This window comes from Adiantum capillus-veneris, chromosome 22, assembly GCF_014529385.1.
Source record: "Adiantum capillus-veneris isolate H3 chromosome 22, ASM1452938v2, whole genome shotgun sequence".
NCBI classification, from domain to species: Eukaryota; Viridiplantae; Streptophyta; class Polypodiopsida; order Polypodiales; family Pteridaceae; genus Adiantum; species Adiantum capillus-veneris.
The window spans coordinates 68,896,873-68,953,411 of record NC_140952.1 but is presented as its reverse complement, the minus strand read 5'-3'; the positions used below and the strand labels follow the sequence as shown (position 1 = coordinate 68,953,411).

Genomic DNA, 56,539 nt, shown 5'->3' with positions numbered 1-56,539 from the left:
ATCCTCAGCATATGCAGGACCCCTCCACAATGGAGAATCTAGAAAAAATGTTACACGTATAAACATACAAATAAAGGCCAATAAGTTCTCAGTCATGGTAAGAGTAAGTAACAAAGATAAGATTTTACATTTACATACCTCTAATATAAGTAGGTACATCATTGAGGGTGTACGAAACCATGATGTATCGTGCCATTCTTTATCTGCTCTAACAGCACAGATTTGGAAGTTTAAGAGGAACAAATATGAAATAGAATAAAAAGGACTTTGACGATCATGCCGTAGAGAATCATGTCCTTCTTTCTTTTGTTTTAGTGAAGGATTTAAGAGAGAGAGAGAGAGAGAGAGAGAGAGGGGGGGGGGGGGGGGGGGGGGGGGGGATTGAAAGCAATTCAAAAGACTTTGAAATTTTACAACTTCACAAAGAAACAATACAAAATAGTTATTCAAAGTGTAGCCTTCGAGAGACCACGTTAGGGATTCTATAAGTCCAAGGACCTATGTTGTATACATTTTGCAAGATACACCTATGTTGTATACATTTTGCAAGATACAGGGTGGTGTTTCAACTTGAGTAAATATCCTCAATCGATATGGTGTAGTGTGGTCTCCAGCAACCCCCACCTGTTGTGCATTGACGGGCCTCTCGTCATTCACAAAACAAATATTAACTTGAATTTGACGATGCTCGTGGTTCGAAGAAAAGGCAACATGGTAGTATCCAAGAACTTCCATGGACATATCTCTACCTAAGTATAGCATTTCATAAACACTTACGATGATAAAACCTCGATGGGAGTGATCTCTGCAAAGGAATCCATGAATTATGTAGAGCAATAAAAGCTTAAAACTACAAATATATCATATATAAAAACTCTTACAATATAATATGAGTTTGATCAAATAAAATCACCAAAAACATAGCAGGAACTCCTCCCCTCCATTGCGGTGGATCTTCAACAGAGTAAGTCAATGTATAAGCCAATCTTCTCAAGAAAATAATAGGTCAAGTTAATAATAAACCAATTTAAAAAAGAAGATAAATACCTCGAATGAATTCAGTGATGTGACCCACTACATAGGAGGCACTGCGTCGAGGAGCCATCTGTGGGAAATACTTTGATCTAAGAGATATGAATAAGATTTAACATCAAGTGTGTCTGACTTTAAGTGAGATCCACAATGTCAATTTGAACTTATTATTATGAGCTCGCTAGTTGTAATACTTCCTTGAATACAATGTTTGGAGTGTAGTAACACTCCGCTTGAGTGTTTTCAGTATTGACAATAATCCTCATAGAAGCTGCACTTCGTACACGTGACATTGCAACATACAACTGTCCATGAGAGAAGATCAATGACTCAAGATATAGACCAAGAATTCCAAGTGTTTGCCCTTGTGCTTTGTTAATAGTCATCCCAAAAGCAAGCCTGATTGGAGATTGACGACGCTTCATTTGAAATGGAAGCCCCTGATGGCTTCCAATAATAAAGTCAATCCTTGGAAGAAAAACTCTCTCTCCAATATTTGATCATGTAACTATCTCTGCCTCAATTACCTTATGATGAAATTGTTTGCATATCAATCTAGTTCCGTTGCATAATCCACGTCTTGGATCCAAATCCCGCAGCAACATGATAGAAGCATTTTCTTTCAAGACTAAAGCATGAGGTGGAAAACCACCACCAAGAGTAAGGCTATTCAGATATTCAATTGTGTACAAATGTGTGTTTTCCTCTGTCATACAAATTGAATCTGCACTGAAATACTCTTTGCAATCTCCATGCATTCTTTGCAATGCATAGTCATTAATTAAATCCACCTCTTTATTCCGTGGAGCAAGTATTGCTCGATCTCTGAAAAAAGTTGCATGATCTTGCAAATGACACAAATCTCTATATATAAAGCTTAGAAGATCTGCCAAACTATTTCGTGGAAGCATCATGTGTGAAGGTATTTTGACTCTATCTAAGTCTCGTCCATCATCCATAACCCCATTGCCAATATCAAGCACCCAACGGAAAAAACTTTGTTGAAGCGAATTTGAACCGCAATCAACTATACGCATATTTTTGGAAAGCCTCAGTATCTTCGTGTATTTCCATATGTGAGAATGACACAACGAAGCATTTACAATGTCTGTACGACTACCTTTTGGTACAGCAGGTAGTATTTGTCGAAAGTTACCTCCAAGCAAAATGACTTTTCCACCAAACAAAGTATCTCGCTGCATAATATCTCTTAAAGTTCTGTCGGCCCCTCCTCGTCCTCACCCTTGGCTGCAGTTGGGCTTGTTAGCTCAGTCTGTTGGGGTTAAGGCCAATGTGCCTTGACCGGTCGCCCAGGTCATGGGCGCCCGGGCGCCCACTGTTACCCTATACTTATAGTGAGTATACTGTATAGGGGGAGCTGCCACTTCAGAGTCTCCCCACCCACATCGTGTGTGTCTCTCCTTCTCTCTCTCTCTCACTCTCCGCCTGTGGTGCTCCCCGATCCCCTTCAATTGGTATCAGATCGTAGGTGCAGAGGGAGCGCGTGTGTGCACAGTCACGACGACAGCGGAGAGCCAGTTTCATTCTCGAAATCGCGTCCGCGCGCGCGCACTTTCAAGAGTGCAAACAGGGTTTCGACTTCGGCATCGGCAAATTCAGCTTTTCGAGAGCGTTTCCATCAGGCGTCCTAGAGATTTACCCCCCTTTCGAAGCCATTCGAGCCATCAAAAACCTCATTCGAGCTACGGTTGAGGAGCTGCATTTTTCAGCCCTCTTTTGGCAGTTTATGCTGCGTTTTTGGGTCGAAACGGAGGTTTTTGGCATAGCTTTCACACCCGGGCTCGGATACATGTGATCCAGGAGTCTACCTTGGGGTTTTGGCACGCTCCGGACGCGCTCGTCATATCAGAATTTTTAAATTCTGAACGCTGAATTTTCTGTAGCAGCAGTTGTTTATTGTGTGTTGAGGATGCCACACATGGTTTGCTCTGAGATGTGAGAGTGATATTTGCTGCAAGTTTCCTCACAGGTGGGAGGATACGATGTATGCCTTATGTGGTTTGATGCTCAGGGAGACTAATGGGATTGCATTTTGAGCTCGGCAATGTATGCCTCGAGCATGTTTTTTGGCAGTCACAGGTAGAGAAGATATTTGTGTACTAGATTTGCAGGTGTTTGCAATGATGTATGCAAAGTGTGGAGATTGGTGCATGCATTTGGAGTGCGGTTTGATGCGCTTTGGTTGCTCATGGTTTTGAGTGTACAGTCAGTTTGGTTACTGGTTTTGTGGCCGTTTTACTGACGAAACTCTGGCGAAATTTTCCCAGGAGTTTTATGCGTATCATTTATGCGATCTAGGTAGAGATTGCGGGTTGCACTCAACATTTGCATGCGGTATTCTCTACAGGTGGGAGATTTTTGCATATGTATGCATCGATACCGCACAGTGTGGGCTTGGTGATTAGCTCACAGATTGCAGTGTGATACTAGAGTAGGCGAGGCTTGTATTGACATTGCGGGCGCTCTACTTTGGAGTGTGTCTCACAGGTTTTACATTGTGTTTCTGGCCATATTGGTAGACAGTTTTCAGGTGTTGTTGGTGAGGTGGTTTTGCTATCTAGCTTGCTACTTGTGCTCATGGCAGAGACAGGTGATCGATCAGATTGTGATCTCTCACAGATGCGCGTGTTTGATGGGTCAGACTTTGCGGCATGGAGAGAGTGTATGCTTGATGCATTGACACAGCAAGGGTTGCATCGACCATTGAGTGGTGATGTAGGTAGACCTTCAAACATGTCTGACGATCAGTGGCAGGAGCTAGAGGAGATGGCACTATCTACACTCTCTTTGCACCTTGTGGAATCTGTATATGCTCTTGTTATCTACTTCGAGAGCACTTTGGCGCAGATAACATGATATGTATGATAGATCTGAGTCATCACGGACTCGTGTGAGACATGTACATTCACGAGCACGCCGACAGGTGACATGGTGGTATTGTGGTCATTGTGGACACGTTAGACGGCGCTATGTTCATCGTATGCGACATCGTAGCAGACACGGCAATCTCAGAGATGTATGTAGTGATGCCATGGACTCAGTTGCTTTGACAGTTGAGGCAGATGCAGTGTCGGAGTATACTAGTGACGGGGATGTCACTTCTACCTCGAGCTATGCACGAGATGCTATACATGTGGATAGTGCACTCCCTTCGCAGTGGTTGCTAGACGCAGATGCTATGTTTCATGTCACGCCGCATCATGAATGGTTTTGTAGCTATTCTAGCGGGATGCTTGGCAGTGTACGTTTGACCGATGGATCGGTGCATGCGATAGCAGGTGCAGGAGATGTGAGACAGTCATTACCGAGTGGTGCATCTTACTTGTTACGACATGTGCCCTATGTACCAGATTTGACAGTGAGTTTGATCTCAATTGGTCAGCTTAGAGATTGTGGATGTCAAATTTCGCTACGAAAGCAAGATTTTGTGATGCATTTGGGTTCGCTAGTGATTGCGAGAGGTGCCAGGAGTGGTACAGGTTACCCATTGCATGTGGATCACGCGAGAGACGGTGTTGTCTCTGTGATCACACAGCCAGGTAGAGAGCGAGAGAGCAGGCGAGTCTCTTTTGCTTGTGGGTTGCAGGATGCTTTGCATGGAGTGCAGAGCAGTGACCTTGTTGTGCAGGTTGCGTCTACGGATGCACAGGTAGAGCGGGACAGCTCTAGTGAGTCACAGCAGGATGAGTCATCAGAGGTGATGACAGAGATGACTCACATGGATGCTGAGATGTCGGCTATTGTGGAGTCATTTCTTGATATGCTTATGCCAGAGCTTGATGCAGATTCAGGACAGATGGATACTCTTGGTACACATGTGATATGTGGTGGGCACGAGGAGTCACTCCGGAGCTCGGAGTCAGAGTGCCATGGTCTCTATGATAGGGGACAGGATTGCCATGAGTTGAGTTTTGAGTTGGAGGTGGCAGAGGTTGCCAGGGTTGCATCAACATTCGGTGTCCTCATGTACGAGATGCTGATCTCGAGGCCCGACATAGCAGCTGCAGTGGGAGCATTTGCAGCAGGGTTGATTAGTTGTTCAATGACTGATCTCGGCATAGAGCATAGGGGAGGTTTGCAGGTATTGGACTGATACTTGCAGGAGTGCATGAGCTCTTGTAGACTCTTTGCAGAGCTTGGAGCTAGCTCTGTGTGGCTTCCGCAGCGGGATGTTTGTCTATCAGTAGAGCCGGATGCACTAGCTCATCGAGAGTCAGTGGGCATAGGTTGAGAGAATCTCTCACCTTCTATTAGTTGTACACTAGTAGATCTTGCTTAAAGCCACATTGGCCTTTAAGTGGGAGGTTGTTGGGGTTAAGGCCTATGTGCCTTGACCGGTCGCCCAGGTCATGGGCGCCCGCCCACTGTTACCCTATACTTATAGTGAGTATACTGTATAGGGGGAGCTGCCACTTCAGAGTGTCCCCACCCACATCGTGTGTGTCTCCCCTTCTCTCTCTCTCACTCTCCGTCTGTGGTGCTCCCCGATCCCCTTCACAGTCCATGCATATGCGTCCTCGAATCTGTTACGGCCCCTCCTCGTCCTCACCCTTGGCTACCGACTGCTTGTTAGTACCCTCAGTCCTGCATCCTCGAATCTGTTACGGCCCCTCCTCGTCCTCACCCTTGGCTACCGACTGCTTGTTAGAACCCTCAGTCCATGCATAGCCGCTGCGGGGGGGGGGGGGGGGGGGGGGGGAGAGAGAGGGAGAGAGAGAGAGAGAGAGAGAGAGAGAGAGAGAGAGAGAGAGAGAGAGAGAGAGAGAGAGAGAGAGAGAGAGAGAGAGAGAGAGAGAGAGAGAGAGAGAGAGCGCTGGACATGAAAAGCAAGCATGAACATGAAAAGCAAGTTAAAGCATGACAAAGAGCAACGTACCAAGCTGGCTTCGAGCCTCATGCGTGTTCTTCTTCTTCTTCTTCTTCTTCTTCTTCTTCTTCTTCTCTCTCTCTCTCTCTCTCTCTCTCTCTCTCTCTCTCTCTCTCTCTCTCTCTCTCTCTCTCTCTCTCTCTCTCTCTCTCTCTCTCTCTCTCTCTCTCTCTCTCTCTCTCTCATTCGTACTTCACGGAGAGCAGGGAACGACTATGTTCATGAGGTGCTAATGAGGTAGTGTGTACTTCACTGAGCACAGAATATGGGTACTGAGGTTCCCTGCAATCCGCCAGCGATTGTACTTCAATGCGTACTTGAAAGCTACCCAGAGCCACCACCAGCGCTATGATGAAAAGCGGGTTAATATTGCAGTAGGTATATTTTTTGCTATATTCGCAGCCTTCATTCGCCCCTTCATTTTTTTTTGTCGTACGCCTTCACGTCGCAGAAGTCGACACGTGGCATAGGAAGGCTTCCGCCATAGTATGTTAGCAAATAGTATACTAGTACGGCCGACCGCCTTCGGCGGCCTCTCTCTCTTCCCCTCTCTCCCTCTTTATCGCGTGCAACAGCTTTTTTTCATTTTGGATTTTAGCCTTCAGGTCGCAGATTGCAACACGTGTAAAGGGAAGCCCTTCCGCTTATGTTAATAGATATTAATGTCATACTTTCAAATTTTCTATATAGGATAGTGCTCCAAGGCATTGTGAATGAGTTTTTCATATTTGTTGTCTTTGTACCTCTTTATAGATTTAACTCACAGTTCTGAGTTTAGACAAACAGGGTGGCATTAGGAAATTTCAGAGGTCATTTGGAGGGCCATATGAAGAGAGAGAGAAATAGAGCGCGTCCAATGAGCACGAAGGCTACGTTACGTAGGAAAGTACGTGGAAAGACTCAAAAAATAGGAAAATAGCATAAAACTTTCACGACTCTAGGATTGTAGCATCGTAATTTCCTTCCTTTTACCGAGCTTTTAGGTGCTTGCATGTGGTCCCACTTCTGATATTCTCTTATGGTCATTAACGTACTGGAGGGTGACCATTAAGCCCGCACAAGATATTGGAATTCTAAAACACTTTCCCTCCATTAGAATGCTTTCAAAGTGAATCTCCCTCCACTAAAGCTTTTCTCTGAGAGCTATGGCTTCCACGTCTTCTCGCCCAAGAAGCTCCAGGTGTTTATTGTCTCTCACACCAACAACCAACAACTGCACTTTGCATAGAAGGCCAAGTAGTAGCATATTCTCAATTACAATATCAACTTAAATAAGTGCAGAGAACCAATGGGTTGGACAAAGGATAAACAAAGGTTCATGGGTCCTCATGCAACCAAGAAGACCCAAGAGGTCTAGTGGTATCAACGTTTACCGCTCAGCATGGAAGGCCAGAGTGTTGGATTTCAAAGTTGAAATCAGCAAAAGATCTGTAAAGGAAGTTCTTGTTCAGCATGTGTTTACCCATCCAGAGGTGATAGCAAACGGTGGAAATGTATCAGATATACATCAACCACGTTGCAATTGTAAGTACTCTTGACATGTGAACTTATTGATACTCTCATTATAACTTTTCTTAAATATTTTGCAATGTTTCTCCCGCTTCTTATGAGCAATGTCTCCATTCTTCACAGCTCAATTACATTAGATTTGTCATTTTTACTTATTGATACTCTTAGTTTAACTCTTCTTATATATATTGCAGATGTTTATCCCTCTTCTTATGAGCAATGGGAGCCTGTGGAGTGCATAATAAGACTCTTCCATGTTGTTCATGCCCACATTGGTTCTCTACAGTATTCAGGGAGGAGCAGCAAAAGCCTGGCTGATGAGGGAATATTTTTTTATGACCACTTCTACCAACTCACCTCGGGGAATAAGAATGGCATGTTGGTGAAAGTGCCTCTACCAACCGATTGGAACACTGTGGACTGGCCAGTTCTCGAGGAAACAATGGTGGAGGCAATGCAAAGTAAGCTCTACAAGGATATACAGAGGTCTCTACATAGCTCTATTCCCACCAAACTGGTTAGAATTGCAAACTTTTGTCCTGTTGCACTCTTCATAGAGTTTTTTCATAGCTACAACATCCGTGTTACGAAAACTATGTTCATGTGCAAGTCATTTAAGCAGTCATCCTGTGACAAACTTCTTGACAGAGGATGGTATGTAAAGGAAGAGATTGGTTTACGGTGCAAGGTTGCGCTTGATACTCTAGTTGTCAAGTACATGATTGCAAGCCAATCACTGTTACTCTCGTTTTGGTATATGCGATCACAAATGCTCAATGGTAAGTACATTCCTATGGACCAGGTTTCTGCAGGTTTGGAAGATAATCCTGTTGTGGATGTGGAAGTGATTGATAAAGAGCATGGCCTACTGTTGGTGGTTACAATAAGGGAGCTATGCAGTCTTCAGCATTTGCGGCATGACATAATTGAAGAGTCAATGGACAGGGACCTATCAGATTTTTCCTTTTTCCTAGCTGGCCGTAAGGTGATGCGGCGAAGGAAAAAAGATATTTTGTGCAAAGAGTTGGATAGTCGGGTTGAAGTAGTGTCAATGTAACAGATATTCTTGTGAACCCAAGTGTATACAAATGACTTTCAATACATGAAGTTTATTGAGCTCATTTTTCAATTGTGCCCTGTGAAAAAGTGTGCTTGAAATACATTTCTTTACCATGTCAAATCTCTCTCTCTCTCTCTCTCTCTCTCTCTCTCTCTCTCTCTCTCTCAATGTTAGACAAGACAAAGACATGATAGAAGAGTCATCTTAATTCATTAGAAAGTACAAACTCGTCCGTGAACAATGGACTGAGATACAATTTCTGTAAGTATGGAGTCAAAATTTCTTCAAGGTAAAAATCGAAGGAATGCCCCTCGAAAGAAGGTGGTGAGATAGTTGTTCCCGGCGGATTTAATTCTCCATTTTCAGGAGTATCATCAATCAGTAGTGTATTAGTTGCATCAAAGGGTACACCGATTTGGCTAAACCGTTTGTACAAAAGAGGTAAGTGTGGTTTTCTAGGGTGGTAGTGGCCCTCAACGGTAACTCATTTTCTTTGATCATACAAAAAGGCAAAATCTGACATGTGAGTGCCGCATACACTGCAAACTATTGTAACTAGTGGCGACAAGTTTTGCCTTTGCATTGAAGACCATATGGCAACTCTGAAGCGCGGAAGAAGAAACCGAATAAATTCCTTGGTTCCTGGACAAACCACGACTCGACAAGTTCCCATCCGAAACGTTTGCAAATCCTCAAAGGGTTCTCTGTCACTGAGAGGCACGCGCATCAGCAGCAATCCATTGACGTCCAAGATAATCAACCTCTGTAAAAGTTGACAAGTACATATAAGTAGTTAGAAGCTGAACATATTTTGCCATACTTGAATAGACATTAGCAGAACAACCATATCTATAGGTAGCAAGGGTCCATACTGGGTCTCTGTAGTGTTGATGTCGTTGTTGCTCTCCTCTGCTTTAGCTTCATCATTCACATCTTCATAGTCATCATTCACATCTTCATCAGGGGTCTCTCCCATGGCTCTTTCTGCCTCATTCAAGGTTTCCTCCAAGGTCTTTTCCTCTCCCTCGGTTGACCGGCTTGCCTCATACATCCTTGCCTGATCCATATCAGTTTGCTCATCTCTAGACCTGCTTTCCTCATCCATATCCTTTTGCTCATCTATAGGCCTGCTTTCCTCATCTTGGGTTTCATCCATAGGCTCTTTTGGCTCCTCCACTGGCTGACTTGGCTCTTTCATTGTCTCCTCTGGTTGTACACTAGCACCTTCCATATGCTCATTTGACCTTTCCTCATCCTCGGCTCTTTCATCTTCTGCTGATATGACCCCCTCGGCCCGTTGTGATTCCACTGTATCGGATGCAGGGATTTGCGTGGTGGCACGTCATGTATTGTTAGATCAATAGTGCGGTCATCCAAGCCGCTATCTTCAAGCTCTCTGGGGCTAGACATAGTAAGCAGGTGTTGTATTAAACTTACCCGGTATCTTTGCAAATAATCATATGTGTAGTTTTTTAAAGCACTCTGCAAAATTGAAATACCACATGGTGAGAATTCTTTTATAAACTAAACCAAAACTGACTGAATGCATTGCCAAATGGTTACCTTAGTCATGAAAGGTTTTAATGCAAAGTAGCTTTGCAGGACATATTCTGCATGGAGAAGACATCTCCAGCCGCAAGAATTTCCATCGGTTTGATTTGGGACAGTTACATCTTTGATTGGGGCCTTGTATAGTTCATACCTTCCACATAGCTTGCCATAGGCAAGCAACAACCTCTTTATACAACTGCACAAAGCAGCGTCAAGATGTTAGCATGAGGCTTCAAATTTACATGGATATCTATAAGAAAAACTTTCTGATACAAAACACTTATACAGCCTAATTTCAGGGTGGGTTCCTTTTATTGAATTGAACACCCACACTGCTGGTTGGTCAACATCAAGGCATATGAGACTCCATTGATGGTTGTTCTCATATGGAAAGATGATGACAGTAACTTCCAGCATAGCACATTGGAGAAACCAACTCTCAAAGGTCCCAGATGGACTGTTCTTTTGTCTAATAATCACTGACATTTGTGGATCAAGAAGAAACACCTCTGTGTGGGTGTGCAGTGGGAGTTGACTTTTGATCAGGCTGCAGAGAGTTTACCTGAGTTAGCAAACCTATTATCTGAGTTTTCAAAGCTAGCAAGATAGTAACACTTACTTAAGACAAGCATAGATAATTGTGTCTGAAATCTGAGCATCTGGATTCTGCAATAAATTAATGTCCACTTTTTCCAGAGCTAGCTTTCTGGCTCCATCTACAAATGGTATCTCTGCAAGCAAACCATCCTTCATTGAAAGTAGAGTTTCTTGATTGCTTGCCTCTATGGACAGGGTCACATTGCATTCTGTTTGCCTCTGGGACTCCACTGCTACTTTTTCTTTCTCCTTAAGCTCTACTTCCCTCATGTCCTGTGTTTGGCGAGCAATAGTCTCTGCCCTTGCCCTTGTATTCACATCATGTGTGACATCTACAACTATGAGTTGTGGCACTAGCTCAGGGGGGTATAACAAAATTTCCCTCATTTTCTTATCCCTGCAGACATTGGGGACCAGTAGTTTGTCATACCTCCACCTTATTCTTTTCAGTGTCTCACTATCTTTGTCCATTATAGTAACCCTGTGGGCATGGGCTGCAACAATGGTGATGTCACTGAAGTACTCCAGTAGGAAGTCCTCTGCTGCTTCTTGTAGAGCCATTAATGCCACCACCTTCCACCTTTTGGTGCCCCAGGTAGCTTCTTCACATATGGACCTCACCATCCTCTGAAAGGGCAGCTTTGGTATGCATAAATCTACACATTTCTGTGCCTTTCTGATTTCTCTGAAAAGTCCCATGCAGGTTTGTAACTTCTTCACCCTTGGACCTTTCAGAATTTTATTGGGTTTTCCAGGTCTTTTCTTTGGGGTTGCAGATCTGCTACTTGCCTTAGCTACTAATCCTGGTCCCTTGCCTGCCTTCCTTGCAGTGGCTTTTGTTCTAGCCATTTCACTGTATACAAAAAGAGGAGTCTCTCTCTCTCTCTCTCTCTCTCTCTCTCTCTCTCTCTCTCTTTCTCCCTCTCCCTCTCCTTTCTATAGCTTAGCATATTTAAATAGAGAGAGTGTGAGAGACTCCCATTACTAAAGGTGCACGTGGAGCATGTTTTGACCTCAAAAAACACCTCCACGCGCCATTAGTATAAGGTAAAAGAAGGACTCACTCTCTCTCTCTCTCTTTCCCCCGCCTTACATCCTCTCTCTCTATAACACTCACACATACATTGGTCGATGCACAGTACTAACGGCGCGCATAGAGACATGCACACCGGTTATGCCTCTCTACGCGCGCCTTTAGTATAGAGAGAGAGAGAGAGAGAGAGAGAGAGAGAGAGAGAGAGAGAGAGAGAGAGAGAGACTGTGTGTGTGTGTGTATTTGTGTGTGTGTGTGTAAGTTATATTTGTGTGTGTGTGTGTTTGTGAGTGTGTGTGTGTGTGTCTTTGTATGTGTGTGTGTGTGTGTGTGTCTGTGTGTGTCTCTGTGTGTGTGTTATATTTGTGTCTCTGTGTGTTTGTGTGTATGTTATATTTGTTTGTATCTGTGTGTGTTTGTGTTTGTGTGTGTATGTTAGATTTGTGTGTCTCTGGGTTTGTGAGTGTGTGTGTCTTTGGTGTGTATGTTATATTTGTGTCTCTGTGTGTTTGTGTGTGTTATTATATTTGTCTGTTTATGTGTGTGTGTGTGTGTGTGTGTGTGTGTGTGTGTGTGTCTGTGTGTGTGTGTGTGTGTGTGTGTATGTTTTATTTGTGTGTCTGTGTGTTTGTGAGTGTGTGTGTGTGTGTGTCTGTGTGTGTGTGTGTGTGTGTGTGTGTGTGTGTTGTGTTTGTGACTGTATGTGTGTGTTGTTTGTTAAGACAGAGCTAGATATGCAATATACTGTGACAGAAACACACACACACAGAGAGAGAGAGAGGCAAAGGCAGAGGGAAATTTCAGAAGCAGAGGGAGAGAGAGAGAGGGCCAAACCTCCTGAGGACGCAGACCTTCGTTATTTCTAAGATGGGTCGGCTTGCTGTCGGAGACGCAGACGACGGCTCTCTCTCTCTCTCTCTCTCTCTCTCTCTCTCTCTCTCTCTCTCTCTCTCTCTCTCTCTCTCTCTTTCAGTCACTCTCTTTCACGAGGTGTGGTTTTTCTCTCTCATGACCTCTACATATGACGTACAAAAGTATACGGTCTCAATAATGACCGCACGTGCGACAACATGTAATTATACTCTATTTTATAGTAACACGTGAGGCGCCGCCGTGTGTATCCGTTATAAGTGTGATTTTGAGAGAGAGAAAGAGAGAGAACAATAGAAAGAGAGAGAGAGAGAGAGAGAGAGAGAGAGAGAGCGAGAGAGAGAGAGAGAGAGAGAGAGAGACTCATTACTGCCAGAGAGTGATAGAGAGAGAGTGATAGAGAGACAGATAGAGAGAGAGAGAGAGAACCATAGAAAGAGAGAAGGAGAGAGAGAGAGACAGATTGAGAGAGAGATAGAGAGAGGGACTCCTTACTCTCAGAGAGAGAGAGCGAGAGAGACAGAGTCAGTTTGACAGACAAAAAGCACACACACACACACCCATACTGTTGTTCAACACACACACACCTCAACACATACTTCCATAGACAGACACACACACACACACATACACACAGACACACACACAGAGACATACACACTCTCTCTCTCCCTCCCCTCTCTCTCCCCATTACTAACGGCGCGTAGAGCCAACCAAACACTGACTGCATCTCTCTCCGCGCGCCTATAGTATAGTTATGTCTCTCTCTCTCTCTCTCTCTCTCTCTCTCTCTCTCTCTCTCTCTCTCTCTCTCTCTCTCTCTCTCTCTCTCTCTTACACACACAGCCGTTTTTTGACCTAGTAGACAGCAGTTCACTCTTTTGACCATAACTTGCTCATCCGAACTCCGATTTAGGTGATCTATAGCCTCAATCGAAGAGCACGAAGCCCTCTACGCATTGATGTAAAGACAGAATTTTTCTGTGTAATGGAAGGCTTTGCTGTAACAGCATCTCAGAACTGAAAAAACTATCAAAACTTTGCGTTTTTGTTGCCGACTTGAAGGCAATGTCAGACAAAACTCGCAAGGGTGGAAAAGCCACACTCGCCATGGAGAATGATGCAAAATCTCCAAGGAATTTGGATGCTAATCCAACCACATCGTCTACAACAACGGAAGCAATGATCATGGCTTACTTGATCTCGTTACAAGAAACCGTCAACAAGCAAGGTGAAGAGTTGCGCGCACTTGCAATGGAGAATGGTACTTTAAGAGTTCTCGTTGTGGAGAATGAACACCTCAAGAAGGTTCTTGAAATGCAAACAACGCGCTTGATGCATCTTGAGAATGAAGTTCAAGAATGTAAACGCTCTCTTGTGGACATGAATGTAGTGAAAGAGCGCTTGAGCAAAGTTGAGAGTGATCATGTATTGAAAGAGGAAACGATAGATACAATACGACATGATGTATGTGAGATGAGAAATGCATCCAAATCATGGGCTGATATATGTAAGGATAATGTGGTTTCTACATCTCTTATCACGCAAGCCGTTGTCCAAGCAAAGAATGTAGAGAATGTGGACACTCAAGAATTGCAAGAACGACAAAAACGCTCAAAGAACATCGTCATTCGTGGAATCAAGGAGGAAAGCATGGAAACACCCCAATCTCTTGCGGTTGCTATTGAAGAGTTTTTTGCTACACACTTTGGCATGTCAGGAATCATGGCTTATGGTGCACATCGAGTTGGAAAACAAGGAGTCCCTCGCTCGGGAGAAAGACCTATTGTATGTACCATGGCTGATGAGGTAAAGAGAAAGATCATCCTTGACAATGGTTGGATCTACCTCAAAGGAACGGGTTGTAATGTATATGAGGATCGCACTCTTATGCAACAAAATGTACGTCGCAAAGCATACGAGGAAAGAAGCAAGAAGGTTAAGGTATCATCTCAAGAAGAAAAGGCACTTGAGGAGGATGCAAGTCCACCCAACAAATAGGGACACGTGATCTATGAGACCAACTCACGCTTGCGAATAAGCTTTTGGAATTGTAACGGGTATCCATGGAATGCGGGAATTGGCATTGATGAGCTTACCAATGACTCCGATGTGATACTTCTTGTCGAAACATGGGAGCATGATGCGCAACGAATTCTTGGATTTGACAAATACGATGTACATTCTTTGATGTGGGCCAAAAATGCAAAGCAACGAAGAGGCCAAGGAGGCATAGCATGTATGACCAAAAAGGGTTTGAAAGATGTTTCCATTGTCAAAGAAGATAAGTATAAACGCTACTTATGGTTGAAAATCAGCCCACCAAATGGTCAAGTCATGTTTGTGGCCGGCTGCTACATTCCTCACTATGACTCCAACTTTTATGCTCGCTTGAATATGGATAGAGATCAGCCCTTTGTTGAACTAGAGGAAGACATTGCTTATTACAAGGATCAAGGTGAAGTCATTGTTTTTGGAGACATGAATGCTCGCACAAATATGTTACAACACGACACACAACAAGTCGACATGCCGCATGTATCAAGAAGAGTGGATGACTCATACATGTATAATCGAAGTTCTAATGATGCAAAAGAAGTGGATCACTATGGAAAGTCACTTCTACATATGTGCAATAGTACCGGAATGCTCATTGCAAATGGTGTATCTCTATGGCAAGGCACCAATGACTTTACATGTAGAAAGCACAATGGTGCTAGCGTGATTGACTATATGTTGTTCTCAGAAGCCACTCTAGAATGCATACAAAGCTTTACACTTGGTGAATGGAATCCGGAATCGGATCATAGGATGTTATGTATTGACCTCAAGTGTGGTAAACGGCCCGAGCATGTAGCCTCCAATCATGATGTGAATCATTTGTACCTACATCTAGACTTCAAACGAGCACTTATATATGCTGATATGGTGGACCAAATGTTAAGCATGATAGAGCATCAAGGGAGCCCAACATTAGAATGCAAGTGGAAAGTTTTCAAAGAAGTAATTTTCTCTTGTGCGAAGGAATGCTTTTCGGCGAAACACATGTCTTGCAAAAGGTCTAAGAAGGGTAGCACCAAGAAGAAATGGTTTGACATGGAATGTAGTCAAGCCCGAAAACACTTGCTAAGATTGGATGCAATCAAAGACAAGGAAGTTTACTTGGAATGTTCACACACATACAAAGCACTTGTTCAAAAGAAGAGGAGAAGGTGGGAAGTCGAAAAACAACTTTTTTTAGCACAAGAGAAAGCACATGCATGTGGCAAGTTTTGGCAAAACCTAAAAGGCAAGCGCGTTGAGAGCTTTGGTGACTTGACTCTTGAGGATATGTATATGCATTGTAAGAACCTCTATGAGCAACCCAATGTTGATAAGATGGAGGGTTGTAGCTCCCTTCCATTTATGTCTCCCTTCTTTACCATTGAAGATGTATGCCGCGCGCTTGAGAAACTTGCTACTCGCAAGGCAGGTGACCTTCAAGGTGTCAAGGCTGAAATGATTAAATGGACAAGCAAGAAAACACAATATTGGATATGCGATATGTTTAACCTTGCACTTCAGTATGGCATGCCTCATGATTGGAGTGCAAATTGGATCAAACCTTTGCACAAAGGAGGAGATGTAAACAATGTGAACAACTATCGCACTATAATGGTTGGTTCTTTGATGGCAAAGTTATTTGGATGTATCATGGAGATGAAGATAAGTGAATGGGCTGAAAAGAATGGCAAATGTGCGCTTGGCCAAGCAGGTTTTCGAAAGCATCATAGCACTATTGATCACCTTGTCACTCTTCGAGTTCTTATGGAAGCGTCTCGATTGAAAGGAAAAAAGTTGTATTGTTGCTTTGTGGATTTCAAGAAAGCTTTTGACATGGTACCGCGAGGAAATCTTTGGAGACGTATGCAAAGCCTTCAAGTGCCGAGAGAATTTATGCATGCAGTCTTTCGCATCTACCAAAAAGTGATATGTCGATTACGTATGGGAGATGGAATTTCAGAATTTTTTGCAAGCACTATTGGTGTCAAACAAGGATGCCCACTTTCCCCAACCCTCTTTGGGCTACTCATTGATGAATTGGAATACATGGTTCTTGATTTTATGCAGCAAGAAGGCATAGAAGAGGTTAAGATTGGAAATGCGGTGATCATGCTTTTGCTTTATGCCGATGATGTAGTGCTCTTGGCACATACCTTAGAAGATGCACAAAAGCTTATGAGTGTCTTGGAACGCTTTTGCATAGATAGCGGGCTGATCGTGAATGGATCCAAAACCAAGGTTATGCTTGTAAAGACCCTCAATGACGAAAATCCATGCATTGTATACAACAATGAGAAACTTGAAGTGGTAGATCACTTCAAGTACCTTGGCCTTGAGGTTCCATCCAATCATAAATGGAAGGATTGTGCAATGCGTCGCTTGGAAGCCGGAAAGAGGGCTTATTATGCATTTGAGAACATGTGCAATGCAGGAGAGATCAAGTGTTGGGCTCTCAAAAAGTACCTCTTTGACACATTGGTGACACCGGTGCTTCTTTATGGAGTGGAGGTGTGGGGTGGAAGCATCGGGAAGTTTACTTGGAAAGAGTTTGAGAATGTCCAAAAGCGTTTTCTCACCAACTTTCTCCAAGTCAAGACACAAACACCCTACATGCTCTTACTTCTTGAGTCCGGATCGCTTCCCATTGAGGTCTTGGGCATGGAAAGGGTTGTGGAGTACATGCGTAAGACACAACGTAGCCCTTTGCATCGACTTCCTAGAATCGCATATGAAGCAAGTCAAAAGGTTCAAAAGACATGCAAGAGCAAAATACTAAGTTCGGGGTGGATGCTTGATATCAAGAAATGGTTTGGAAGATGGGATGCATGTCACTTGGTCAAGGATGCGTCGATCGACTCCCAAGTTAATGAGGCCTTCTTACAACGCCAATGTATCATGGCTTGGGAGAAATCTGGAGGTTCTCGCTTCAGCCATTACACCACACACGTTGCCCCAAACTACAAATCTCTCTTCTTCTCGGAACGAAGTAACCGAACCCATTCTTACATCCTTGAGCCCATCCCGTTGAGTGCGATCCGCACCATTGCCTCCATTCGTCTTAGCTCCCATTCTCTACGCTGCGAGACAGGACGTTGGGGCACTGGCGAGGAGTGTCATCGACTTTGCACCTTATGCCCTCGTCAAGTGCGAGAGAGTGAGTACCACACACTACTTGAGTGCTCAGCTTTTGACCACATTAGGTCCTCTTTTCCCCATATATTCAGCCATGAGCTCTCCCTACATACCTTCCTGTCCCAACCACGATGTGGACTCTCTATTGCGACGCTCATTTCAGCCATTTTTGAGCATCGAGAGTCACTTATGAACTCCACTCACACCACGTGACATGTTCATTTGGTCCCATAGGTCATATTTGACCTCCCAGGACGATAATAGAACTATCTATCTATCTCTCTCTCTCAATTGTACTTAAGGCGCGCGTAGAGAGTTGCAAAAAGTATGTTGTCGTCCTTCCGCACCTTTAGTACAAAGAGACACATACACACACACACACACACACACACACACACACACACACACACACACACACACACAGAGAGTCTATGTGTATTTTTTTAATGTTCTTTGGAGAGAGAGAGAGAGAGAGAGAGAGAGAGAGAGAGACTATGTGTGTTTTTGTTTGTGCTTTGGAGAGAGACATATATATATATATATATATATATATATATATATATATATATATATATATATATATATATATATATATATATATATATGGAGAGAGAGAGAGAGAGAGAGAGAGAGTGAGACTTGTCATGTTTCCTGATGAATAGGAATAAGGTCCAGTAGGCAGAAGAGGCTGAAACCAGACCCAGAGCTTGTGCCAGGATTTCAACCTTTGCAGGCTCAGTTGCTTAATGTTTCTACCAAAATAACTATTGACTTTTGTCAGGACATATCTGAAAAAGAGTCAATTGGTGAAGATCAATCAGAGAGGTCACCAGGCCAAGAGGATCCCTCACCCTGTATAGTACTTGTCAAGAAAAATACAAGAAAGAGGAATATAGACTTCTCAGATGATGCAGATGTGCCAGAAAGTAGTCCCTGTGCAACTAAATGTAAAGCCAAAGAGGATGTGTCTTCTCTGGAAGACCCAACTGCAACTGAAGAGAGGCTGTTTGATTTTGCAGCATCTTGTGGTGCTGGGGACAAGTTTGATCTAGTTCATTCTATGTTTAATCCAAAGTTTGACATTGAAGACCTGTTAGCTCAGCACAGTAATTTCTTGCAGTCCTACAGAGATAAGTTTGAAGTGATGGTGCAGGTAGGGAGGGTTGTTCTGTCCACTATGACTCTTGTGCATTTAAATGACTGTGGTGGAAAGGGACAGGGACTGAAGAAGTATAGGGAATTACCACCTTCTTGCCGACATTCAGCCTGCCCTTTGCACCAAAAAGAATGCAAACTCATTCAGGAAGCCTTTGGCTTTATGATTTAATTACCTGAACAGCCTGTTTGGATTCCTCATGGAGAATCCTGATGAGGTGTTAGAGGAGCAGGATGCAGCACCAGATGAAGAATGCGAGGAGACAACTCATATACAAGAAGTCGAGCAGGTTGAAGATACAGTCGACCTTGAGGTTGAGGCAATTGAAGTACAAAGAAGTAAGATGCTCTCTGTGAAAACCACAGAAATCAAACTTCCATTGGATGTCAGTAACTTCACTGATAGGCATGCTCAGATGATGTTGCCTTCTGTGCTTGACTTCAGGATTGGAGACAGGACCTATATCTTCTTACATGATGTGCAAAGCATCTTTTATTTAAGGGAGGATTTATCCCTGGCTATTATTTCCAGAGTCCAAGAGGAGAGGAGTGGATTTGTTTCAGAGGATAGTAGTGATGATGAGGCAATGGAAACATCCAGCAATCTAATGGAATGCCTCCGAAGATGCTTTGAGAAAGCTGAAAAATACAAGGAGACACTACCTGATGAAGCCACCTTCCAAGCAATAAGACAAAGCCTAAGACCATCAACAAGTAACAAAGAAGTGGAGGATTGGTTTAACCATTTAGGTCAGGGGTCAACTACATCTGTAGACCTGTGACAGGAAAACCTCTTTCTGTAGGATGAGAGCTTCATGGTAACTCTCTCTCCCTCCCTCTCTCTCTCTCTCTCTCTCTCTCTCTCTCTCTCTCTCTCTCTCTCTCTCTCTCTCTCTCTTTGTGTCACTTCTGACATGATATGTGCAGTCTTGGATTGCTGACAAGGATGACTTCCTTCGGCGGCGGACTCGAGAGTATCGTGGAAGGGATGCGGCCCTAGCGCAGTACCTTTCAAAGCTTTGAGAGTCGCCGATAGTAGTTTTTCACAATTCCATGTCACAAGAGGGTTCAATAGCAACTTACACATTCAAGACACTATCACGCTTCTTGGGTGTACCCGTGTTGCCCAAAAGTGCAGATAAAGTCATTCTTGTGGACAAAGTGTTTGCTAGAGATTGTTTTGGTTACTGCCCGGGCTATACAGGTGGTCGGGCAACGTATTACTACACCTACACAGCAATGGCACTAGCTCTTGGTAGACAAAACCCAGATGAACTTTTAGAGTATGGCAAACATCTCATGATTCGTTACAAGGGTGACGTGCCAAAAAACAAAATTGAACCTTCAAAATCTTGATACACTTCAAGTAGCAATTGTATAAGATCATGTATTACATAAATTTTGTACAATGTCATCCACTCAAAGTATCTTTCTCCACTTGTGATTCACATACACCATTGTCTCTCTCCACCTTCGTTGACTTTCACGAGCTCCGGAGTTGTTGTATGCCATTGATCTTTTAACTTTTTGTTGTTGTAAATGTCTGATGCCTTGTGCTGTTGCTGAATTTGCCAAGACTTCTCTTGCCTGCATTCGATGAATGATTCTACGATAGAACCATTCAAATAGTTCTCTCAAACTGTTAACCTTGATCCGAGAGCCACCATGTCATGTGTGCCTGAAATAAGCATTTCTCGGCATGTAATGAGACTTTTCCATCCCTTGGGTATTCCATATTGCCGGGTTCCCATACTTTTGTATAAAATATGGTAAATGATTGAAGATGATGTGCTGGATATGAAAAAAGATTAGTTAGAATGTTTTACACTCACATATTTGCACATAAGAGAGAATGAAATACACGATAATACCATGTAGTGAGTAATCCAGGTGTCTGTCCATGCTGTCTTGAATGATTTTTTCAGAAGGTTGAGATTCTCCTTGAACTTGTTCATATCACCTTGTGACCAGTCATCTTTGTCGCACATCAAAAATAGGATGTCTATTGATCGCCAAACCTCAGCCTTCGCATTACGAGTAGTTGGCTCTTGGTCTTTGACTACAATATGTAGCTTTTTCCAGCTCTGATACTCTACCTTGCTAACATAAGATGTGTTATATATTTTTCCATGTTTTGTTAGCTTCGGATCTCTTGTACCTTGGGGTTTAGATAAAAACCTCGTGCCTTCACCCCACCGATGGATGGTTTGCATGGGACATCCTTCTCAGCAATTGATCTCTTTTCATCCCACTGGATTTTCACATTGCCACCATGAAGCCCCATATCCGACAGTACCATTTCTAAACACTGCAGGGCTACTTGTCGTTCTGCCGAGTTCTTAATCTTCCAAGCAAACCCGATATATAAGTAGACCAATTTCTCCACAATTCTACAAAGGGCATGCATTGTACAAATGTGGACATTCACAAGTGGTATTTTCAAAACCGGTCGAAAAGCAGGATCCTCAATGTGACGTGTTGAAGCTTTTCTCCACCACTTTGGGTCCATGACCTTTGCAGGCTCCATGCAGAACAAACACGACGACTTTTCCATTGCACCCATTCCACAATTATACATGCACTTTAATGTTTTGAGGTCACCTGCAAGATGCCACTGAACTTGAAAGTCTCCCCTTCCATCTAGACGTAGTACCTCTCCCTGGTTAGTCTGTCGATCAATCACCTCCGAAATATTAGTTTGATGGAACACCCAATATAGAATCTCATGATCTTCTTTCTTTACCTGCAACACAAAATAAATGAGACTTAAGTAGATGTGAACATTTGAGCTTACCTGAGAATCTCGCTTACCTCAAACGCACCAAGCCACCATATGTTAGATTCTGATTGAACACTAAAATATAAAGGATCATCACTAGGACACTTTGAGAGGGCTCTATTCATTAAAGTAATAGTAACACGCTCTAGCTTTTTCTCCTTAACAAGCTCACACTCATCCAGTTTTAACACAAAATGTAATACCCCTCGTGACTCTTCAAATGTGATGTTGTAAAACTCCACCATTCTCTTCTGTAATATCCGCAGGTCCATAAAAATATTATTGAACTCATCATATGCCATGTTTGCTCCATGGCCACTGTAAGTTGCGTTAATATGAAAGGGCTGTCCAAGATAGTCTCCTTGTGCCTCGTTAAGCTGAAGCCTCTCTTTCCAAACACTTGAGGCTGATGGTAGAAGTTTGGATTTTATACCCTTCTTAACAAAGATGGATGAGACAGACTTTTGGATAGCCGAATATCCTCTTTTGCTTACACCAAGTGAATCAAGTGTGCCTTGTATCTCTTTTGCAGGCACTGAGTTCTCTGAAATAAAGCGGTCCACTACATTTCGTTGTAGGACCTTAAACTTCTTGTCATGTACTATATCTGCTGCCAGGCTTCTACTTATAAGTGGCTTCAATCTCTTTCCTATATTGGCTTTGGGGTCAATGTTTTCCTTGTCAGGATAGATTGAATCTCTACATGAAGACAATGCATAAGTAAATAACAGAAAATTTGCTTCACTAACACTATTTAGGCACATGAAAACAATGCATAACAAGAAAAAACAAAAAGATTACTTAACTAAAACAATGTAGCCAACCAAGAAGCATCACCTTAATGCTCGGATTCTTTTCTTGAGACCTCCTGATGCAACCTACAATGTTTCAAGATTGCGCAATTTCTTCTTTCGGATACGACCACCCAAGATGGTGTCCTTCATTTGACAACCTCGCACCTTTCCTTTCAGTTCTTGTACCTCTGTTTTATGTTGCAAAATGGTAACTTGATCTGTAGAATGTAAATGTGAAAGGCGAACAATATATCTCACATTGTTGAGCTTGAAGAATGCCCTTGTAAGTTTCAGCTTCTCTTGTAAGAGATTTACAATAACCCAGAAGCCCAGAAGGCCCTTTTCTCCATCACCAGCAAAGGTCAATAAGCTTGTAGGATTGACAAACGGTGGAGACGCATTAATCATTGGATTCTTAGGGTAGAGAGAGCCTCTCGTCCAGATATCTATGTGTTTAGCTCCCTGAGCTCTGAGCGTGTCTATGGAAGCAGGAGGTATATGTGTGTTTGTTTTACTGCGCTTAATCAATGGTTGGTACTCATTGTCCAAATCAATGTGAAGGTGATATTTGGCTCGTTTCTGGGTAACATTTGTGCCATTTGAGGAGTGCGCCATTAGCCAAATGTGCAGGTTTAATGGAAAGTGAATAGCGGCTGCGCCTTTGTCCCTCCATGTTAGCCTCATTCCCTCCATATTGACGAGGTTCATTCAATGCAACTGAAAAGAGGATTATCCCTCAATCACTACGAACGAATGTTCAGAAGAGTAAGGAATCTACTTAAAGTACACTTTTTGAACTTTTACTATGAAAGACCCAGCTCTATTATTTGCCATTTTTTCTAGAGAGAGAGTGCAAAAAATACATTTTCTTAGAAGGCCCTCCAAATGACCTCCGAAATTCCCTAATGAGATGCTCCTGAGACCTCCGAGGGAAAAAAAAAGGCCACAGCTCACCTTATCATCTTCAGTCAAGCTCGGGGTCTCTATAGGGCAAAGCTCCCGCAATAACTCGGGCCCTTGTAGATCCCGTCATCAACTAACCCCCACCTTCATCACAATCTCCACCCCTTGTATGCTCAAGCAGTTCGTCCACTCTCTCGCTCATTGCCCTTGCATGCTCAAGCAGTTCGTCCACACTCTCGCTCATTGCCCCAACATGTTACGATCTCTTCCAAATATACCTTACCTCCCCTCCCCACCCCAAAAAAGAAAGAAAAAATGCTTCAACTATCGCTGCTATCCGACCTATCGTCAGGTCCAATCCTCCCACTGCGCCCCCAGTCCTCGCCATGCTCGACTCCTCCTCACTGACACAATATTAAAGAAATGAATTTTTTCAAAACACACCTTTCAAATATACCACACCCCTCCCCCAATATAAATAAATAAAAAAATTTGCATTGATTATTGTTTCCTTTTCCACCTATCGTCAGTTTAGCTCCTCCCATTGCGCCCAATCCTTGTTGTGCTCGACCCCTCCTCCCTCGCTGCATCGCTTTGCTCTACTGCTTCTTCCTCAACCTCTGCCCCCTCCCCCCTCTGTCTCTACAACACCTGGCTACAGTCAATGCTCTGTCAGATTTGTCTTGCAGGGACCTACACACACACACACACACACACACACAGACGTTAAACTTGGCTGATGAGTTATGTGAGCAAGTTACTTTCATGGAAAGTGATGAGAGGTACTCTTTTTGGTACATCTTTGTTGTGATAAACTCGTTTACCATGCTCATGAGCGTTCTAAATGGAGTCTACACACTATGTTTGGATAGGAACTGGTACCATCAGATGGTTATAAATGGACAACAATGTAAAAAATCAAGATGTTACTCTTGGTTTCATTGAACCTCCTACTGAACCGGGTTCCGCTCAAATGAACCGTTGGATCCATGAGGGATGTTACGGTAGAAGACATTAGTGTTTTTATGAAGATACCATCACTTGTGTTTTCGCGGACGAAAACTCTTCTCCAAGGGGGGAGTAATGTCAGTACAAAAGTAGGACCAGTCACGGCCAAGGGCCAGGATGGACATGCAGTCAAGGGGGTCCCTATATTTAGAAGGCCAAGGGTCTATATAGGGCATGGCTTGGTGGAGATTAACATGTTCCAGTTCCCTTTATCTTAAATGGGAGATACAAGAGCATCGAGTTGCATGGAATTTAATTTAGGGTTTTATGTTCAAAGAAGAAAAAGGATGTAAGGGCAATTTGCATGATCACTGGTGTTGGAGTGTTAAGGACAAAGAAGAAGTGAGGCTTTGGAGAAGTAAGGGTGAGCTCGGCAGCAAACGAACAGTTTTTGAGGTTTGGAGCAGGGCCATTCTATGTTCATTGAGGAGCTCGAGTGCATGCGGTTATGAGGGCTTGGACATGCAACGAGAAAACTCCAAGATCATGATCGATTGGGATCCAAGCGGCGGTTTGGATTGATTGTCAAACCTGAATCTATTGATTAAGCTTTGCTCAAGGTCTTATTATCATCATGATGATTGTTAGAGGTCGCTAAGACCTCTCCTGTATACTTTATTCTATTTTTAATGAAATAGCACTTGTGTTGGGTTCCATTGTTCTTCGTTTATCGATGTCTTCTATTTTGTCTCTCTTTCACCTCTCACAACCAGAGGCCCCATGCCTTCCTGGCTCACCTCTCAAATCCATTTTCCTCGACAATTTGCCGCAATCCCTTAGGGCCGAGCCCCCTATGCATTAATATGAATAGTGGGATGAAGAAACACTCCAATTAAAGTAGCATGGCAAGCTACCCTTGCTTTTAGACATAACTCTAGTAGTGCTTCTAATTCAAAAGAAATGGTGCGTATTAAGCAAATACGTTTAAAATCAATGGATGGCCCTCTTTGCAGGAAAATGTTCTTTACAAGTTTAGAACTTTCAAGTCAAAAAGATCTTCCTTGTTTTTGAGGAGAAGGAAACTCAAATACTTCTAATATCCGTCTTCAAATACATGTGGGACTTTGCATTAGTTTAAATACCACTAATATTCTTAACCATAATGAGACCAGGCTCTTAGTGAACCTATAAGAATTCAAAGACTAGAAAAGACTACTGTTCCTAGGTGAGATTAGACTTTGGCTTTAGCTTTACTAATAAATGAAGAAAGCCCTTTTCTGGAGTCAACATATTAAGTGTGTTAGTGAAGGGTGAGCTTAGGAAATCAAAAGACAGATGATGTGAAATGTCAAAAGACATATAAAGGTGAAAAATCAAAAGACCTTTTGTGTTTATATAAAGAGGTGATAAACTTCACATTGTATTTGTGTTTCTCTTCTCTTTTATTTTTTCTAACGTTTTTTTCTCTTTAAAGTGTCCTCTCTCTCGCTCGCTCTCTCGCTCTCTCTCTCTCTCTCTCTCTATGTTGTATCCGTCCTTCTCACGTCTAGCTGATATTGTTGCAAATGTACGTGCTTCATCATTGCCTGTTGTTGTTCATGCTATAGACTAACGCATCTTTTTTGTTATTATTGATGAAATCTTTGAATTAGGAATACCTTTTAACCTTTTTGCAGTCATTAGGAATACCTTTTAATTTTAATTAGGTCTCCCCGATCTCGAAAAATAAAAAATCCTTTCAAAACATATCGAGTACATAAGTAAAGGGTGAGTTTAAAAAATCATGAAAAGACCATGCATGGAGGTAGAAAGTAAAAATACTTTTTGTGTGCATATAAATATAAATATAGAGATGGTAGAATGCACCTTATACATTTGTTTTTTTCTTTTTAATTTTGTTTCCTCTAATGTTTTCAAGCCATTAGGGCCATCAAGAAAGCCTTTTATTCTTTTTAAGAGCCATTGAGTATATCAAGAAAGCCTTTTATTTTTTTTTAACAGCCATTAAGTATACCTTCTCTTAGACTAATATAGAATTCGTATCTCCTCCTTATTAGTCACAAGTACTATCTCCTCCTCATTAGTGTGACCACAATGTTGTCATTTTAACCCTTAAGATACAAATGCATTAAACGTAGTATAGGGGGACTATGCTCTCCGAGCCCATAGGGGGACTAGGCTCTTACTTTATTGTCAAGGATTATTTTATACAAATATGTAGGCGGACCCGGGTTTACGCCAATAGCGGGACTCGGCTCTTGCTTTAGGGGCACGCGTTGACTTGGATGCCGCGATATCAACGCGCATGCCAGAGTGGAACATTCCAGATAGAAGGAAGTCAAAAGAGAGAGATTTAGAGAGAGAGCAGACTCTTTGAAGCGGATGGGCAGCTGCTTGGATGCAGCTCGCTGCGTATATTCTTCCCAAAATTCTCTCTCGCTCATCACATCAAAGTATCTATACCTTCTATTCGCGCGCGCGCACACACAGCACACACACACAGTGTCAACGCACTGGATCAGCTGAAGCAAACACATATATATTGTGCACACTAACAGTAACCGTAAAGGCTGCAATATGATGATGGCGGACGTCAACATGCAGCAGCTGCAGCAGGTAGAAATTATTGAATACCCAATGATCGTGTCAGAAGCGCCCGTACTCCCCACTAGGGTTGGGGTGTGTGTGGGAAGCGAGCAGAAGAGAGGACTCCGAGCACTGAAATGGGCGCTTGATAATCAGGTCATCCCTCCAAATGGGCATGTCTACCTCCTGCACGTGAAGCCCCCACTGCGCTGGATCGCCGGCCCAAGTAAGCCCTAGCTCCTTCTATATACAGTACTATTTTCTACATAGTCATATTAGTAATGTAAATGCTGATGCATGCACCCCTGAGCCGATTGATTTGAGTGCGCTGCTGTGCATTTTGGGGAAGGCTCACTACAAGGGCAAAGGCTAATACCACGCAAATACAAAGCACTCTAGATATCACAAGGGGATTTAGGGATTTTCTCATGCAGGAAAACGGAGTCTTTTTCAATGTTTTTCATACAATGCATAACAGCATGAGCTTATGGGAGGGAGGCACCGCATACCTAGCTAGGTACGATGCCGTGGGGCGGCCGGTGGTCCCCTGCCCCCAATCGTACCTAGCTAGGTATGCGGTGCCTCCCTGATCACAGAAGCTCATGATGTTGAGGTAAGTCACAATGTGAGAATTATTGTGAGAATTTGTCCAACGTATAAAGTCAGCCTGCTGAGATGGGGGAAAGATGATTACGGAACCCCATTCTACTCAATTAAAGTTGATGAAGAATTTGGTGAAAATTTTAAAGTCCGAATGTTAATCGAATTGAAGCGCCCGATTTCCATGGTTAGTTAAGCCGAATGGCCTTTAAGTGGCTATTGAGAAAGAAGCATTCCCACACAAAAGGATAGGAAGACACACCTCACACACACACCCAAATATAAGTTGATGATTAAGTGCACTTAATCTATGTCCAATGCAGAGACTAAGAGCTTGTTTTGAAGCTGAAAACACATAGATTTTGACAGCTTGGTAGGAGGGCCAAAAAATGTGCGATTTAAGCAATTGAGGGTTCAATGGAATGGCGTCGGGAAGCACATTGAAGGCACACTAATTGCACAAGGCAGTGATGCTTACAATGAGAGTTATATTGATGCGATAATGTAGGCTGAAAATGAGTACAATAAACACAAAAATTTGAACGCACACACAAGATTATTAAGCGCCACTAATCAAAATGCCATAAATTAAGCTTTGGTATTGTCAAGAGCATGCCCAAGCTTAATAAACAACGATTGTGATTAGGGCAAATGAGAATTTAAAAACGATGAGACCTAGAGGTGAACCGTAGGCTCTGATATCACTTGTTGGGAGTGGTGGTAGCGAAAACGTATCCTTAATCACCAATGGTTAGCATTGGTCTATAGCCTTAGCTTTACCATGGTGTTAGGGTTAGGGTTAGAGTGATTAGGACTTGTAAGGCTTAGTTAAGGCAGAAAATAGTTAGTTGCGTTTTAACTAAGACGTTAAATTAACATGCTAATTAAAATGATGCAAACTTCTCCACGCTTCTCCATTATAGATGGAGTGATACATGCAAGCAGTGGAGGTGGAAAATGCTAATGCATTGACATAGGTAGTTAGGTGTAATGTGCATGAGGAGCTTTAGGACAAGTATCTGTTCCATGTGGCATGCTAGGTATAGGCATGTTTCCCACTAAAGTGTGAGAGTAGCACCATAAGGGGTAGTTCACATAGGCATAGGATGGAAGTAGGTTTAAATCCTAACAATCTCCCTCTTAAACCTCATTTTATCCTAAGATTGTCTAAGATACATCATGGTTAGATCTCAATGGATGCAATAGGTCATGGTTCATACAAGGTTTCCTTAGGTAGGTGCATGGGTTCACATTTGGATACATAAACATGGTTCTCAAAATGGATACATCATGTTTTGCTCACATTCAAATACATCATGCAAGTGTAGAAGGTAGTGTAGTAGTTAGGGATCCATTGTTGTACATCCTTATCATAATATGATCCTCATTCGGTGTGTTGTAGTCCTCACATTGGCTGTCATTTTCATGTGTTTATGTTTTTTCTTCATTGGTCTGTTTTGTCGAGGATGCGACCTTCATAGCAGAAAAGTATACATACATTATAAATGTGCATATTTCGTGTGTGCTCATGATTATGGGCGGTCTTACCATATACATGGGTATAAGCAGTGTCTGAACTTGTGCTTGTGTGTACATGTACTTCATGCGTGTGTATTGCATACATATTATGTGCCATTTGCTGTGCTTTTGGCTTGTAACCTTTTTGAAGGAGCATAAAGCTCATGGTTGGATCCCCAAATACAAGAATACAAGAGTAAAAGGCTTGAGATTGCACGCTTACAAGCAGTTGCTATGGCAGAGTTTTGAAGCTCGTGGGATGTTGTGTGAGTCCTTGAAAATGTCCCTTTGTAGTGGGAACGACTACTTGAGCTTGCAAAATTATGAACATGGTAATTTTGACATGTATCGAGCTCCCACGCTGCAGGCAAAAGTTGGCGGGATTAGCTCTGCAATCATCAATGGAGTGGGTACAGTAAGTGGGCGACCGGCTTGTGATGGCGCCGATGGCAGTTTAGGTACATCAGAGGACAGAGCGTGTGCAAGTAAGGCAGTAGATCGAGAATGTGCAAGGGCGACATGTCGGCAAGGAGGAGGAGATGAAGTGGGCAAGTGCAGCGGCTTGAGCGATATTTGATGAGGTGGGAGCGTAGAGAGTCGAGGGTCGATGGCTCATGGCATTACACAAAAGACGGCTCTGCAGGGCACGTGATTGAGCACTGGCATCAGAAATAAAGGAGTTGATGAGCACTACAGAGGGAGTTTTGAGACAGAAGATGAGCAGTAGTTGAATGTTGCGCTACAGTTTTGAGAAGGCCGAGAATGTGAAGGCGAGGGGTTCTGCAATTGACTCCGATCTTGAAACGGGCTGTTGTGTGTGGGGTTTGTGACAACGCCACTATGCATGAGTAAGCTGCAACGATAGCAGATGGGTTTCCTCCTTTTGGGCATGCAAGCAAACCAAGACAGCCCCTTTTGCCTCTACATAGCTTTGTGGACTTCGGAGTCTGAAGATTGGTTGGACACGATGGTGCCCCTTTTTACCAATAAAAGTCTGAGCACTTAATGTGCTCTCACACACACACACAAGATTAGAAGGCAGATTAGTACCAGATAATTTCTTTCAAATTGAGTATTTGAGAAATCAATCAAAAGCAAAAATAGGGATCTTTACACGTTGGTTTCAATGTTGAGGTTTAGATTTATGAGAAAAATCAAGCCAAAAAACGCAAAAAATATGCAAAGACTTAATACATATATTATGCCGAAAACGTTGGATCGATTAAGTGCCAAAAAAAAAGATGATACCCAATAGTGCATAAGCAAGATATGATAATGCTAATAATAATAATGGTAATAATGAGCCTAATAATTGCTATGATACCACTTGTAAGGCTTAGTTAAGGCGGAAAATAGTTAGTTGCGTTCATAACTAAGACATTAAATTAACACGCTAATTAAAATGATGCAAGCAAGTCAAATACAAACTACGTAAGTTGATTAGGTGCATTATTTGTACAATGATTCTCCATTTATAGATAGAGTGATACATGTAAGTAGTGGAGGTGGCAGATGCTAATGCATCCACATAGGTAGTTAGGTGTAATGTGCATGAGGAGCTTTAAGACAAGTGTGATCTACTCCATGTAGCATGCTAGGTGTAGGCATGTTTCCCACTAAAGTGTGAGAGTAGCACCATAAGGTGTAGTTCACATAGGCATCGGATGGAAGTAGGTTTAAATCCTAATAGGATAAGGGTTTAGGCTATGGCAATAGCAAGAGCATTAGGGTAGAGAATAGACACAATGATAGAGTCAAAGTGCAAATGATTCATAATAGAAAAGCCTGTCAAACAGGCTTCGTACTTTACATCCATTGGCTAGAGAGGTTGCATCCTCTTCCTATTGGACCATGTCATCTCCTCATCCATCATAGTAGACAAGGGGTGTTTCCGATGTGGTGCCACAAGTGTGGGCTTCCCCTAACATGGTGTCAGTATGTGTATGGGTTCATGCACATCTAGACTGGATGCATGTGAGTTATTTTTATCTAGTATAGTGTATTGTTATTCGGGAGCATGTGCCAACCACCCCAACCTAGTTGGTGTCTCTATGTGTGTGGGTGTGTGGGTGTGTGTGTGTGTGTGCGCGCGCTTTTTAGTTGTGACACTATAAAATGTGAGGTTTGGGTGTGTGAATGCAAGGGTATGTGTTGCTGGTATTAAACTAATACTTATATACAAAAGAACATAACAGTTTAAAAGACAAATGGCTTTAGACAAAGTACAAGGATTAGCACAAAAACGACTCAATCTTTGATTCATTTTTGTACATGTACATCATAGTGAGAATGAGGTATCATTCTAATCATTTGTACTTAACATAGTTTAAAACAACAGATACTAAAGTGGCAGAGGTCAAGTATGTTAGTGACAGATATCAGAAAAGCCAAAAATATCCCAAGAAAAGATAGAATCCTCACCTTGGAAAAATATGTAACAACATCGGTCTGTAGATACCACAATAGATGTCATCGATGTTAGGAAATAAGACGTAGCTAAATAGATAATTGAGTAGATTACTTAATGGAGAGAGACAGATTTACATACACGAGATTATAGAGTAGAGAGAGAGAGAGAGAGAGAGAGAGTACACACGATATACGTGGTTCACCCAATGTGGGCTACGTCCACGGGAAAGCAGCCACTCAATGTCTTTAGTACTTCAAAACAAGAAGTAGTTTACAAAGGGATTATACCCTTAATGAAGCTCCCGCCTTGCTTCACTCTCACCACCTCACACTCACCTTGTTGCATCAACTTCACACTATGAAATGTGTGTAGAAATGGCCTCCTTTTATAGGCCAAAAGGGCTGCCCTCTCTTATGAGAGACAGCCATGTGTAGCCGCCCTTGTGTGAATAAGTCCAAATCGGACCCTCCAATCCGTCCATGTGTGGCCGCCCTTGAGAAGACAAGTCCGCTTTTGAATTCGGCCACCGGCCATTGACTTCGGCCACCGGCCACCGGCCATTGACTTCCGACCACCGGCCATCGGCCATTGACTACCGGCCACCGGCCAACCGACCGGTTGTTTTCCGACCACTTTCCGGCCGCCGTCCAGCCATAATATTCCGGCGAAAAAGAATATTCCGGCGAAAAAAGTCTCGGGGGCCTCCGCCCCCGAGGCCTTTAAAGTTGGCCCTGATTCTTGTTCGTGAAAATTTTGGTTTCCGGTGAGTGATTTTCCTTCACGCACGATGGCTTCTCCTCATAATGGGGGCCTTACAATTACCACATAAAATTACAAGGGTAAATCAGGCTCCATACTTCACAATCTCCCACTTGGAGACTGATCTCCAAACCAAACCTGTGACTGCTTTCCATTCTGGCTTCTTATCCTTGAATGCCGATTGAAGATGAGCAAAAGCTCAACTTCTCCTTGTTGACCACCTTTGTAAACATGTCTGCAGAATTTTCACTTGTATGCACCTTTTCTAGCTTTAGTTGTCCCTCTTCCAAAAGAGTGCGTATGAAGTGATATCTCACCTCAATGTGCTTTGTCCTGTTACCATATACATGTGGTAGTGATGTGTGTGAACACACTAGGACCGCCGGGGCATTTTTTCCCTCTTTAGGAGGTTTTTTCCCCCGTGCATTGTATATACGCCCATCACTCTAGGGCTATCTATCTTTCCATTGCACACTAAGGAATACACTCTCTATTGTGTGCCTTGAGCTTCCTTCGTCTTCTCCAAGCTGTGTGTGTTTCTCTGCAACCCTAATTCCAACAATTGGTATCAGAGCAGGTCACGTCCTCCCGGGCTTAGTCGCCATTTGCTCCAGCACACGCCTGCTCACTTTCTCCGATTTCAGTGAGCTTTGGCAAGCGTTCGCAGGTCGACAAATATTTTGGGAGAGCCCGAAGACCTCGGTCTGCTCAGAATTTTGATTTGGGCTCATTTCGGCCTCCGTTTCCACTACGGACAGTACTGCACAGGTTATTTCGTCATTTTGTGCAGATTTTCTGTCAGTGCCGTTTTCTGCATAACAGGTGCCTTATAGTCTTCTACGGTTTGTGCTATATAGCACAAGTTGTTCCCGCTCCATTTCTCCTATTTTCGGGCAGTTTTCACATCAGGTGCAGCATTTACCATGGCTGACAACAACAACACAGATGTGTTCAAGATGTTTGCTGCTGAGGACAGGTTGGATGGGGACAACTACCCTATGTGGGCTTATATGATGCAACATGTTCTTGTGTCAAAAGGTGTCTGGAACATTGTGCAGGGCATTGATGTACGTCCTGGTTCTGAAGATGTAGGCGATATTGAGGATGTTGCAGGTCTTGCTGCAAGGATTGCAGCTGTTAGAGTTGTTTTGCCTACAGCAGAACAAGCTCGTTGGGATGTTAAGGATGCGCAGGCTCATGCATTGATTGCGTTGTCTGTGAAGCGCACCATTATTCCTCACATCCGTTCAGCAAAATCTGCAAAACAGGCTTGGGATATTCTAGCAGGTCTTTATGCAAGCCGCAATGAGGCTAAAATTGCTTTGCTGCGTAAAGAGCTAGAGTCGAAGATTATGCATGAGGAAGATGATATGGACACTTTCCTTGCTAGTGTCAAGGATATCAATGAGCAACTCATTTCTGCAGGTGAAGTCATTTCTGACAGTTCCCTTGTGCAGACTGTTCTTGATGCCTTACCAGATTCCTACCAGACTTTTGCTAGTACTTGGAGACTGATGACCCAAGGAAATCCTGAAGTTGTCAAGTTTGATGCATTATGCACATTGCTGTTGCAAGAGTCACTTTCTAGAAAAAACAGGACTAGGCAGCGTGCAGTTGAACAGGCTTTTATTGCTTCTCAAAGAAAGGGTGGTAACAGTAATGCAGCCACTTCTTATGGTTCTGCTGCGAGTGGCAAAAATTCTGTTCCTAATGCTTCTGCTGGCAGCACTTCGTCTGGCAATTCTGGTGATAAGGGCAAAAAGAAGATGCGTTGCCATTATTGTAAAGCCAATGATCACTTGATCAAGTCGTGTCCTAAGTTGAAGGCCAAAGAGGCTAAGAAGAAAGAGGGTGGTTCCACTGCAAATGCTGGTTCCACTACAAATGCAGCCATTGTTGAGTCTTCTGTGAAAGGAGATTGTGATGCTGATGTTGCTGCAGAATGGGCTTTTAGCGCAGAGTGCACTTACAATCCTGCTGTCCATGATGCATGCTTGTCAGTTGCTGCAGATTCACATGTGTGGTATTTCGACAGTGGTGCTACAAAGCACATTACCTCACATCGTGAATTGTTTACCTCTCTAGAGTCTGTCCCTCATGGGAATTCAGTCACTTGTGCCAACAACGCCTCTTATCCAGTTCAGGGAGTTGGAAAGATTGTGCTCACTGCTGCTAATGGCAGTTCCTTCACACTTGTTGATGCACTTTATGTACCTGGGATCAAGAAGAATCTCTTGTCTGTATCTGCACTTGCTAGACTTGGACTTGTAGTCAAATTTGTGGATGACAGATGTACAGTTCATGATCTCAGTTTTGGTGATGAAATTGTTGCATCTGGGCTTTTGTGCCGTGGGCTGTATAAGCTCACTTTGTATGACAAGTGTGGACAAAATTTTGCAAATGCTGTTGTAGATTCAAGGGCTATTTCAAATGCAAAACTTTGGCATGCACGTTTTGGTCATCTGAATTTTGCCAGTTTGCTGCGTTTGCAGAAATCTGGTATGGTTGCTTCTTTGCCGCCTCTTGAAGCACCTATCAAACATGTTTGTGAAGGCTGTATTCTGGGTAAAATGCAGCGTTCTAAGTTTCCAAAGGATGGTTCAGTTAGGGCCACATGCAGGTTGCAGCTTGTGCATAGTGACGTTTGTGGGCCCATGCAAACTCCGTCCTTGGGCAATTACCTGTACTTCGTGACTTTCATTGATGATTACTCCAGGCATGCGTGGGTATTTCCGCTTAAAGCGAAGTCCGAAGTTTTTATGTGCTTCAAACAATTTTTGGCTATGGCTGAAAATGTCTCAAAATGTACTATGGGCACCCTCCGTTCCGATCGAGGGGGGGAGTATATGTCTCATGAATTTAATGCATTTCTGGCTAGTCGTGGGATAAAACACCAATGTACAGTGCCTTATACACCTCAGCAAAATGGTGTTGCTGAGAGGAAAAACAGGTCACTAACGGAAATGGCACGATGTATGGTCAAAAGTCAAGCTTTGCCGCATTCTTTTTGGCTTGAGGCCATCATGTGTGCCACTTATGTACTTAACAGGTGTCCTACGAAAGCTTTGCAGTCTATTACTCCATATGAAGCATGGCATGATAGAAAACCTTCTATTGAGCACATGCGTGTTTTTGGCTGTTTGGCATATGCTTTGGTGCCACAAGTGCAGCGCAGAAAATTGGATGATAAGGCTGTCAAATGTATTTTTGTTGGTTATAGTGCTGAAAGCAAAGGTTACAGGTTGTATCATCCACAAACAAAACGTATTTTGGTTTCACGGGATGTAGTGTTTGTGGAAGATTCTGTTCAACCCTTGCTGTCATGTACTAGAGACAGTAATGTAAGCTCACAGGACATTTATGACACTTTGTTGCCTCTTTTCAGTGGTGGAAATACGAATGTAAGTTCCAATGAGGCAAATGTACAGCCTATGGGGGTTTCTGAAAATGTTTTAGAACAGCCTATTACTGATGCAGATGTACATGATGTACTTGATGAGGAAAGGGTTGAAAATGAGCAGGCTAGAGGTATGCCAAAATGGCTGGTGCACACTTTGCGTGACAGTAAATTGGATGCACCTTTATCTAGTCGTACTCGTTCAGGCTCTCGCCATGCATCTTATGCATCAGATTGTTATGTTTTGGCTGTGTCTAGTTTACATGATGTTGAGGAGCCTCTGTCTTTTGATGAAGCACAGAATTCAGAAAATTGGATTGCTGCCATGAAATCAGAATATGATGCACTTATAGAGAATGACACATGGACTTTATGTGATTTGCCTCCTGGCAAAAAGGCCATTGGTACCAAGTGGGTTTACAAGTTGAAACGCAAGCCGGATGGTGAGATCGATCGCCATAAGGCTCGACTTGTTGCAAATGGTTATGCACAACAAAAAGGCATAGATTATGAAGAGACTTTTGCTCCCACTTGTCGTATGACTACTGTGCGTTTTCTATGTGCATTGGCAGCTCATTTTGGTTGGGATGTACATCAATCAGACATTGTTACTGCTTTCTTGAATGGTGACATATTTGAGGAAGTTTATGTAACGCAGCCTCGCGGTTTTGTCATAAAAGGACAAGAGGACAAAGTGTGCAAATGTAAGAAGGCTTTGTATGGGTTGAAGCAATCTCCTCGTGCTTGGTATGAGAAAGCTGACACTCATTTGGTTAAACGAGGCTTTCGTAACAGTCCAACAGAAAGCACATTGTATGTAAAGCGTGAGGATGATGTATTTCTCATTGTGGTTCTTTATATTGATGATTTGCTGATCACTGGACCAAATGAGAGACATATTGCTGAATTTAAGGCTGATTTGAAAGCTACTTTCAAGATGAAAGATTTGGGGCTGTTGCATCATTACTTGGGTATACAGTTTAAGCAGTGTGATGGTGGTATTGCCTTGTGTCAGAAAAGTTACATAGAGACATTGTTATGTAAGTTTGGACTTGAGGATTGCAAACCTATTGCCACTCCCATGGAAACAGGTTTGAAGTTGAGTCTACATGATGCTGGCGATCCTGCTGATGTCACTCTTTACCAAACTGCTGTTGGCTGCCTCATTTATGTATGCAACACGAGGCCAGATATTCAGTTTGCAGTCTCGCAGGTCAGCAGATTTATGCATAGCCCAGGGTCTAAGCATTGGCAGGCTGTCAAGAGGATTTTCCGCTACCTTAGTGGCACTTTACATCTTGGCTTGTTTTATCCCAAGGGGGGATCATTGCCGCCAGACTTACATGCTTTTTCGGACTCAGATTGGGCTGGTTGTTTTGACATGCGAGTGTCCACAAGTGGTTTTTGTTTCATGCTTGGCAGTTCATGTATATCATGGTTGAGCAAGAAGCAACCTACTGTGGCCACTTCGAGTTGTGAGGCTGAGTACAGGGCAGTCTTCACAGCTACGGTTGAGTGTGTATGGCTCAGACGCCTTATGGCTGACTTGGGTGTTGGACAGGACACTGCCAACACTATCTACACTGACAGTCAGAGCGCATTGGCAGTTGCGAGGAACCCAGTTTTTCATGCTCGCACAAAGCACATTGAGGTGCATTACCACTATGTCAGGGAGAGGCTCTCAGCAGGAGAGATCAGTTTGGCTTATGTGCCAACACAGGACAACCTTGCAGATCTTTTCACAAAGGCATTGTCTCGTGAGAAGCTTGAAGCTTTCCGCAAAGCTTTGGGCTTACTCCCCTTTGTGGACTGATCCTGTCCTCAGGGCATGGCACTTCCCTTTACTCATGTGCCAGCTCTCGTTCACCGCATCACTCCAGGGGGGATTTGTTACCATATACAGGTCAGCAGATTTATGCATAGCCCAGGGTCTAAGCATTGGCAGGCTGTCAAGAGGATTTTCCGCTACCTTAGTGGCACTTTACATCTTGGCTTGTTTTATCCCAAGGGGGGATCATTGCCGCCAGACTTACATGCTTTTTCGGACTCAGATTGGGCTGGTTGTTTTGACACGCGAGTGTCCACAAGTGGTTTTTGTTTCATGCTTGGCAGTTCATGTATATCATGGTTGAGCAAGAAGCAACCTACTGTGGCCACTTCGAGTTGTGAGGCTGAGTACAGGGCAGTCTTCACAGCTACGGTTGAGTGTGTATGGCTCAGACGCCTTATGGCTGACTTGGGTGTTGGACAGGACACTGCCAACACTATCTACACTGACAGTCAGAGCGCATTGGCAGTTGCGAGGAACCCAGTTTTTCATGCTCGCACAAAGCACATTGAGGTGCATTACCACTATGTCAGGGAGAGGCTCTCAGCAGGAGAGATCAGCTTGGCTTATGTGCCAACACAGGACAACCTTGCAGATCTTTTCACAAAGGCATTGTCTCGTGAGAAGCTTGAAGCTTTCCGCAAAGCTTTGGGCTTACTCCCCTTTGTGGACTGATCCTGTCCTCAGGGCATGGCACTTCCCTTTACTCATGTGCCAGCTCTCGTTCACCGCATCACTCCAGGGGGGATTTGTTACCATATACATGTGGTAGTGATGTGTGTGAACACACTAGGACCGTCGGGGCATTTTTTCCCTCTTTAGGAGGTTTTTTCCCCCGTGCATTGTATATACGCCCATCACTCTAGGGCTATCTATCTTTCCATTGCACACTAAGGAATACACTCTCTATTGTGTGCCTTGAGCTTCCTTCGTCTTCTCCAAGCTGTGTGTGTTTCTCTGCAACCCTAATTCCGGCATTTTTTCCCTCTTTAGGAGGTTTTTTCCCCCGTGCATTGTATATACGCCCATCACTCTAGGGCTATCTATCTTTCCATTGCACACTAAGGAATACACTCTCTATTGTGTGCCTTGAGCTTCCTTCGTCTTCTCCAAGCTGTGTGTGTTTCTCTGCAACCCTAATTCCAACATGTCCTTGAATGAAAGGCTGAGTTCTTCGCAAGATGGATAGCGCTTTGGCTATCACTGTACAAGACACAGTTGTCTTGTTTGAATCCAAGCTCTTCTAAGAATCTGTGAAGCCACAGAATTTCTTTGCTTGCCTCGGTCATTGCTACATACTCTGCTTCCGTGGTAGAAAGTGAAACCACTTTCTACAGCTTTGAAGCCCAGCTTACTGTTGTGCCTCCAACCGTGAACACATAGCCAGTAGTGCTCCTTCGAGTATCTTTGTCACCTGCCATATCTGCATCAGCATACCCTTCTAGAAAAATATCAGTTCCTCCAAAATACAAAGCATTTGTTGTTGTCCTTTTTAGATACCTAAGTATCCACTTCACAGCTTGCCAATGCTCTTTACCTGGGTTGTCCATGAACCTACTCACAACTCCCATTGCATGTGCAATGTCTGGCCTTGTCCAGACCATAGCATACATTAGAGAACCTACCGCTGCAGCATATGGAACTTTATACATATAGGCTATCTCCTCTTGTGTCTTTGGACACATATCCTTCGTTAGTTTAAAATGACCAGCCAAAGGTGTAGAAACTGGTTTTGCATTTTGCATTGCAAACCTTTCTAGTACCTTCTTGATGTAATCTTCTTGAGATAGCTTTATTGTCTTCTTCGTACTGTCCCTTGATATTTTCATACCAAGTATCCTCTTTGGAGCACCTAAATCTTCATTGAAAAAGATTTGGACAGCTCCTCTTTTAGGTCTTTGATGTCCTACATGTTAGCACTTGTAATCAACATGTCATCAACATACAACATTAGGATGATGAATTTCCCATCTCCCAAATTCTTCGTGTAGACGCAGTGATCCGAGTTGCATCTTGTGAATCCATGATCCAACATCCATCGATCAAACTTCAAGTACCATTGTCTTGATGCTTGCTTTAAACCATACAAGCTCTTCTTTAATCTGCAAACCATTTTCTCCTTACCTTTTACTTCATACCCTTTTGGTTGAAGCATGTAGATTTCCTCCTCTAAGTCACCGTGAGGGAATGCCGTATTTACATCCATTTGCTCGAGATTTAGATCATGAGCAGCCACAAGGCTTAAGACAAGCCTAATTGAGTTCATTTTTACAACAGGAGAAAATATTTCATTGAAGTCAATACCTTTCTTTTGAGAAAAACCTTTTACCACAAGCCTAGACTTATACCTTTTCTTCCCACCTTCTTCTTCCTTTAGCTTGTACACCCATTTGTTTTGAAGTGCCCGCTTACCTTTAGGCAACTCAACCAACTCCCATGTTTGGTTGCGATGTAGTGAGTCCATGTTTGGTTGCGATGTAGTGAGTCCATCTCCACTTGCATGCTCTTCGTCCATTCTTCTTTGGATTCATGTTGCATAGCTTCTTCATATGATTCCAGCTCTCCAGAATCTGAGATCAAGAGATGGTTGAAGGAAGGAACAAACCTTTCTGGAGGTCTACTTGCTCTTGTAGATCTTCGGGGAATAGGTTGAGGCTCCTCATTTAGTTGACGTTGTTGCACATTGTCACCGTTTGCAGTCCTTGAGTCTTCACCGTCCTCAAGCTCCATGTACTCATCACCTGTTTCTTTTGTTTGTTTTCTTTCCAAGTAATCTTTGTACATATTTTGTTCGTTAAAAATTACATCCCTACTCCTTAAGATTTTACCATCTTCAGGATTCCATAGGCGATACCCAAAGTCTCCTTCTCCATAGCCAATGAAGAAACACTTTTTGGACTTTGCATCTAACTTTGATCTTAGGATTCTATCTATGTGCATGAAAGCCTCACACCCAAACACTTTGAGAAATGCATAATTCACCGGTTTACCTGTCCATGCCTCTTTTGGAACTCCCCCATCCAATGCCGTTGAGGGTGACCGATTGATTAAGTACACATACGTACTTACAGCTTCTACCCAAAGCTCAAGCGGTAATCCTGCATGTAGCCGCATGCTTCGTGCTCGTTCCATGATTGTCCTGTTCATCCTTTCCGAAATCCCATTTTGTTGAGGTGTCCTTGGGGTTGTCCTTTGCCTCCGAATGCCATTGCTAGCACAAAAGCTTTCAAAAGCTTGGCTGCAATATTCGCTTCCATTGTCAGATCTGAGGCATTTAACCTTCGTACCTGTTTCATTCTCCACAAAGGCTTTCCACCTTTGAAATATGGAAAATACATCGGATTTATTCTTCATGACATAAACCCATGTTTTTCTAGTCGCATCGTCTATAAATGTTACATAGTACAATGAGCCACCAAGTGATGGTGTACTTGCAGGACCCCAAACATCAGAATGAACCAACTCAAGTTTTTTATTTTTTCTTTCATTTCCTGATTTTTGAAATTTTACCCTCTTTTGCTTACCATAAACACAATCTTCACAGAACTCTAAGTCCACTTCTTTCAAACCTGGTAGAAGCTTCTTTGTTTGAAGGATTTGCGTTCCTTTGGCACTCATATGCCCAAGTCGGTAGTGCCACACCGCACTCTCAACTTCTGTAGTTGCTGCACAAGCTGAAGGTTGCATGCTAACAGTACACAAGTAAAGTGTACCGACTTTTTCACCCTTGGCAACCACCAAAGATCCCTTTGAGATCTTCCACCGTTTGTTTCCGAATGCAATGTTGTGACCTCCATCGTCCAATTGTCCTGTAGAGATCAAATTTTTGCAAAGAGAAGGAACATGCCTAACATCTTTAAGCTTCCATTCATTTCCGTTAGCAGTTTTGACAGAAACTGTACCTTTGCCGACAATCTCACAAGCTTCATCATCTCCCAAGTATACATACCCAAAATTACCTTTGGTGTAGTCTTGGAAATGTTGCTTGTGTGGTGTCGCATGGAATGAAGCCCCGGAATCTACTATCCAGGAATTAGACACATTGTCTAATGAGAGAATTAGAGCATCTTGCTCTACTTTACCTGCCACATTGGCCTCCGATGTTGGCTTGTTGTCTTGAGACTCTGTCTCCTTCTTCTTCTTGGACCAGCAATCCTTCTTGACGTGGCCCTTCTTGCCGCAGTTCCAACATTCAAGAACTGACTTTGTGCGTGACTTGCTCCTCCTTGAGCGATCACGACCCTTTTTGTTTTTGAACCTCTCCTTAGGCCTTCCTCTTGTTTCCACTGATAGTGCAGCACTTGATGATTCTCCTGTGCTTCTCCTTCGCATTTCCTCGCTTAGGAAAGATTTCCTTGAATTGAGTGGGAGTTATGGCGGAGGAAGGGAAGCTCAAGATTGAGAAGTTCAACGGCAAAAACTACCAACATTGGAAGATGCAGATTGAAGACTATCTCTACCAGAAGGACCTCTATTTGCCACTAGGCGGTCTTGCGAAGAAGCCCGCAACAATGGCAGATGAAGCATGGATTGTGCTTGATTGAAAGGCACTGGGAACAATCCGGTTAAGCTTGGCGTCAACGGTGGCCTTCAATGTTTCGGAAATGAAGACCACGGAGGACTTGATGAAGTCACTTGACGACTTCTACGAGAAACCATCGGCATCCAATAAGGTATTTCTTATGAAGCGCTTGTTCAATCTAAAGATGGCAGAGAATGGTTCAGTTGCAGAACACCTAAATGACTTTAACACAAACATAAGTCAACTTCGATCAGTGAAAATCAATTTCGATGACGAAGTGCGAGCTCTCCTTATACTATCATCTCTACCGGATAGTTGGGACAGCCTTGTGATGGCTGTAAGTAATTCTATCTCTAGCACAAGTACTCTTAAGTTTGATGATGTTGTGGGTGATAATTTAGCTACAAGCAAACCTTGCTCTGATACCAGTTGTTAGGAAATAAGACGTAGCTAAATAGATAATTGAGTAGATTACTTAATGGAGAGAGACAGATTTACATACACGAGATTATAGAGTAGAGAGAGAGAGAGAGAGAGAGTACACACGATATACATGGTTCACCCAATGTGGGCTACGTCCACGCGAAAGCAGCCACTCAATGGCTTTAGTACTTCAAAACAAGAAGTAGTTTACAAAGGGATTATACCCTTAATGGAGCTCCCGCCTTGCTTCACTCTCACCACCTCACACTCACCTTGTTGCATCAACTTCACACTATGAAATGTGTGTAGAAATGGCCTCCTTTTATAGGCCAAAAGGGCTGCCCTCTCTTATGAGAGATAGCCATGTATAGCCGCCCTTGTGCGAATAAGTCCAAATCGGACCCTCCAATCCGCCCATGTGTGGCCGCCCTTGAGAAGACAAGTCCGCTTTTGAATTCGGCCACCGGCCACCGGCCATTGACTTCCGACCACCGGCCACCGGCCATCGGCCATTGACTACCGGCCACCGGCCAACCGACCGGTTGTTTTCCGACCACTTTCCGGCCGCCGTCCGGCCATAATATTCCGACGAAAAAGAATATTCCGGTGAAAAAAAGTCTCGGGGGCGCCTTTAAAGTTGCCCCTGATTCTTGTCTGTGAAAATTTTGGTTTCTGGTGAGTGATTTTCCTTCACGCACGATGGCTTCTCCTCATAATGGGGGCCTTACAAATGTGCGCTTTTACCACATAAAATTACAAAGGGTAAATCAGGCTCCATACTTAACAATCGAGACCAGCAAAGCCAAGCACAACAACCAAGATAGGCAGTCCATCCACCAAAGTAATTACAAGACCAGGTTTGTAGCCAGGTGGCCTTCTCCAAAGTAGGGCCTATTGAAAGCTACCTCATATCCAAGAATTTGATAGTTATGCCAACCTCAGAGGGGCGTAGAAGCACAACCAACCAAGGGTAGCTCAGTAGGGCAGGTAGGTAGACGGCATCAAATCAGAGCCGACTCATCGGCCATCTTGCAGGCAGGAAGAAAAGGGGGGGAAAGGTGAGCGAGGGTTGCTACACAACCAGAGTTAGGAGGGATAGCTTATAGAATCATCCAACAGCACACAAGGATGAGAGAAATAGGGAGGACAACATGTAATATGATAGCGTAGTGTGTAGGTAAAAGCAATATTTCACACTCAGAAAGGGAAGTGATTAAAGGCCATTATACGGCTCCGATCGTGGGTGGGGAGATATTAATTGCCCACTTCCTCAAAGGTTCTAGGGTAAGGTTCACACCCAGTACACACATCCCCATCCCACTAAAGGATTGAGTTATAGGTAAGCCATATGGGGGGTTTAGGTCATAGGAGGTACTAGTACAAAACGTAGTGCCATGGTAATATCCCACAATCATCCATCCGATTAAAGGGAGACTTCAAACTGATAAACATGTACAAAGGTGACCACGGGGAGTTATGAATTCAGCAAGGCATATTGCCATAGGATAGAGTATGTGTGTAAGTAGTAGGAGGTTTTAAACATCCCCATAAGACAGTGTAACCATCAGCTCCCATTAGCACAGCATGAGACAAATACAAACATGGGGATTAGGGAAGAGTATAAACTACCATCCATTGAGAAAAAATCCCAAATATCCAAGTGGATTGCCTACCAAGAGAATAGGGTTCAATCATAGTTAATGGTGAAGAACTCATAGCTAGATGTAGTGACCAAGAGAGAGAGAGAGAGAGAGAGAGAGAGAGAGAGAGAGAGAGAGAGAGAGAGAGAGAGAGAGAGAGAGAGAGTGAGAGAGAGAGAGAGAGAGTGAGACAGAGAGAGCACAACACAAGACAGTATAACCAGCAGATCACACTATTCAAACCAGAGTTAAGTGTGTGTGAATTCAGGAACAACTCAGTCTTAGAATTATCTTTGTACAATGCTTGTACGAATGAAATTTCATTCTAGTAAACAGATATCAGAAATACATCCCTTGCAGTAGGTGTATGTGTAATCCTGTATTGGACAACTGCTAAAAGCCAAAAAAAACTTTCCAAGATAAGATAGACTAGTCCTTACCTGCATCCATCCAAACAAAACAACAGATATGTTAGCCTTGGTTGTGTTTTACAGGTATCAATGGACTATACCAATTGTTATCCATGTCCATCTCACAACTTTTTTTAAAAAACTTACAAGCTTAGTCCAAAGTATCTATGTGTTCCATTTTTAAAAATGTTTCATTTTCCCAAAGTTAATTTTTTGTATAAATATAGTATTGTCTTGTTTAGAAGGCCATAACCCCTTTTAATCCAAGTGTCTTATCCCTCCCATCAAACAGCTTTTTGAGTTTTTTCTACCAGATTAATGAGGCTCCATCATATGAAGCCATAAAAGAAGCCTAAAAAATTCCATTAATAGTTCAAACTTGTTTTTGTTTATCTACAACAGATACAGTTTATGTTTATATGGAATCCAATCCTTCTCAAGTTTGTATGTCACAATCTCTTAGCAAACCAAGTGGCAGAGAACCCTTATGGTATCCAGCTAGTTTCGATTGTCAAACCAAAAAAGGACAAGATGTAAGAAACTACACCGCCCATGTGAATGCAAATAATGTATTGGATTATCTCATCCAAACAACCAGTAATGAACAGGATCAGCATCGATATGCAAGCGGGGCATTCTCCCCCACAAACCTCAGCAATCATAAAAACATCCAACATCAGTGCACAGTCGGCCAAAAATCCCATTATTCACTTAACCAACCCAAACCGTGGGCCTTAATTACCAGGCATTATGCGACAGTGATCAATAAACCAGTCTTAAGCGACAGTATCAAGTCAAAAATCAATCCCAAAGCTTTTTGATGAATAGTCTGCACCATCAGTTTGTTAGGTCATTATCGACAGTGTACTGCATTGCCAAGCCAAGCGACAACAATCCCAATTTTTTCAAAAAAACCCAGTGAATAGTTAACATAGAGCTACCAAGAATCAGAGTTTTACTGAGTTAAGCAGCAATAACTATTATGCCATATCCCAAATTTTAAGGATCAACTTTAATTAAAACCACCGAACTGTATTACGCAGAACTTACTAAAGACCAAAAACCCAGTAGTGGGGTCAAAGAAATGCCAACAAAAACCATTGCACAGTAGCCCAATTTTTTAAGCTAATGAACAGTCCACATAGTGCAGCAAAAAAAACACCAGTAGTACGATACAAGCCATGCCCAAAGCATGTTTATACCTCGATATTATTAACCATGCAATGTCACGCATAGCCAGCATACTGGGCTTAAATAGTTATAGGCAGTGAGGAAAGCCCAACTATTAACACAATGCTACCCCACACCGTGGTAGTTACCAACCATCCATCTTTTAACAAGTTCTAGTCAACCCACACAATCGTCCATACCATTTAACTGATAGAGCAACACCATAACAGTTACATTGCCCTAAAAAATAAGATTGCAGCGAAACTCATGATAACATGCAAAGTACCCAACCTGTGTTGTTTGTGTTACAAGCTCCATATGTCGGTGCAAGGGAGAATAGACACACAGTAATTCACGCAAGCAGAAACTCATACAAGGCTAAGTGAGGGGCAGAGTGCGCCCTCACCTCTTAAATAGAAGAAGGAGGAAGGCCATCATCACTGTGTAGCGTGCAGAGAGTGTTGAGTGGAGCGAGCCCCTTCTGGGGATTTGCGAATGCGAGGCCGCCTGTGACAATGTTTGCCAGGGCAAAAACCACCATAGCACCTTCACGGCCAGGTGTACAAAAGGCAGTATACCACACTATCAAGGTTTTAGTACCACTTACGATTTATAAGGGCACTATCCCACGGTGGATACCCTATATAGTGAAACTATGAAGCGTGTTTAGCAGAATCCAGGATGTCAATTATGCAAAATAATCTTATAGGTAAGTACCACTCTGTGTGTGTGTGTGTGTGTGTGTGTGTGTGTGTGTGTGTGCGCGCGCGCGCGCGTGTGTACGCACACATGTGCGCTCACCCTAACCCAGGCACCATACTTAATGAGTTGGCAGTAGGCCCATTGAGTGTGGGCCTAGTGCCTCATCAAGTTGATTAGAGTAGAATAGTCAAAGAGCTATAACGTAGCAGAAAATCCATGAATCTCAATGGAGCAATAAGTGACAATGTTAACAGAGAGGATTATACTCATGTAGGAGTTTTAAGGCTTTGTTAGCCAATAGAGTATAGTATGGCTGCTGTTCAAAATCGATCATGAAGGTTTGCCATGTTTATAGCAGTTTCAATGGATAGTCTTCAAACGAACCGTCCAGCCAAGAGTAACCCGTTTACGGGAAAAAATGATTCTAAAATCATAAGAATCGATATAATTAAACAAGGTAAGTAATTCTGGATAAACCTGCAACCTGAAAACATCAGAGTCAAAGACTACAGTAGCTCTGAGAAGGAATCCAATCTATAGGAAAGAAAAGACCACCTAACACTTGTCAACCTAACAATGAATTATCGATAGTGATTCAATCCAAGCCTATAGACAAAAATCTCCAAAGCAAGCGTCCCATACCCAGCCAACTAGGAGAACCTTTTTTGTTTAGGATGTGTGTGTTGCTATTTTTTTAATTAATACTCATACACAAAAGAACATAACAATTCAAAAGACAACTAACTTTAGACAAAGGACAAGGATTAGCACCAAAATGACTCAAGTCTTTGATTCATTTTTGTGCATCATAGTGAGAATGAGATATTATTCTAGTAATTAGTACATAAGATAGTTAAAAACAACAGATACTAAAGTGACAGAGGCCAAGTATGTCGATGATGGATACTAGCAAAGCCAAAAAGATCCTAAGAAAAGATAGAATCCTCACCTTGGTTACATATGCAACACCATCAGTCTATAGAGACCACAACAGATATCATCGAGACCAGCAAAGCCAAGCACAACAACCAAGATAGGTAGTCCATCCATCAAAGTCATTCCGAGACCAGGATCGCAGCCAAATGACCTTCTCCAAAGTAGAGCCTATTGAAAGCTGCCTCATATCCAGGAATTCGGCAGTCATGCCTTACTCAAAGGGACATGAAAGCACAAACAACGAGGGGTAGCCCAGTAGGGCAGGTAGGTAGACGGCATCAGATTAGAGCCAGTTCAATATCGGCCATACTGCGGATATGAAAAAAAGGGGGGGAAGGCGAGTGAGGGTTGATACAGAACCAGGGTTAGGAGGGATAGCTTATAGAATCATTAAACAGCACACAGGGATGAGAGAAATAGGGAGGGCAATAGGTAATATGACAGTGCAGTGTACAGGTAAAAGCAATATTTCATGCTCAGAAAGGAAAGTGGTTAAAGGCCAATACGGCTATGATCATGGGTGGGGAGATATTAATTGCTCACTTCCTCAAAGGGTCTAGGGTAAGGTTCACACCCAGTACACACATCCCACTAGAGGATTGAGTTGTAGGTAAGCTATATGGGGGGGTTAGGTCATAGGAGCCTACTAGTACAAGGCGCAATTCCGGGGTGATGTCCCACAAGTATCCATCCCATTCAAGGGAGATTTCAAACTGATATAACTTCTTCAAAGGTGACCATGGGGAGTTATGAATTCAGCAAGGCATATTGCCATAGGATAGAGTATGTGTGTAGGTAGTAGGAGTTTTTAAAGATCCCCATAAGACAGTGTAACCATCAGCTTTCATTAGCATAGCATGAGATAAATACAAACATGGGGATTAGGGAAGAGGATAAACTACCATCCATTGAGAAGAAATCCCAAATATCCAAGTGGATTGCCTACCGATAGGATAGGGTTCAGTCATAGTTAATGGTGTAGTGACCAAGTGAGTGTGTGTGTGTGTGTGTGTGTGTGTGTGTGTGTGTGTGTGTGTGTGTGTGTGTGTGTGTGTGTGTGTGTGTGTGTGTGTAATGTAGCTATTTTACTTATATAATAAAACATAAATAAGCTTTTAAGCTCAAAAGACAACTGCCTTTAGACAAGTAACAATGATTAGTATAAAAACAACTGAGTCTTAGAATTATTTATGTACATTGCTACAAGAATGAGGTCTCATTCTAGTGTAGAAGTACAATAGCTGATCTACAAAGTATGTTCCAAAAAGTGGTAATTAAGAGCTTGTGATGTCAAGGATAGACATTTGCTTCAAGCCCAAAAAAATTCCAAGACATCCATTCAAAAAGACAACAAATACGTTAGCCTTGAGTGCGTTCTACAGGTGTCAATGGACTATATCAGTTGTTATCCATGTCCAACTTACAACTTTTTTAACTTTAAAACAAATGTCCAAAGTGCTCATGTAATCCAGATTTATTGTAAACATATTTTTTTCTTTTTGATTTAAGGAGATAATTTAAAACATGGTTTCGATATAGCCCCAATTTTTTAAAAAGACCTTAATAAATATTATTATACATATCATATTTGATCAGGAGGCCACCACCCCTTCTAATCCAAGTGTCTTAGTACCCATATCGGCATAGAAGAATCGGCCCTTCTATAACCTTGCAAACAATGTCCAATTTTTTTACTCAATCGAGGAAGTTCAAAAAAAAACCTTTAAAAGTGACCTAATCCTTGGTATTGGACACCCATTAAGATATATCTTTGCATGGATTAATCATTAGACTTAGACTAAGTAAATCAAGTAAAAAATTGAACTGATAAAATCCCCTCAATGAGAGACATCCTCATCATACCTTGGCTTTCATCCATAAGTGTTATACCAAACAGAGGAGATTTTACTTTTGCTATTCTACTCAATCATAGGGATCTAAAGTGAAAGGCCAACTTCTAGTGAGTCAAAAGAAAAAAAGCCAGCATCTTTCTCTCATAAGCAACTTGACAGTTAACGGTATCAATAGTACAAAATTCAATCCGTGCAGCATAAGCCAACAACCCTATACTAGAGGGTCACCAAAAAGAGAAAGGTGGCACCCTTATTTCGCAAGCAGCCCAACAATGATAGTTCATTAAAAGAGGGTCTCAATAGAATGTAGAAAGCAGAGCGGCATAAGCCATTAAACATAAACCAAGGGTCAAAACCCAGACGCTCTTTGGGGCAAGGAACACCACCAAATGATACTGCAACATTATCACTATGGTCAAACAATGACAACCATTGACCACACAACCTCCCCCCATTTTTTTACATTAAACTATCAGCATAGTACGCACTATTATGTTAGAGGACCAAAAACGATGCAGATGTTCTTTGTACATGAAAAAAACACACCACATCGTAGTTTCCAGTCACCAGTCGCTATCAATTCCAAGGAATATCAACACCTTAACAACCTTTAAGGGTGTGCAGAATACTACATAGAATGTAGTAGAAAAAGCAAAATTTTTAGCTTTACCAATCTGTGAAGCCTCCTTGTGTTCAACCATCTCCATAGCCACACAATAAGCAAATGTTCAGGCTCTCAAAAACTCTCTTTCACATACACACACAGGAAACGTAAGAGCCAAGGCTAAGTGAGGGGCATAGAGCGTGGAGAAGTTCCATGCCATTTGAAGTTTTTTAGGGGGAAGTTTTTGAGCATTAATAGGCTATGATATTTTTACTTATGTGTGTGTGTGTGTGTGCGCATGGCCGCCCTAACCCAGGCACCATACTCAGTGAGTCAGCAATAGGCCCATTGAGTATGGGCCTACTGTCTCATCAAGTTGATGAGAGTAGAAAAGTTTAAACTAAAAGGAGCTATAGTAGAGTAGAAAATCCATGAATCTCAATGGAGACATAAGCGACAATGTTAACAGAGAGGATTATACTCCAGCCGAAGTTTTAATTAAGGCTTCGTTAGCTAGTAGAGTATAGTATGGATGTTGTTCAAAATCGATCGCAGAGGTTTGCCATGTTTATAGTAGTTTCAATGGATAGTCTTCAAATGAAGTACCGTCCAACGAAGAGTATCCCATTTACATATAAAAATTATCTTGAAATCATAAGAATCAATACAGTTAAACAAGGGTAATTAATTTTGGATAAACCTGCAACCTAAAACAATCAGAGTCGAAGACTACAATCGTTGTGAGCAGGAATCCAATCTATATGCAAGAAAAAGGACAAGGGTTAGCACAAAAATGACTCAGTCTTTGATTCATTTTTGTACATCATAGTGAGAATGAGGCATCATTCTAGTGATTTATACATAAGATAGTTAAAAACAACAGAAATGAGAGTGACACAGGCCAAGTATGTTGGTGATGGATAATAGCAAAGCCAAAATGATCTTAAGAAAAGATAGAATACTCATGTTGGTTAAATATGCAACACCATCAGTCTGTAGAGCCACAACAAATGTCATCGAGACCAGCAAATCCAAGCACAATAACCAAGATAGGCAGTCGATCCACCAAAGTCATTCCAAGACCAAGACCGCAACCAGGTGACCTTCTCCAAACTAGGGCCTATTGAAACTGCCTCATATCCAGGAATTTGGCAGTCACGTGAGCCTCAGAGGGGTATAGAAGCACAACCAACCAGGGGTACCCCAATAGGGCAAGTAAGTAGACGACATCAAATCAGAGCCAATTCATCGGTCATACTACAGGCAAGAGATCAAAAAGGGCGGGGGGGGGGGGTACAAAGCCAAGGCTAGGAGGGATAGCTTATAGAATCATCCAATAGCAAACAGGGATGAGAGAAATAGGGAGGACAACATGCAATATGACAGCGCAATGTGCAGGTGTAAAAGCAATATTTCACGCTCACAAAGGAAAGTGATTAAAGGCCACTACTACATGACTCCGATCGTGGGTGGGGAGATTTTAATTTCCCACTTCCTCAAAGGGTCTAGCATATATAAGCAGGGCCACTGTCTCTCATTTGTACAGATCTCATTTTATGCTAGAGTTAGAGTTAGCTTTCTCTCTCACACACTCTCTTGTAATGTCCTCATTCCTACAGATGTGTAGATGGTCATTTTGTACATTTCTTGAGGAAGGTACACTTTGATACTTGTAAAAATATGCTTTATTTGGCTAAATTAGAATCCAAGTAGTTGGATGAACAAAGGGAAAACCAAGTGGAAAAAAATCCTTTAAAGAAATAAAAGAGTATCTTATAGAGGTACTAGGCTATGGAATTGCAATTCTATCCTGAAGTAGTGTAACAACTAGTGTGTAAGTTTTGCTACAATTAAAATTATTAAAAAGAATTTTTTATAGTAGCATGGAATTATAGCTAGAGATTATAGGTTGTTTATCTTAGAAGGTCAATGCATAGGTGAAACACATGACTGAGTGCCAGATGCATATGTCCAATAATGGGATATCCTATGCATACAAAAGTGCATTTGAAACCAAAAATGCAGCAAGATAAAAAGCTAACACTATGTGTCTAGGGTTTTTGAAATTGAGATTTGACTTCTCATCTCACAGTGTAGTAGTACGTGAGTGTTGGGACTCTATGCTCTTTCGAAATTTCCAAAAATACTAGACTTAAAATTATGCTCACCTCATCCAACATCAATGACACACTTAAATAGGTCAGTTACTCTCTAGGTAGAGCAAATGCCTATTAGCCACACCCCCTAGCGATGGATTATTTTGGCATGCAGCTTTGGGACTAGCATTTTACTAGACTAGGGGCTTAGCTATTGAGACCTTGAGTATGACATATGGTTCACTTGACATGCCAAAGGGCTCTGTTTTGCTTCTCAATAACTAGCATGTAGCATTCTTGTTGTTTCTTGGATATCAGTTTTGAAGGCTAGCTAACACGTTTCTCCATGTTGAGAGTTTGCTTTTCTTAATGATTGTGAAATATGATGCATATGTTAATGGGTGGACATATGATGCATATGTTATGCATGAATGATGCACATTGTGCCTATTACATTCAGAATATTATATGTTGCTCAAAGGTGTATCTTATATTATTTAAGTCCTTGTAAATTAGGGTTTTCTAAATCTTCTCACTATAGGTTATATGAATTGTGTTTTATGCATCCTATATTCGTGTGTGATGATCTCCACAAAATCATTTTGGTCAATTATTTGCATGATGGAATCAATTGTTTCATTAAGACTGGCAAGATGACTTGATCTTTTTTGGATTCACACATTTATGTTAATCATGAAAATTCAAATTTCAGCTCTTCTAACATTGTTTTGACCAAGTAGAAGCAATTTTTCATTCTTATAGCAACATAAAAAGAGCACATGGCTTTCACCACAATCAAATTTTTAATTTGGATAGTGTTCTATAATCAATCTTGGATTATTTCATTTATAGTTGGTGGCAAGACTCCAATTGATAAAGCAAAACCTGATCTTGTTAAAAGGCTGGAAGAAGAGCGTAACTTGGACACAAAGGTGCTTGTCCTTAAGTATGTAAAGTTGTGCATCAAAAGCAAGGTATGATTATTCCACTTTGAGATCCTTAGACATTGTAAAGTCTTGATACTTTTTTGTAATTAAGCAATGAAGTGTTCAATTGTAGGTTACCTATGAGCTTTGTTATGTGAAGAATGATTCTATCAAAAGAGAGATTGTGGATCAAATAGCAAAATTGGGTATCACAAAGCTCATCCTGGAAACGACATCTCAAAACGCTATTACAAAGTATGCTTTCAACTTCCCCATGCATGGAATAGACCTAGATGTTGGCATTACTTGGTTACCTATGATTAAAACTTAATCGGGTGAAGGGATAAACAAAAAATACAGAGATTAATAAAAAACGCAGAGATCCAATATAGAGATACCTAAGAAAAAACGTCATTTTGGGCAACATTTTGCAAACCGTGTTGAGTGTGAAATGTGATGATTGCATCAGGTTCCTCATGAAATTATGAATTAGATAATATCAAGATCAATATTTTTTTCATTTTTCTTAACTCTCAGTTTGAGGAATTTCAATTTTTAAAGTTTTTCAGAGATTAGAGGCACTTAAGCCTCGAGTAATAGTGCATTTTTCAGCAAATTTCAAGAGGACGCATAAGCAAGATTGCAAGAATATTACAAAATTTTGTCTCTAAATTGGGGGTGCGTCCATTTTCTTTTTGGAGACTATCTACTTATTAGCCCCTTTACCCTACTTGGATGTTTTAAATCTCCATTACAAAATGTCACTAGGCCACATTTTTTATTAACACCTAGTTTCCCTTTTTCTCTATCCTCTCATACCCTTTGTCTCTCTTCTCTTTAAAAGTGGCTTGCAAGTTAGCTAAGCATGAGCACCCCTTCAAAGGCTTCTCTTACATCTACCTAGTTCTACTTTCCCTTGGATGTAAGAAAAATTTTCCAACAAGTGCAAAGGACGCTCTTCCTTCTAGTAATCTGCCTCCTTTCCAAGGGGCATAATTGTGTAAAGTCCCAGAGAGCTGGAAGCATGTTCACTATGCAAACTCAAGAGGTCACGATACATAGGCCCCCATATGAAGAGGATTTCATAGCTTATTATAAAACTACCTATTTGTATAAAAATTGTGAATCAAACACCAAGCTTTGGCTATTTAGTTTGTGTAAGATGCCTTTGATGTGTGGCTATTGTGAAGCTAAGTGAAGCTATGGTTGAGTAAATTTAGATCAAATGACTTGGTTGATTTGTATGTTTCTACCACCACCATCTTCATTGCTCATGTGACCACATTGGTAGATTCAAGTATACGAGTGTTCCTTGCTCACAACAAGCACATTGAGGTCCACTCTTCACGAGATACCACTCTAGCTCACAACTTGAGAAGTAACAAAGATTTTGAGATCAATTGAATATCGAAAAGGATATTCTTGAAGTGTAGAGGAAACCTTCAACTTAGGGACTTGCAATAGAGGGATTTGTAGTGTTGACACTTGGAACATAGCAATCTGTAGTAAGGTATTTGCAATATAGAAATTTGTAGTTCAAAAACATTGGTGCAACCGAACTGTGTCGACCAGAGCAGAGGGCACAAGCAGTGATATGTATGCTGACAAATGCATGGTAGAGGGCTAGAGCAAGTGGGAAGAGCCTATGCAGGCAAGTGGCAACGGAGATGTGGTTTTCTAGACCAAATGGGCTCCAAGTTGGTCCAAATAGGATGGCAGGTGAAGGGTGTTCAAAGTGCTGTTTTTCGACTTGAGGATGTAGAGCTTGAATTGCTAAAGGAGTAGGTCCAAACGGCTCATCAAACGGAGCTACAAAGTGCAAGATGTGGAGGTTTGAAACTGGGAGTGTTTGCAAATCCGTACCAGATTGGGTAGTTGTGGCTGGAGCATCAGAGGTGAAGTGAATGCACAAGCATAAAGTGCTCATCATGAAGCATGACGGTCTTTTTAGATCGTCATTTGGAGTACTGGATGCCAAGATATTGCCAAATGAAGTTTCACTGGAGGCTAGTTTCGAGCCAGTTGGGCCGCCTTGATCAACGTGCCATAAGGTGTTTTTTGGGCCTCCAAGAGATTTTGGAGCATGATATGCATGGTGGTGAGTCAGCAGGAAGTCATAGCTCCTCGATCGCATGCCTGGTCGATTAGCTATGGCCTGTTGAAGTTGGTGCCAATTATAGGCGGTGTGGTAGGAGATGAACTTTTGCCGTTTTGATCGCATCGGTCGAGGTGCCCGGCAAATTCAAAAAACGGCGGTGCTTGCCCAAGACAAGGCCGAGGACCAGCTCTCATCTTACGGACCAACAATAGGAGTTATGGGCAAGGATTGGCAAGTTGTGGAAGATATGAGAAAATGGGGGTTTTTTGAGATTTTTGAATGAGTTTGGTGACTTTGTGAGTTGAGGGGAGCTGGGAGTTACCACGAGCCACCACGTGTCTGGCTTAAATCCCACATGCATGGAAGGGAGCACACATCGCATGCGATATAGGCTACGTTGGCGTCCTCATATCAAGCATCGTAGAGAGAGGAGCTCAGCAAGCTCTTGGAGCTATGGCGAAGCAGCATGGTCTCGTGTTAAGATTTGCACCTTCTCAGAGGTGGTATTGCAGCTGGTGTTGGGCGTTGTGGGTAGCCAACTGCAGCACTGAGTTATCCGATGGCTCACGGCGAACAATTTGGCAATGATGACATGGCCGACATGGTCGGTGTTCACTCTCCGCCTCCAATGGCCATCTCATTTTTAATGAGAAGGGGGCGTCCTACGGCATTGTCACGCCGCCGTGACAAGGGGCCCCTTCCCATGTGACTTGAAGCTCAAGGCCAGCCCAAAATAGTGAGAGGGGGGCGTCCCTCATCTATAATGACACGGGGTCTAACTCAAGGGATCTACGGTTGGCGCGTGATCGACGGGGCGGGGAGGGCTTTGGGCCGTTGGATCGACGCAGCAGGGGGGGGGGGGGGGGGGGGGGGGGGGGGGGGGGCAGGCTTATATAGTACTAAGGTTGCATAGCTTTCAACCAATCGCGTCAACTGGGTTGGATAGGTTGTGCGCCTGTGGAGTGGGAGGTAGCGTGGTCGAGTCACGATGCGGGCAGCTGGGGGTTGGATTTTTTTTGATACCCAAAGATGGGATCAACGGTGGATTGAACATCCACCGTAGATCCCTTGAGTTTCTCCCGTGACGCTTATAGACGAGGGGGGGCGTCCCATGCAGGGGGGCTAAGAATAGAAAAGTGTCAGCCTAAATTGGGGGTCCTGACATGCCCAAACGGGGAACTCTTTTGCCGGTTTGGAGAGCGGTTTTTTGCAGCTTTGAGGGAGCTCTCGTTTTAGGAGAGGAATAAGGTGGAGGAAGGGTTTTTCAAGGAGGAGAGTGCTCAGAGCCAAAGAGGGAGTTCAAGAAGGAATTTTTGGAGAAGGAGAAGCTCGGAGAGAGCTCTGGAGGAATAGTCCGGAGCCAACGAGGGCTTCGATGACTGTGTTTTTCATTTTTTTGCCGCTCTCAAGAGGAGGTCCATGCAGAGGTGAATTCAGTGGTTGTCCAAGTTTTGGTTGCTCGTCGTGTTCATGGCGACAGAGCCTTTGTAGCCGAGGTTTGACGGTGTTATAGATGATGTTCTTTGCCATAATTGAAGTGAATCATACCTGTTTTCATGTCGTTCCTTCCACTTTCTTTGATCTGTTCCAACAATCTGGTGCCGGTGTTTGAGATGCGTGTGCCTCCTCGGGCCTCTGTGTGTGGGAGAGAGAAAGAGAGAGCGGTGTGCGTTGCGACACGGTCGTAAATGGGAAAGATTGGTGTGGTCTACTGTCAATTGTGTGAGTTCTGAAGGTAAACTCTAGTGGATTGGGATGCAGTGATTA

At 42.7% G+C, this 56,539-nt stretch overlaps 1 protein-coding gene across 1 annotated transcript; it reads left to right on the top strand.

The window, feature by feature from the left end:
* Positions 1 to 26,696: 26,696 nt before the first annotated feature.
* LOC147429541 (U-box domain-containing protein 52-like) lies at positions 26,697 to 53,005 on the top strand. Its single transcript, XM_086495040.1, has 3 exons — positions 26,697 to 27,106; positions 52,601 to 52,722; positions 52,808 to 53,005. The coding sequence occupies exons 1-3, from the start codon at positions 26,872 to 26,874 to the stop codon at positions 53,003 to 53,005; spliced, it is 555 nt and encodes a 184-aa protein (XP_086351166.1). The 5' UTR covers positions 26,697 to 26,871.
* Positions 53,006 to 56,539: the final 3,534 nt, after the last annotated feature.

What these genes read in the sequence shown, in the direction of transcription:
- LOC147429541 (XM_086495040.1), top strand. Translation starts at nt 26,872, where the DNA reads ATGATGATGGCGGACGTCAACATGCAGCAGCTGCAGCAGGTAGAAATT. An exon ending in GCGCTGGATCGCCGGCCCAA is followed by an intron (nt 27,107 to 52,600) that starts GTAAGCCCTAGC and finishes TTTCATTTATAG; the next exon opens with TTGGTGGCAAGACTCCAATT. An exon ending in AGTTGTGCATCAAAAGCAAG is followed by an intron (nt 52,723 to 52,807) that starts GTATGATTATTC and finishes GTTCAATTGTAG; the next exon opens with GTTACCTATGAGCTTTGTTA.